The 71,647-nt window shown below is 38.8% G+C and overlaps 2 protein-coding genes, 1 long non-coding RNA gene, 2 other non-coding genes and 1 pseudogene across 5 annotated transcripts; all 6 read right to left on the reverse strand.

The window, feature by feature from the left end:
- Positions 1 to 2,231: 2,231 nt before the first annotated feature.
- LOC115663850 (uncharacterized) lies at positions 2,232 to 4,529 on the reverse strand. Its single transcript, XR_008815977.1, has 4 exons — positions 4,073 to 4,529; positions 3,902 to 3,985; positions 3,444 to 3,738; positions 2,232 to 2,826 (listed from the first exon to the last, which is right to left on the reverse strand). It is a non-coding gene; the product is annotated as an uncharacterized LOC115663850 (long non-coding RNA).
- Positions 4,530 to 9,907: 5,378 nt separating this feature from the next.
- LOC115666683 (disease resistance protein RUN1-like) lies at positions 9,908 to 18,834 on the reverse strand. Its single transcript, XM_056309301.1, has 2 exons — positions 17,779 to 18,834; positions 9,908 to 12,266 (listed from the first exon to the last, which is right to left on the reverse strand). The coding sequence occupies exons 1-2, from the start codon at positions 18,757 to 18,759 to the stop codon at positions 10,242 to 10,244; spliced, it is 3,006 nt and encodes a 1,001-aa protein (XP_056165276.1). The 5' UTR covers positions 18,760 to 18,834; the 3' UTR covers positions 9,908 to 10,241.
- Positions 18,835 to 19,935: 1,101 nt separating this feature from the next.
- On the reverse strand, positions 19,936 to 20,098 carry LOC115669133 (U1 spliceosomal RNA). Its single transcript, XR_008816302.1, has one exon. It is a non-coding gene; the product is annotated as a U1 spliceosomal RNA (small nuclear RNA).
- A 1,771-nt stretch (positions 20,099 to 21,869) lies between these two features.
- Positions 21,870 to 22,032, reverse strand: LOC115669134 (U1 spliceosomal RNA). The gene has a single exon (XR_008816303.1). It is a non-coding gene; the product is annotated as a U1 spliceosomal RNA (small nuclear RNA).
- A 230-nt stretch (positions 22,033 to 22,262) lies between these two features.
- LOC115680936 (disease resistance protein RUN1-like) lies at positions 22,263 to 36,551 on the reverse strand (annotated as a pseudogene).
- Positions 36,552 to 57,891: 21,340 nt separating this feature from the next.
- LOC115681039 (E3 ubiquitin-protein ligase ATL31-like) lies at positions 57,892 to 59,625 on the reverse strand. The gene has a single exon (XM_056310039.1). The coding sequence runs from the start codon at positions 59,412 to 59,414 to the stop codon at positions 58,164 to 58,166; it is 1,251 nt and encodes a 416-aa protein (XP_056166014.1). The 5' UTR covers positions 59,415 to 59,625; the 3' UTR covers positions 57,892 to 58,163.
- Between the last annotated feature and the right edge of the window lie 12,022 nt (positions 59,626 to 71,647).

Consider the following 71,647-nt stretch of genomic DNA (forward strand, 5'->3'; position numbering starts at 1 on the left):
CAACGAGTCCCTTGAGATTTATGAAATTCTATCTTGCAATCTCTCTATATACCCGGCGCCAATGTTATCAACAAGTATTTTACTCATCTATGTTGTATCAATCTTCTATAACACCTGATTCTCGCCATTTACTTCCAAGCAAGTTATACATAAGATATACATTAACTGATTTTACCCTCTTTTTTTCATACGCATTGTATGTGCATCCACACTAAATGTTCATAAACTTGCTTATTCCACTCTAGTTGAAATTTGACCTAATCATAGATGGGGAGCTGCAAGGTATATCTTTACTCTTATCTTTATAGAGTAAAATTTTCAACTGCTTCCTACAAGAATCCAATTCGTTTCATTCAACAAACCTCTACAAATAACGGAGTTGATATAATCTTTAGTACTGTAGATCAGCTTTAAACTTTTGCTAACTCCAAAGAAAATTGGTTTCTGTGGAGGACACCAAATAAAGAAGCTTAGTAGTGTCAATTTTCCTTAAATGGAAATAACTTTCATTGCACCCATGGTAATTAATTTTTATTTGGTAGTCATAGTGAATGTTCTTTAAATTCTGGAAATTAAATGAATTTTTAGGTGCAAATTACGTATATATTGATTTGTGATTTGAATGGCACTTACGTGAAAGAGACATATCATGTAACTTCCAAATCAGGTTAAGCCCAATCAAGCCAAATCCAAACCTCGGTTCTATCTGGCCAATGACCCATGAACTGGGTGTCGCCTGGGCCAGGGCGAGGCCAACCCTTGCCCAGGCGACGCCCTTGCCCCGACGAGGGCCACCCTCACTCAGGCGAGGCCAGCCCTCATCGGCCATGGCCGTGCTGGCCATTGGGGAGAGAAGGAAAAAAAAGAGAGAGGGAAAGACAAAAAAAATGAAAGAAAAGATGGAAAATTATTAAAATATTATTAAAAAAATGTCTACGTCAGCAATATCCAGCCAAAATTAGCTAGAAATACTCTATTGGTTTTAGGTTAAAAGGTTTAAGACTAAATTGGCACAAATGCAATAAGTCGGTAGAGGTCAAGCCCCCTGCTTACCTAGAAAAAAAAAACCTATTGACTCAACTAATAACTATAGCATTCTCATGGCCAAGAACTAGACCGACAAGTACAATGTTTGATAGATTCTATTTACGTCTAGCAGTTAAATCTTCAAAAATCATGTGACCTATCTTTTAAAATTATCTAAACAAATGGGGTCAAAATGAAAGAAAAGTGAGTTAGAAATTTTGTTAGGCTTTGTTGAAAACTCCATTACAAAATATACCCTGAACAAATGTTTTTCTCCATAGTCGTATTAAGTAGAAGTTCCCAGAGCAAGATAAAATATATATAGATAAAAATATATATGTGTGTGTACACGCGCGCGAGATCTGATTTGAACTTCACATGACTGTTAAAGAAAAATTATAAAAAGAGATATTCACCTTTACGTAGGATATATACTCCATCTACGTTTACAATATCGTCAAGCCTCGAGGGACAAGTTTGCCTATTTATTAATTGTTGCATCTTGCATGTAGAGTAATGGGATGTGTTTGAACTTTAGGATGTCTCTCTCTTTTGATATTGAGGACTTCGTTCCTAAGCTATAAAATAATAAAAAGTGTGCGGTTTCCTAACAATACATTGCTTTTTCAACTGTTGCATGTAATCTACGTTTATACATTGCTTTTTGTGGTTTTACAGCATGAGGGCCACTTTTGGCAATTGATTTTGTCAGAGTGATTTTCCAGTTTGCCAAAATCCCGCGCTCGGGACGTGTGGTCAGGAGGTCTCCGTCGCTCTGGGTCCCTTCTTAGCATTTTTCAAGTCCCTAATTACTTTAACGATCGAAATATTCTTTACTAGGCATTGCTCCCAAACAAGAGAGCGTGGCGAGTACTTTCTAGAGAATTCCCTTGCTTAATTCATTTGCTCAGAGATATATAAAAAGATAAAAGGTTGGATTGTCATGTAGCTTGGGCTTTTAGCTTTGCAGAAGCCCATTTTTCCCCAAAGTGGTTTCAAAATAATTTGTCGGACACCCCAATTTTTTTTCTCAAGACGCTTTAGAGGCTCAAAGCCATTTGAAAAAGCTGAACCAAACGCACCCTTAGTGCCGAGTCTACATGAAACAGAAATAACAGGAGTGTAGTACTCTTGCTTTGCCCAATGATTGGAAGTCATTGTTATTGAGCGACATGCATTGGTGTTGGATAGAATACAGATATCAAGAACGATTCAAGTTCTATTTATGGTTACATTTATAACTGTCATTTTCTTTTTCGGAGTCGTCCTGACACTATGAGAAAGGGGAGATGGGGGCCAAACCCGTCCCTAAAAGCTTTAAAACCCATCCCTAATGATCACTGCCGACGGCTCACCGGCTGTCGTCGCCTTTATGCTTGCCATTGAAGAGAAGAAGGGAGACTATTGCGGAATCCGTCGCCCAACTCATAGAGGACGGCTTCGAGACCCGTCCCATAAGGCCACCTCTAGGGACGGCTGGACGTCTTTGGAGATCCTTCAAAATTTTGCTTCCTCTTTTGAAATATGGAACTGGAGAAAGCTATTGCAGTCGTTGTTTCACTGTATGTGAGGCAGCCTGACCATTCCCACAGAGTATCTCCCCCTCAATCGTTCTTTGGAGAATACGGAGCCGCTCCGAGTAATGTTTGTCTGCAGCACCAGCCTTCTTGCTGGCCTTGTGGTTGGTCTTGAAAGAGAATCAAATCTCAAGGTCACGGACTCGAGGCGCGGTGAGGGATAGGAACAATATTAGTCTCCAGCACTCCTAAATAATGAGTTTAATGCAGCAAGTCTACCAACCTACAGAAGCATGATTTAGATTAATGCATGAAATCAATAACCATAATGTTGGTTGTAAAAGGAGTTGGGGACTTCCATAAGAACTGTTCTTTGCATTTGTAAAGGAGTAATCACAGAAGCTACATATAAGAAGATTAGCATGACAAGCGATTGGGAGATAAAAATGTCTTTAAGACGAGCACGTGTGATTTTTGAGTTCCTATTGCTTGCTTCTTATTTTCATGAAACAAATGTAGTAAACCTTATATCACAATAAGAAGCATAACACATTATAGACATTAGCACATGCATTACACAAGCAATCAATAGATGTCATCACCTTCACTATAGCCATGAGATATTTCTTTAACTACATATTCTGGACCTTCATCAAGAGTTATTCGTTATTGCACATTCCTTTATGACAAGCATGCTAAATCAGTTAAATCAAAAACCAGAAGTTACATTGTCCTCCATTTATCCTTGGAAGGAGGAATGATTGCCGCAACAATCAGTGGAGAATACCAACTAATATGCGAAAAAGTGAACAGCCAGAAGCAATTCAACGAATGAAGTATCAGAGAAAAAGAGCCGAGGCGCAGACATAATGTCATGTTTCATTGTCATAGATGTTTTACCTCCTGTGATGATATAAATATGCCATCCACTGCTATAGTAGGTCCTCCAAAAATAAATGAAGTCCTCAGCAATAGCAAAGAAGTGCAGATTAAAGAATGACTTTAGTCGAGAGAATTCTTCTGACTTTGAGCAATTTAAGCTCAGCTAGCAAGATTGATCCCTAGCTGAGCTTCATCCGGAGTTTTCCAATTTTTAAGCTCAGTGAAATATATATCCTGAAGTCACTGGCAAACATTAAAACTTCTGAACAATGGCAAATTCTGCTCCAACTTCCATCTTCTTTCACCACCAACACTGCATTGTCAAAGATTCACGACAAAAATTTCACAAAAATGAGAAAGAGTAAAGTACTTCCATAAATAAATTCAACATTGGAGACAAATGCAATGCGGTTAGACAGAGAAAGTTTTGTTCCAAAATATAGATTGAAAGCGAAGCAAAGCATAACTTCACCTACTCATGAGAATCAATCGTCATCGCCACAACGATGACTGACACAAAGAAAATTGGCTCCACGGAGACTCTAGTGGCCCTGCATGTTCTATACAGAATGGGTAGAGATAAGATTAGAAGGATTGACTGCAAAATTGGAATAATGTGTATCTATCTCAAACAGTCAAGAAGATACCTTATCTACGAGAAAAAGAATTCGTGTTCACCTCCAACAGATGCCTTATCTAGATCCAGACACATCATCCAGGAGGAACCTTAGAAGGATATCGCAAAACAAAGGGTTAGGAGAAAAATGAGCTCAACAACATGGTGACAGAAGAAAGGATCTTTAGGTTATGCATAAAAGTTGGGGAAAATCATTCTACTGCCAGTCCAAGTGCAACAGCAGGTTCTTGACATTAAATGGAAACATCTTGAAGCGATTGGCAGAATGGTCGCTATAAACCTATCATTTGGAGGATTACTCAGTCTGAGAGCAACATGCTCCAAATTCTACTCACAAGGAGTAATTTTAAGGATCTAAATTCCCCTTATTCTATTCATGATATCGTGTTTTACACAAGTGATCACAGAGAGACCCATTGTACAAGTAGAGGACCTATTACCCTCTAACTCGGACTTACAGAATTCTCTCTTTAACCTACAATGTACATGACTTGCAAAATGCAAGAACTAACCTGCATAAGCTCTGAGGGCCTTGACAACAATTTCAACTCCTCCGCAAAACAAACATGTTGAAGCATGTCATTATGATGAGGACAAGCACGAAAGGAAAAGAACATCAAATAGCTCCTTCTTAATTAGCACAATAAATATATTTGCTATTAATAATGGTGCAAGAGGATGCTCCCAAAAAATATGGTCAGAGAATGAACTGTCATTCCCACTTATTTTAATACCAGAGAACAGAGGAGGTTTCACATTTTTAAGACAGGTTTAGTGAAAAAAAAACCAAGAAACTCCACAGACAAGTAACCCACGGGGAAGATTCAGGGTTCCAACTTGTGCAAGTCATAGGCAAACCGTGAGTCTCTTCTGATTTCCGACCATCATTCAGCGGTCACGGTCATCGCAGACATCACAAGATATGCAAGGAAGCAAATTTCAGTTGCACAATCCGGCTTCAAAATACCATACAAAACACGAGAAGCACATAAAAAGTACACGCTGGGCTTACAAATTCTAAAAATGGAGGAACTTGAAAAATCTGGAAACATATCTTGCCACGCATCCCAGGTGTCTCTAATTAGTTCTCAGTTGAACTGCAATCAACAGAGACTTCATTAGCAGGCCGATGAAAAAGAAAACAACCAGACTTGGGAGAAGTAAGCAATTAGTGACACTTTCCTTGTTAGTGTTTAGGAACAGAACTGATGTTAATAAGATTATGCTGAAAAAGTGAACTGCCTAAACTACAGAACGGATAGATGAGCTTGTTACTCGGTTATTTCGCAACATCCAATTAGCAAAATCAGCAATAAGGCATAGTTTGTTAGGAGGCGAATTTGAACTTGACAAATTCAATGCCGCATAAATGAGAGCTGAGCTTATCAAATCTGAAGCCTATATGGCAACATTCAAAGGATATTATCACACTAATAAACTGATAGAAAATGAAGGAGATTGTCATCGTGTTGTATACTGATTTTCAGAAGATATTCCACAGCTCATACAGTATAAGCACACAAGTTAGTCTTTCATGGTAAAGGTACAACTGGCAGCGCATACCTCCCTCTGCAGAGCCTCATTGAGTCCGGGAGTGATATCATTAGAACACAAGCGCATCAAACAACTCTAAACCAGAGTGACAAACAGAAAAATCAGCAGGTATGTATTTGATTAACAGAGGTAAAACCTAGGGAGCATTCAGAAAGCAGATTCAATTAAAAAAAAAACTACCTGCACAATCATTCAGGTATGTGCTGATGAGACCAAATCAATTGTTTGGATCTTCACAAGCACCAAAACTTCCTAAGACACTTCAATTGGCCCATGAGCCTCTTGAAGGTTAGCATGCAAGATGGCCCTCAGCTCTTGCTGATGCTTCCTTTTGCAAAATCCCTCTTCTTCATTTTGATTGGTCTCTGGTATGGAATTTGAAGTTCCGCAGCCACTTAAGCCACACCCAGATCAATCATGTGATAAAACAATTCCAGGACAACAATAGGATCAAACGGGATGCTAAGTAATAAGCAAATTCTTAGCTCCTCGGCCTAGCTTGTCTCACAAAACAGGCAAATAATTGTCCCAGTTATGCAAAACGTCATCAGCCCAAGGATTTTTTAAAGGTAATATTAATTTTGGACAGAGTGAAAAATGGATTCTGGGTGCAGTTTACAATATTGAGTAGCAGAACATCATCAGCCTCTATATAAAAAAAATTCAAATCCTCGATTTCCCAAGAGTAAATCACTAGGTAACCTATGCTGATATTTTCCTTGCCTCACAAGCCGCAAAATCTGTTTGCAGTCTGCAAAAGCAGCCAATGGAGGGATAAATGACAAAACATTGCTACAATGTAATCAACAGCAAGTATACATAGGCAAATCCGGAGTTTCTAAAATCAATCATATAGATACCCAGTGTGGAGCAGATTTTTCTTTTAAAAGAATATTGCTTTGAGAAAAGTAGTACTACATTTGCTAAAACTAGCCGTTAATGAAACTGTCGCTGAAGAGGAAGGAGGTCACAGCAGAGAAATGGAGGACCACTCGCTGAGCTTCCAAAGGAAGACTCCGGGGTAACGTCTCTGCTTTGCCATGAGAGAGAGACAGAGAGAGAGAGGAATTGAAGCTGACTCGTGCTTTACCTCAAGAGGGCCCCAAAGAAATTGCTATGATTGAAACTTGAATGCATGGTGGTGACCACAATTTTGGCGTAGAAGAGTCCGAGTATTAACCACTTCAAAGTTTTGGTTCAAACCAAATGACTAGATTTGGAAGCGCTATTTTCACCCTCCAAAAATTTTCTCTAGCATTTTCTATCAGTCTTTAAATTGTAGCCAACCCCAAAGAAAATTTGGTTTCAGGTATGAAAAAAGTATGGCTGTCTCTTCTGCTTTATAGAATCATGTGGTAAATGAATCAAGTTTGAGATTATATGAACAAAGTGATTGCCAAATCCAATATATGAATTTCCAACATAATCGGATCAGAGAGATGATTATACACAAATGAACACTTCTGTTTTGCGTCCAAAATTCCTATGCATGATAAACTACTGTCTTCTTAGAAATGTTTTCATTGAACCTCTAGGCTGCAATTGACAGATTATTTGTTGATTCCACAACATTCACTTTTTCAACGAAAAAGTTTCTCTCTAGTCACAAACTAATAGCTTGAAGTGGATGTCTAAATGGTAATCTTGTTAACAAATTTGATTTTATGCTTTACTTCACTTACAGAACCACCTGCACATGCGGTCTTCATGCAAGCATTTGGAGTTTTGGCCTTTGCTAAAGAATAGCAAGATGTCAAAGCTTGCAAAGGACTACTACACTACATGAGAAGAGGTCGCTTTATATCAAGAATCCTATGAAGAGTATTAACAACATGGAGCACATGATAAATGCCAATAGCAAAGAACTTTGAAACACCTTTCCATGATGCCGTATATGCTGCATCTCCATCCTGTTGTGTTTGGGGACTTTCTCCATATCTCATTATATTGAGCTTGAATCTACACAAGAAGGATAGGATTGACTAGTTATCAATAAATCCAGATACTTGAAATCCTACCAACACAATTTCCCCATGAAAGATAAGGTACAAATGCCTAAACATCGTTTGCACCAACCCCAAAATCTGGGGATATATTTTGCCACACATTCGAGGTGTCTCTGATTAGTTAGCAGTTGGACCGCAATCAACAGAGAATTCATTAGCTGGCGGATGATAAAGAAAACAACAGACTTGGGAGATGTAAGAGATTAGCAACACTTTCCTTTCTTGTGTTTAGGAACACAACTGACGTCAATTAGATTATGCTGAAAAGGTGAAGTGCCTAAACTACAGAATAGAAACATGTCACTTGTTACTTGGTTATTTCCCAATATCCAGTTAGCAAAATCAGCAATACAGAAAGGTTTGCTAGGAGGCGAATTTCAACTTTACAAATTCAAATCTGGATACGTGAGAACTGAGTTTATCAAATTAGAAACCTATTCGAATAACATGCAAAAGATATTATCACACTAATAAGCTGATAGAAAATGAAGGAGATAGTCATCATGCATCCTTCTATACTGATTTTCTGGTGAAGTTCCACAGCTCATAAGGAATAAGCAAACAAGTTACTTTTTCGTAGTCAAGGTATGACTGGCAATGCATTTCTCCCTCTGCAGAGCCTCATTGAGCTCCGGAGTGATATCATTAGAATGCGACCGCATCAAACAACTCCACATTATGGTAACATACAGAAAAATCAGCAGGTACGTACTTGATCGACAAAGAGGTAGAACCTAATGAGCATACCAAGAGTAGATTCAATGGAAAAAAACTACATTCAGAATCATTCACGCACGTGCTGTTGAGACCATATCAAGTGGTTGGATCTTCACAAGCATCAAAACTTCCTCAGGGCACTCCAGCTGTCCCACAAGCCTCTTCAAGGTTGGCACGCAAGATGGCCCTTAACTGTTTTTTTTTTTTTTTGGGTAAGGAGATGGCCCTTAACTGTTGTTGATGCTTTCCTCTGCAAAAATCCCTCATCTGCATATTGATCAATCTCTGGTATGGAATTTGAACTTCCTCGGCCAAGTTAGCTAGACCCAAATCAATCATGTGATAAAATGATTCCGTGACAACAATAGGATCAAACAGGATGCAAACTCATTATCAAACTCTTGAGCTCCTTGCTTCAGCTTGTTTCGTAGAACGGGCAAAAATTTGTCGTAATTATGCAAAAGGTCATCGATATAGCTCATTGAATCAAGGTCCAAAAGTAATCCTTTGATGATAACCTCGACCAACCAGACCTGTTACAAAAGCAGCCCCAATTTACCTTGCTTGATTATCTTTCAAAACAACAGTTTGACTATTGGTTATAAAAAGGGGAAAGTGTTAGAAAAATCCTAAACCTTTTGCATTGGTGCTAATAGGCCGACCAGCGTCCACGTCAGCAAAATCCTGCCAAAATTAGCTGGAATGACTGAATTGGCATAAAGACAAAAGGCTTAGGACTCAATTGGCACAAATATAAAAGGCCTGGGACTCAATTGGCAACAAAAACAGGTTTATGACTCAATTGGCATCAATGTAAAAGGTTTAGAACTTTTCTGACTCAATTGACTCCTTCCTTTGGTCGGTCCAGCGATAGGCTGGAGGAAGGGGAGGAGAGGAAAAAAAAAAGGAAAAAAAAAATAAAAATTCAAAAAATATTAAAATATTATTAAAAGTTGTCAACGTCAGTGCCTGCAGCTGGTGGCTGGTCGACCGGCGTCCACGTCAACAAAATCCAGCCCAAATTAGTTGGAAGAACTGAATTAGCACAAAAACAAAAGGTTTATGACTCAATTGGCATCAATATAAAATGTTTAAGACTTTTTTGACACTTTTCCCGTTATGAGAAAAGTATAGCTTCGAGAAAAGTACTACTCTATTCGCTCATGTTAGTTGTTCAAGGATGAAGAATCTTACTAGATGACCAATGCCTTCTACTATACGTAGACCCACATTTGGGTCTACATTTTGATCTTGGCCGAAGCATCAATTATGTTCCTACGACCAAGTCCCCCACTCCTTCAAATATGTAAGACTAGGAGTTTAGGAAAGTACGGAACCTGTCAAGGAAAACCTTTTCGTCAAAAGAAGATAGTGATGAAAAGTAGGTCATGAATCTCAGAAGAAAAAAGTTGACCAAAAAAAAATCTCATAAGAAAAATGATAGTTTTCTGCTTATTTACCTTGTTAAGGAAACATGACTCGTCTAACAATTGTGATATGGGTCTTAGATTCATCACATCATTATCACTGCAATATAATATCTCCAAAGTAACCTCCATATTCACCCTTCCACAATTTCTAATGACCTTTGTTCTGGTAAGTCCGGTATCGTTTCCAATGAGTCGTCCCCCCAAATATCCAAAAAAGTTAGAATCCAACTTTTCAAGTCCCGGTAGCTGACTAAGTTTCTTGTAGTCTTGTACCGCTAGATATTTCAACTTCTCACACCCTGATAAATCTAGCAAAGTCTGCACTAATTCGCATCCTGCAATATCTGTGTTTTAGAGATTTTGATTTCTCATTCCCAGGATCTCCGTACCACAAAGAAGATACCTCATCATGAAATATTCTAAATTTTCAAATTTCGACAGGTTTGGTAGTTTTTCAAGGGATTTGTACCCCTTATGTACATGCTTCAGTGGAGTTGTCAACATCACGTAAATTGTAACACCCATCGGTTTTCAATGTTTTCAGGGTTGCGAAAGATGATAGGTGAGGTAATCTTTCAATGGACCCACAATTAGAGATATCCAACACCTCTAAGAACTCCGCCCTATTAAGACCTTGAATTTCGACTAGATTGCCACAAAAGTTAGCCTTTAATAGCTTCAAACATTGTAATTCTTGAAGGATCAGGCTTTGAATTGACCTACAGTAACGTATAACTATCGTCTCCAAGCACTCCAAATTATCATGGCCCTGAATTTCAACTAGATTATCACAACACTCAATGTGTAATCGTTTCAGACGATTTAATTGTGAAATGTCCAATCTTTCAATGGAAGTGCATCTGACTATTGACAACACTTCCAAGTACTTGAATCCGTCAAGCTTAGGCATCAGCTTATGACATGAGTCAACATAAAGTCTTAAGGGTCTTGAGGGAAGCTCTAGGATGTTTTCAAGTAGATCGCATTCCTTAAGACGAAGTTCTTCAAGGTGGATTAGGTGGGAAAGTTGTGGCAACCTGGAACTGTGGCAAGAGACTGTCAAATGTGTTGAGCTAGAAGGAGGCGCTGGCAATGACCGGAGCTTGCTACAGCCCCATAGGTTAAGTTGTTGGAGAGAAGAAAGATTCTGGATGCTTTCTGGTAGGTTATATATCGGAGCGTGAGTGATTTCGAGAATCTCGAGCGAAGACAAGTCACCGATTTCACTTGGAATTTTCCTTCTCAGATTACGACAAAATTTGAGAATTAGCCTCCGCAGATTTTTCAACCTGCCAATACCACTGAGCAAATGTTCAATCGTGGAATAACTAATGTCTAGACATTGCAAATTTTGTAAATTCCCAATCGAGTTAGGAATGTCTCTCAATGAGCGACAACGCCATAGTTCTAAGTGTTGGAGAGAAAAAAGATTCCCCATTGAGCTAGGGATTTCTCTCAATGACCAACAATCCTTTAGGTCAAGGTATTGGAGAGAAGAAAGATTCCCAATCGAGCTAGGGAGTTCTCTCAATGACTCACAGCCCTCTAGGATAAGGTGTTGGAGAGAAGAAAGATTCCCAATCGAACTAGGGATTTTTCCCAAGGATCGACAATTCCTTAGGTTAAGGTATGTGAGAGAAGAAAGATTCCCAATCGAGCTAGGAAGTTCTCCCAATGATAAACCCTCTAGATCAAGGCGTGGGAGAGAAGAAAGATTCCCAATCACGCTAGGGAGTTCTCTCAATGACTTACAACCCCATAGGAAAAGGTGTTGGAGAGAAGAAAGATTCCAAATCGAGCTGGGGAGTTGTCTCAACGACTCACAACCCACTAGGTTAAGGTGTTGGAGAGAAGAAAGAATCCCAATCGAGCTAGGGAGTTCTATCAATGACACACAATCCGTTAGGTTAAGGTGTTGGAGAGAAGAAAGATTCCCAATCAAGCGAGGGAGTTGTCTCAATGAGTCACAATCCTCTAGGTTAAGGTGTTGGAGAGAAGATAGATTCCCAATCGAGCTAGGGAGTTTTATCAATGAATGACAATACGCTAGGTTAAGGTGTTGGAGAGAAGATAGATTCCCAATTGAGCTAGGGAGTTCTATCAATACTGAACAGTTCTCTAGGTTAAGGTGTTGGAGAGAAGAAAGATTCCCAATCGAGCTGGGGATTTCTCTCAATGACCAACAAACAATCAGTTTCTCCAGCTTCTTCAAAGAATCGATTGACGTAGGTATCTTTGTAATACCACTATCGCGTAAATTAAGTTCTTTTAGTTCTTCTAATTCGCCTACTTCTCCAGGTAGCTCCTTGAGGCTGGAACACCCACCCAAGTCCAAGGAAACAAGGTTCTTGAGTTTGCCAATAGAAGGGTGGACTTGCTCCAACATGTGACAGTCACTCAAGATGAGAATCTCCAATTTTGTGAAAGCGGATAGATCAGGAGTACATCTTAAACAACCGCAAGATGTAAGGTCGAGAATTTTTAGCTGCTTTGCCGCCTATACAAAGGAGAATAAGCAGTCAAACAATTAGTTGATCTACAAAACAAAACAAACAAAATATCACAGAGGATGTCTTTTTTCCATCGTACCATGATTGAACTCCATCCTCTCCAATCCTCTGTGATCTTGCTGTTTGGCAACTGTAGCACTACTAATTTTGGTAGATGCAAAATGGTTGTCAATATTTCCGTTTCTTCAATGCCAAACCAGTGAAGCCATCTTAATTCAGAAAAAACTTTGTTAAAGTTTCCAATTAAAGCCACCCGTCCCATTTGAAGGAACCTTATGCTCCGTAAGTTTTTGAACTGTTTACTGGTGTATGTCTGGAGACGGCCAAAGTCTTTCCTGAGACAAATTGCTTGGATCCTTTTTGTTCCCTGTATATCAAATCAATCAATCGAGTGTCCAAATTAGTTTTTAATTTTTTAGTCTTTGCTTTGTAAGATCTTGGACGCTCACAATTTGTCATCTTTCTATCCTCATTATATAAATATTGACACCTAAACTCCAACTTAATTTTTTATAATCATTAATATAAATAGAATACATCTTGCTTTAGAAAATTCTATGACAAACGCACCTCAAGATATTATCTTTTACTTTTTTCGAATTTTGTAGCGCATGTGCTTTGACTTATATAAGCGCAGTACATGAACCTTTAAAAACATGCAAACGCTGACTTATAAAGTTTCATATGAATTTTCATAATTTTTTAAAGAAATTGTTAAAAACTGCCCATGGGTCACTTGTTAAGTCGCTAATGGAGCACCCTACTTTCAATTCATTAACTACTCTTGTGAAGTGTTTAATCATTGCTTTTGAAATTGCAACTTTTCTTGTAAAATATGTGTAAAAAGTGACGTGATGACATTCGTTAGCAATACATCTTTTATAATTTGAATAGTATTTAAGATCTTGGCAAGGATTGGAAAAAAGTTGCTTTCAGACCAACTAAAAATGAAGTACTTAAATTCCTTTCGTGGTATTATGGTTGGATTGAGGTTTCTAACATATGGGACAATAGGTTGTCGATATGAAAGTTTCTGAAGAAATATACTTATTTTTGTTTACCAAACAAGAAAAAAAGTGAAGATACATATGTCCATTTGCATAAGATTGGCACCCTTACTTGTTGCATCTTGTAAGTCAAAACATACTGTTTTACTTTCCTGATAAAATAGATCATTAATTAGTACAAGACGGTGAAAAAATCCCATATGGCTTTGATGACTTTAATTTACAATACTCATATTTTTTTCCCTAGAAGTGTAGTTGATCAGGGACAGTGTTCAATAATGTTCAAGGTTCAGAATTTTAAAAGCTAGAGCATTAATTTCAAACGCACAAAATTTGAAAAAAAAAAGGGAAACTGAAAGTGTCATAATTTTGGTACAATGCTCACTCCAGTGCTAAAACTTTCGAGCAACCACTTAAGTGTCACATTGATGGAAAAATGATCACTTGAGTACCTCCAGCAATAATTTCCAATGAGTTGTCCTACGTGGTTTTTTAAATTAAAATTTGGCCATGATGTGGCTTTTTCAAAAGAAATTGAAGTCCAATGTGAAAAATTACCGTCCAACGTGGCAAAGTGAACTATGCTTAATGTAAAGTTGGGTAAAACTCCCTCCGTCTCTCTCTTTCTCCCAAAAACACTCTTCTCTGTTATTTTCACAGCATTCAACCAAGAACTGATTCAAGAATCCATAAATTGATGTAAACAAAATAAATGAAGCAGAAAATCATGATTTTAGATAGAAAACTGGAAGAAGAGTTTGGTTTTACGTAAAAAGAGGTGTGGATCTGAGTAAGTCAAAGAAATTGGAAGGTGGGTTTGGTCGGGTTTCGGAAGAGAAGAAGAATTACGCGTTGAGGGGTTGTCTTGGAGAGACAGTTTCGTGTTTCCTCGTGTGATAAGTAAAAGGGCAAAAGAAAAAAAAACAATAAAATAAAAAGAAATTTTCTAAATGTTCTTGTGTTTGTGTACGGGTGCGGTGAGATGAAACAAAACTCACTCCCTAGAGCTAAAAGAGAAAAGCTCTGTCTTCTCCACGGAGAAGCGGAGCTCTCTCGTTCGCCTTCATGATGCTCAATTCTCGTCGCCGCAGCTCAGGACCTTGAAATCCAAAGATGGGCGAAGATGGGACCACCTCTTCGGACTTGGGCCCCGTTTGGTTCAGCTTTTCGAGTCCGAAAAGCCGAAAGCTAGCATTTGGAATGTTGAAGCCAATTTTTCCCTTCCCAAATTGTCCTCACTCAAATTTCAATATTCATGTTTTGCCCATGTTACTGTTCATCTTCCTCACCGCGAGAGTGGCCGGCGAGGGCGGATCTAGCCGGCGAAGGGCAGGCGAGGGGCTGGCCAGGGCGGATCTGGCCGGCGAAGGGCCGGCGAGGTCGCCCGACCCAGGCGACGGCCGCCTGGTGTCGGGCGACCGCTCAGGCGCCGTCGCCTGGGTCGCGACCCAGGCCGACGTCGCCTGAGGTCGCGCGACCCAGGCGACGGCTCTTGGGCGGTCGCCCAACACCAGGAGGCCATCGCCTGGGTCGAGCGACCTCGCCGGCCACCTTCGCCGGCCAAGAAGATGAACAGTAATAGGGGCAAAACCGGAATATTAAAAATAAAAGTTGTCAAAGCCCTTTGCAAAATTTTTTTTACCAAACACTACTTAGGTCAAAGTAGCTTCACAAATTTTTTTTTTTACCAAACACCACTTGCATTTTCCCAAGTGACTTTCACCTAAAGGTATTTGCATTCCCCCAAACAGCATTTGAAAAGCCGAACCAAACGGGCCCTTGGAGGAGGAAGAGGAGGCTTTGCAGCGAAGATGAGGCCACAAGCCTTGTGGTGAAATTGCATCGTGAACAAGCTTTGAACGTTTTCCAATTGTAATCTTCTCAGCACACAATTTGATAAGGTGATAAGAAACCTAACGGTGGACAAGGGAAAAATTACAAAAAATGTCCTAAACCTATTACAATTATGCCAATTCAATCATAAATTGTGTTTTTGCCAATTAAATCCTAAACCTTTTGCATTTATGTCAATTCAGTCCATCCGATCAAATTTGAACAGCAATCACTAACATGCATGCCTACCGTCCTACTTAGCATGGTGGCGCTAACAAGGACATTTTTTAATAATATTTTAATATTTTTTTCAAATTTTTTATTTTTTATTTTTTTTTCTTTTCTTTCTCTTTCTATTTTTTTTCCTTCCCTTTTTCCTCTAGCTAGTCACCGGACCTTGACGACTGGCCAGAGGCGAGGGTAGGCAAGGTCGGCCTCATTGGCCTTTGGAAAAGCTCCCCCCCCCTCGGCTGGCCACTAGTGAGGCTCGACCTCACTGTCATTTGGCAAGGTCGAACTTGCTTGCCCTTGGCAAGGGTTGAGCATCGCCAGGTCAGCCTCACCATAGTTGGGAAAGGCTTGCCATCGCCGAGCTTGTGAGGGTTGAGCCTCACCTCACTAGTGGCTGGCGGGGCGGGCTCGCCATGGCTGGGCAAGGCTCGACCTCGCCAAGGGTGGGCGAGGCTTGCCCTCGCTAGTAGCCAGCAAGGGCAAGGCTCACCGTTGCCAATGGCCGGTGGGGTCGAGCTTTGCCACCTCGCCAACTAAAGGAAGAAGGGAAGAAAAAGAAAGAAAGAGAAAGAAAAGAAAAGGAAAAAGAAAAAAAAGAAATAATTGAAAATTTATTTTAAAAATTGTCTACGTTAGTACCGGCCAAGCCACGTAGAACGGCCGGTATCTATGTCAGTAATTTTCGGCCAAAATTGATCAAATGGACTGAATTGACACAAATACAAAAGGTTTAGACTCAATTGGCACAAAAATAAAAGTTTAGGACTGAACTAGTATAATTGTAATAGGTTTAGAACTTTTTGGTAATTTTCCCGTGGACGAGAGGCATTAATATAAGAGAAGCGTTCAAAAGGCAAAATCAGACACGCACAAACACAACACTTCTCCGAGAAATCTATCTTTTATTTTCCTTGTTATTTTTGTTCACACCTTTCGTTTCATGTAATTTTATGTCTTTTCATTTTCTTGCATTTTAATTCCAATCCATTTTACATTTTCTCGCATTTAAATCAGTGTAATTTGCACTCCATCCAAGCCTCATTTAGGCACTTAATTTGGGCTTGAGTGAGGAACGATCTCGGTTGATCTGTCTAATCGCCTTAAGTTCAGAGCAATCGATCAACCTAGCTTTTGTTTGACAGTTCTCAAGGCAAGTTGGTAGGCATTCTCGTCAATGAAAAAATTGAATGAAAATCAAGTGAGGGCTACTATGTAAGACTGGTGTGTGTACTTAATTCAAAATAAGAAAATACTAAGAGACAGTCAGTTCTAATATGTGTTGTCTTTCCGTTTAAAGATGATTACAAAAAGCTAAATGAAGTTTGCACTTATATATAAAATACCATCATTACTTTTGAAATCTACGACTCACATCTTAAGTTTTGTCATTTCATATCGACTTGTATCCAAACATTCCCTCTTTATCTTAAGTTTTGTCATTCAACTAAATAGTGATGCGAGGTGAGTGAGGAGAATGGAGGAAGAGAGGAAGGGGGGGCGGAGGGGGAAGGGATTAGTGTAGGATTTTGGGGTAGCGTTTGGGCGAGGGCAATGGCAATGGCAACGAAAATGTTCATTAAGAAAATTGAGAAGGCAATGGCAACGAAAGAAACAAAGAAAAAGAAATAAAAAATTCACTCTTTATTATACACCTAACCTGGTCTATGAGATGAACAAGGCTAACGTTGTACTACCTTAAAAACAATATCAAGATTTTCTTAATTTAATTCTAAGGGGGATTTTGCTATTGTATCTATTAAGAGGAAAGAAGATTGAAAGAAGATAAATATAATTAATAGAGGGAGGGGCGGATATCTTCAAAATCAAAACGGAGAAACAACATATCAAACATTGGTTTCCTACATCATAGGAGCACCACAATAAATTCGGCCATACCAGAAAACAAGCACACGTGATAAGTGTAAAATTTGACACTTTTTTTCTATGGTGATGTTTTGTCTGATTATTAGTTATTATAATTGGCACCTATTATCTATAATTATCTTGGATGAAGAAATCTTCATTTATTTGATCTCTAATGTTTATACTTCATCTCTAATTTTTATTATAGTCTTTCAGATTATCAAGATTTCAACAAAATATGAAAATTACATACTTTTAATAAATGGGATTTTTACGGTGGAATCGCATTTAAGTGATATTAAATTTATTGTAAATTAAATTTTTGACAGATATAACTTACATCAATGAATTTGAATGACATTCTATTTGGTAACCACACGAGATAATATAGCTTTTTCATCCTTGCATGTTTAATAAAATTAGCAGTCACAATTACTCTATGATGGACATGAATCATGAATGAAATTTTTTCCTAACATGTAGGAGCATTTCTGATTAGAGTAGATCAAATTAAATAAATGAAAATATGAGGGAGAGGAAAAGAAAAAGGAGTGACATATGTTACATTTTCTCCCATTAGTACTTCGAAGGCTTCCTCATAGAGCCATAACCTACTACGTCTCTCAGGCGGTCCTTCTTCTTGAACAATGTTCCTTCCAAGATCTCTCAGTTGATCATGCATCCTTAACTCACCATAATTGTCAATTTTTATTAAGCACCTCAGCTTCAACTCTTCAATTCCTAGACTTGCATAAAACCCACAGTCCTCCCACATGTAAATGGCGAATTTGCTCTCTTTGCCAATAAAGAAACAAGCAATATCGAGAAAAATCTCCTTATGTGCATTTTCTAATGCGTCATAACTTATTTTCAATATCTTTTTAACATCTCTATGCTGCTCTTTTTTTAATTTCCTCCACATATCCTCCCATACTTTTGGATCTGTTTTACCATACAAGTATGAACCTATAACCTCAAGAGCCAAAGGAAGGCCACCCATGGTGGATATGATATTATGAGAGATATCCTCAAACTCCCTTGGAGGATTGTCCATGCGAAATGCATGACTGCTAAATAAAAGCAAAGAATGATTCTCCTCTATTTCATTCAATTCATACTTGTTGTCTACCTCGAATTCAGATTGATCAAAAACAGCTTTATTTCTAGTTGTGACAATGATAATACTTCCCGAAGTAAACCAGTTACGTTCTCTGGCCAAAGCATTTAGTTGATCCTTCTGATCTATATCATCCAAAATAATGAGAACCTTTTTTCCTTTGAATCTAGATTTGATTATGTTAATTCCATCATCAAATTTAGATACTTTATTTTGGCTCTGTAATATATCAGATATTAGTTGGCTCTGTAGATACTCAATACCGTGGCGACGAGTAGTTTCTCGAATATCTGGAAGGAAGCTGGCATGCACAAATTTTTTCAAAAGTTTATTGTAAATGCACTTGGCAAGAGTGGTCTTGCCTATCCCGCCCATGCCATAAATTCCAAGCATTCGAGCATTGACGGAAGGACTGTCTATCCAATTCATAATTTCCTTCAGATGACCATCAAGTCCAACTAGTTGCTTAGGAACATCTAGCTGAAAATGTTTCCGTAACTCGCTTAGAACCGTTTCGACCACAAGCTTTATCAATTCTCCCTCATGCCTGTCGAACAACGAAAAAAAAAATGAGAAATTAAACCTACACATGCCAAGTGTTTGATCCTTATCAACTTATCCAACCCCATGTGGGCAATAGGTCATTTTTATCTTGTGGTTCAAGCTTTGGAAGACTGAGCATTGGAGTCTTTTGGGGGCATATTGTAAAGTGATTGATGCTATTGGGCGGAGGGCTTGTCGTGTCTTTGTTTTGTGCTCTGTACCGGAGACAATTCTAAAATTCTTGCGCACTATGGGATTCTTTGGTTTTAGTTGTTATTGGTTTAGTTTTCAGGGGACACCTTGGAGAGTACTAGTTTTTGTCGTTCATTGGGACACTTTGGGATCCTTTCGGAGCTTGTACTGAAAGTAGTTCATCCATACTTCACCGTATTTGCGTGAATAAGAAAAGTTACTTATAAGAAAAAAATCAGGTTGAAGTAAAGTACCCGTTAGCAATTTTCTCGGATTCCCATCCATTTAAGTAACTCACTTCTTTGAGTGCTCGTTGCCCTTTCTCAATATCCTTCTCATCAAAATCCTTTTGATGCAAATGGAAGGCCTCTCCAAATTTTCTGCACATACGAAGGCCCCCGCCACCACAAATCGTGACGTAGGGTCCACTTCAATGAGCAGACGTTAGCCGATGCGCCACGCAGGAGGCTGTCAATCTAGGACATGGGCCTTGTTGATCACCCATCGGCCACCGTCATTTATTACTTGGGAGTCTAGGCGGAATTGGTGTGTACCACAAGTTGATATTCCGATTTATTGACACTGCTGCTAAGAAACTGAAGCGCTCATTCAGCGATTTCAGATTCTACAGACTTTGTTATGCGATTTCAGATTCTACAGAATTTGTTATGCAGCGAAGCTTAAAAAGCTTTGTCAAATTAACAATTTCACTGCTTGAGCATGCTTTCTGGTGCTTCAAGCAGTTACTCAGACCCAACGCACTTCCGCCTCTTGACAAGGATGGGGCACGGAATAGGCAATGATCATCAAATCACTCACTGGCGGAATCTTCACAGCATATGACAAAAGCTACCTTGGGACTATGAAATGGTAGGGGCCGCGCGAACGCAGGCCCCCGCTGCCACAAATTATGACGTAGGCTCAACCAACTTGGGCTGACCTTAGGCGGGCGCCCCTCCGAGAGTGCAATGGAGGTTGCCAACCTAGGCCATGGGCCTTCTTGATCGCCCATCGACCCCGTCCAGGTAAGTATGTTGCCAATGGTTGGGAGGCTGCTTCTAATTCTCGCTCTTCCTTCTCTCTCTTAACCGTCATGTCAATGTGGGACTTTTATTACGCACTCACATAGGCATGTCTTAACAGAAAAATGCAGATGTACCTATGTTCTTTAATTCTCAAAGCCTTCCTCAAGTTTATTCAGTAAGCAGTTAATTTTGACAAAACCAATTGCGCCGGTTTTCTCATGTTTAGGTTTTTTTTCGTGGTCGGATTCTCATGTTTAGTTAAGAAGTCAAGTAGTCACTATTTTTTGCTTATGGAAATCAAAAGGAATAAAAGCATCATATAAGAGTTAGCATGGTCCGAAGACCCTGAATGCTGTTGGCATCAAAGCATCAACTGAAAACTCAAATATGGATTGTAATCTTGTGATTATGGTCAGGCCAATGTACATAGTTGAAACTCGAAAGCAATAATCAATTGATGTTATTGTAAATGCAGGAAAATAACTCAAAATAATTGTCCTAGAAAGAGTTGTTACTTCAAATGCAAAATAAAACGAAAATCTATCAATTATACAACCTGTATGCCCTAGATTTTCGCATATTCTTATAGGCTGACCAATACAAATGTCTATAGCAGATATCGGTTTCAGTACAATTACTGTCGCTTCTTTTTTCGGTCTGTACACTTCCTCGTGGATTTTACCACTACAACCTCTCCACAAGATCAACTCTTGAGGAGTAGAATTGGTTTCTCTCTGAATTTCTGTTTCTATAGCCTGGAAAATCTACCAATTATAATTACACCCTGGTCCGTATATCTTGTTCCACAACTTCATCAGGCTCTAAGTCCTTAGGCTACTGTCCGCCGCACAAACTGGAGCAACTTCTTGACCAAGACATAATGTTAGCACGAGGTTACAATCTTCCACGACCCAGCTGCATAAAGAATATGTCTTGAGAACCAACTCTGGCTTGATATTGGCACGAGCGGAGGCCATTGCCGTCACTTTAAACAATGTTTGAGTCATTCTTATGGACGTTGCACAATCAAGCCATTAACTCACAAAATTTCACTCTCGCCGTGGCACGACAATTTCTCAAACTAAACTTTTTTGCACAATGGAATAAACAATCCATCTAAATTTTGTGGTAGCAAAATCACCTAATACAAACAGCAAGCGAAATGGGTCTTGCATATGACCATTTTGAAGTTGAGTTAGCCAATGCGCGAACAAAGGCCCCCGCTACCACAAATCATGACTCAAGCTCCACTTCAACAAGCAGACCTTAGCCAATGCGCCACCCCAGAGGCTGTCGATCTAGGACATGGGCCTTAATTAACGGTGTATACCTTTATTTTGTTCAGGGACTTGCCCCGTTTGATCATTGTATTTCTTCCATACATACAGGACTCAAGTTAGACTCAGAAAGCTTGTCCCAAACTTGAATTCCAGAATATGATCTGATCTCTCGCTCCTAGCATTATGTCTATATAGAATCGGAACCAAAGAAGATGTTAGCCGGACTGTTAATGGAAATAAGAAACCGAATAGATGCATTGCATTAGAGGAAGTAATCTGTTCCAATAACCGGCCACGATCATTTACTTAGTCTAGGCAGAATTGGTGTGTATCGCGAGTTGATATTCTGAATTATTGACACTGCTGCTAAGAAACTGATGCAATCATTCAACCATTTCAGATTCTGCTGACTTTGTTGTGTTTAAAAAGCTTTGTCGAATTGAACAAGCAGTTAACTAGGCTATACATTTCAAAAGCTACATTTTTGGACTATGAATTGGTAGGGGCCGCGCGAACGCAGGCCCCCGCTGTCACAAATTATGACGTAGGCTCAACCAACTTGGGCTGACCTTAGGCGGGCGCCCCTCCAAGAGTGCAATGGAGATCACCAACCTAGGCCATGGGCTTTCTTGATCGCCCATCGACCCCGTCCAGGTAAGTATGTTGCAAATGATCATGAGGCTGCATCTAATTCTCTCTCTTCCTTCTCTCTCTTCACTGTCATGTCAATGTGGGACTTGCTAGTTTAATGCTGCTTAGGTACTTACCATATTGCATATTAAAATATAAGTCACCACCTAGCAACACCGAATATACACATTCGGTACAAGATCCAGATAGTCAGTGTAATCTTCCTTGAAGTCACAACTTTCAGGTATCCCAGGATTTTGCTCTAGTCCGCTACAAGTTTGCACTGTCGCTGCTGATCGATCTTTCCGCACAACGGATGTCGACAATATCCTCTCTTGTTTTTGGATTTTTCACTGACAATTGCTTCGGCGGATCCTTCTTCTGATCCATTTTTCTCAGGGGCATCATAGCACATAACTACAATCTGCAGTTCTCTTTTCTCTGAATCAGAAGCATATAGCATCCATTGCTGCTCTGAGCAATCTAAGACCCCACCAAAACAGATAAACAACACGCTTTTACTTCCATATCTTAGACCAAGAACCCATCCGCAATCTCGAGCACCAGGATCAATTTCCACAACATTTGCAGAACAACCTGAGATTGGATCCAAAATTTGCAATTCGACAGTGCTCGCTCAACGCGGACGCAGTCACTTCAGGCCTCAACCAAAATCCAAAAGGCAACCTGATTTCTTTGCTTTCCCAAAACTTTCTCCAGAAACCCTTTTGAAAATCTTTAATTACACTCAGCGCCGTTTCTGCAGAAGGACCAAATGATTGCAACTCAGCTCAAATTTGGAATCAGCTCCTCCTCAACCATATGGCAAACCCAATCTCCTTCCAAATCTATTTCAAGGGATTTGGCCTGTCAGGACCAAGAATCATCACGGTGTCAGCAAACCTTCTTCCGCACTTTCTCACGAGATTCAATCACCCTTCTTTCTCTTCACCGTTATGTCAATGTGGGACTTTTATTACACACTAACATAGGCGTGTCTGAACAGAAAAATACAGATGTACTTACCATGTTCTTTAATTCTCAAAGCCTTCTTCAATTTTATTCAGTAAGTAGTTGGTTTTGACAACCGAATTGCGCCGGTTTCCTCATGTTTAGATTAAGAAATCAAGTAGTCGCTGGATTTTGCTGTGCAAAGGAAGAGGATTACTAGCATCAGATAAGACTTAGCACGGTCTGAACACAGTCGGCGTCAAAGCATTAACTGAAAACTCAAATATAGATTGTACTCTGGTGATTACGGCCAGTCCAACGTATATGGTTGTAACTTGGAAGCAACGAGCAATCTATGTTAATGTAAATGCAGGTAAATACCTTCTAAAAATTCAAAATGATTGCCCTACAAAGAGTAGCTACTTCAAATGCAAAATAAAAAGGAAAACTGCAGATCATACGACCGGTATGCCCCCGATTTTTCACATATTCTTAAAGACCGACCAATACAAAAGTCTATGCAAACATCAATTTTACCATAGTTAGTGTCCCATCTTTTTTCAGTCTGTACGCTTCCTCGTGGATTTTACCATTTCAAGTGCTTAAAATACAATAAAGATCACCTCTTGAGGAGTAGAATCGGTTTTTCTGTGAATTTTTGTTTCTATAGCCTGATAAATCTACCAATTATAATTATAAATCTACTAAATATTAGAAAGAATACGAACAACATTATGTGTATAACTCAGCCAAGAAATGCGAAAAACAATTTATATTCACACTCCATTTGTTTCGCGAAAAATGGATGATTTGAAAGATATTTTCCAAAACAAAATCGCTTTGTCTTGGTTGAAATAATTATTTTACGAGAAATATTTTCATTATCGACAACAATTTATATTTCAAAATTTTCATGGACAATGAAATATTTTTCGTTTGTTCATTTTTGTATGCAATACATGCGATCGTTTTTAAGAAAATACTTTCCAAATCAGTTATCTTCCGCGAAACAAATGGAGTCAATCTATTTCCTCTTTGCATTGCTGTAAAATATCTTATCTTTGTCTGGTGTGAATTGATGTTATTCCTTCCGTATGTTATATAATCATAGAATTCATTTGTTTAATTTTTGTTTTTCGGGTTATGCGGTGTCGTAGCAGCACACTAACTGCGTATGACAACGATTCTGTGCTCGGAAACAGATTCTGCTCAGAAATGATTCTTTTTTATTCTGTGCCCGGAATTGATTCTGAGCATTTTAAGGCGTTTGTTAACGGCCCAAAATTCCATCCCTGGAATAGAAAAAGAACAGAAATGCGTTTGGTAACGCCACAAAATTTCTTTTTATTAATAATATTTTTAAATATTTTAATATTTCTTTCTTTTTTTTCTTTTCTTTTTTTCTTTTCCTCCTTCTTGGCCATAGCTTGCTCGCCGGCTATGACCGGTAAAATATTTTTTATTAATAATATTTTTATTAAAAGTATTTTTTCTTTTTTTTGGCCATGGCCTGGTCGTCGGCCATGACCGGTAAAATATTTTTTTTATTAATAATATTAAAATATTTTTATTAAAAATATATATTTTTATTTTTTTTGGCCATGGCCTGGTTGCCGGCCATGGCCGGTAAAATATTTTTTTTATTAATAATATTTTTTATTAAAATATTTTTATTAAAAATATATATTTTATTTTTTTTGGCCATGGCCTGGTTGCCGGCCATGGCCGGTAAAATATTTTTTTTATTAATAATATTTTTTATTTAAAATATACATTTTTATTTTTTTGGGCCATGGTTTGGTCGCCGGCCATGGCAGGTAAAATAATTTTTTTATTAATAATATTTTTTATTAAAAATATACATTTTTATTTTTTTTTGCCATGGCCGGTAAAATATTTTTTATTAAAAATATATATTTTTATTTTTTTTTGCCATCGCCTGGTCACCGGCCATGGATGGTAAAATATATTTTTTTCTTTTTTTTGGCCATGGCCTGATCGCTGGCCATGGCCTGTAAAATATTTTTTTTATTAAAATATTTTTATTAAAAATATACATTTTTATTTTTTTTGCCATGGCCTGGTCGCTGGCCATGGCCGGTAAAATATTTTTTTTATTAATAATATTTTTTATTAAAATATTTTTATTAATAATATTTTTTATTAAAATATTTTTATTAAAAATATTTTTTTTTCTTTTTTTTTGCCATGGCCTGGTCACCGGCCATGGCAGGTAAAATATTTTTTTTATTAATAATTTTTTTTATTAAAATATTTTTTTTCTTTTTTATGGCCATGGCTGGTAAAATATTTTTTATTAATAATATTTTTTATTAAAATATTTTATTCTCGTTAGATCCGGCGAGGGCGGTCCTCGGGCCGGACATTAAAAGCTAAATTAAAAACCAAGAAAAGGAAGAAGAAAAAAAAAATTGATTCTCAAAATTGTTCCCAGAATCAAGAAGCTACTTTTTTTTTATTCTTGATTCTGCTCCAAAACTGATTCTGGGAACAATTTTTGACAAAATTGTGCCCAGAATCAAAAAATTAAACAAACGCATTTTTGTTCCCAAACTGATTCTGGGAACAAAAGAACAGAATCAAACACTGTTTGGCAAGTTGTCATGCGCAGCCTTAAAGACTTCTCCACACAACGCTCATGACAATTGATTGGAGAGATTCGAAATTATAAATTCACATTTAAGATGCTAGAGATTGTTAAACTAACTAGTAATTTGGATTAATTAATTAACGATTCCGTCCATTTTGTTCCAGTACAGAATTATGAATTTTTCTAATGTAATCACATCTGCATAAAAGTCAGATAAAAATTTGAGATTGAAACATATCATTATATTTATTTTGAACCGCGATTCACACATATCTTTTTCTTATTCAAGTGTAAAGATTCCGGGTGTTTCACAATAAAGAAAAGTCAAATTCGGAAATTTTAATAAAATAAAAAGTGTTAAAAGTGAGGGTAGACTCGTATTACACATATCGTTAATGTTGATCGACACGACTATTGCTAAGGAACATATGTGAAAGTATTCATTTTCATGATATACATTGTACCGTGTGTATTATCAGTCAGATGACCATCGGTCAACAACCGGTTAATGCATTTTCTCAAAAATTTGTTTGTTCCACCACCACGTCATTCTTATAAGTTATCAGATTATGGGCATGTGCCTCGCACGCGCCTCAAAAGTAGGCTCTAGATAATTCTCGTATACTGTTTTGGGTGTAGTGTTTTTCTTCCCTGATCTTTTTGCATTCGTGTTTTGTAGGGATGAATGGTTCCCGATCCGGTCCGGTCCAATGGAACCGGTCACTTTTTTTTTTTTTCCACTACTTCATTCATTACATTACAAGAATTTTTAGGATAAAGTAACCTCAAAGTTTCAAAGTGGGGGACTAATCTTCACAAGTGAACATAACCTCATACTAATCCCCTCAAATGAATTCTGCTTTTGCTGCCTATCCTATTCAGATTTTCAACATCATTGTCTATACAACTCAATAATTTTTTTTTTAAAAAGTATATGTAGTCAGTCTGGCTCGGTTTCCTTTGAAACCGGGAACAGAGAACTGGACCGCCTGGATACCGGTTCCACTTTTAGGAATCGGAACCGGACCAAACCGGTCCGGGCGGTTCCCGGTTCGAGCGGTCTATTTTGCAGACCCCTAGTATTTTGCATCTGCTAATTACATTATATAGCCATTAATTTCAGAAATTTCTACAAATTTCCCCTATTATCTTAAATTATTTGTATCATATGCACATTCTTGGCCTTTAACTTAACATTAGCATGTAGATTTCTTGACTATCTCTAAAATGTAGAAGAACTTTTAAATATTTGTAGAAATACTTGATTGCAAAAGTTCTAAGCTATTATGGGTCTAGCTAAAATTTTGAAACTCGAGGATGACATGAGTAGAACTTGAACCTACACTCTATCAGGGAACTGGTTGAACTGCTTAGCTTCATCCTCTCATAATGTGGCGCATTTTGTAAAACAGCTGCTTAACATTATAATTTATGACTAGCCCGGGAAGTCGCCCAAATGTTCACTTATAATTTCTTGATTCATGGCTTGGCTTATCTTGCATAGTCAAACTCAAATGGTAACATTATGATGATCGCACCGACTTTTTCTCCTTCGTTCGTGAACTATCTAACGTTGATTCATGGGAATTTTCGGTTAGAAGAGTTGATCAGGCATCGAGTTTCCTTAGGGAAATGTTAGCGAAAAGATTAGTCCCCGATGTTGCCATCTCTAGCTGTTTGATGGGTGGTTTTTCTCTCATTGGAAAGCCTGGGGTGGCACACCAGCGTTTCACAAATTGCTAGCTTGCGGCCAACATGTAAATGGGCCACAATAATGTCAGATGGGTTTTTGCAAATGTCGGCAGGTTGACAAGGCAATGGCTTCGTATAGACAAATGGAAGATGGCAATGTCCATATCATCCACGACAACATCCGTATTAGCGGCTTGAGTGACGAGGGGGAACTTGAAAATGCTATAGAACTCTTCAATTCTTTGCCTGAGAAAGATTTGCAACATGATGCTGTGACGCTGCTATGATTGGAGGGCTATGTAAAGCCAACTGAATAAGTGAAGCGTACGAGCCGCTTCAAGAAATGAATGAGAAGGGGCACTCTCCACCCGAGCACTAGTTAAAGATGGTCAGAAAATGAGGCCGATGCATGTATCACGAGATGGTTGAGAGGGACTGTGTTGCACTCCGCAATCATCTCAACGAGAGATGATTGGACTGCATTAATCCTTAATTAGTTCTATCTGTTTTTTAGTTAAATTTCCTATGAAAATTCTAAAATTAGCTGAAAGCTGTAAGCATGGACTTTAGAGTCCATCAATGCAAATAACATTATATTTTCCTGGTCCAGATTGTGTGGATCTATGAGTCTCCTCTCCAATGAAACTTCCGGGGACATTATTTTGCCACAAATTCCAGTTGTCTCTGATTAGTTTGCAGTTGGATCGCTATCAACAGAGACTTCATTAGCTAGCTAAAGAAAAGAAAACAACAGACTATGGACTAGTAAGCAATTAGCACCACCTTCCTTGTTTGTGTTTAGGAACAGAACCGATGTGCTGCAATGGTGAAGTGCCTAAACTACAGAACAGAGATGTACATGTTACTTTGTTTTTCACAATATCCAGTTAGCAAAATCAGCAATATAGGCTGGTATGGAAGGAGGCAAATTATAACTTTACAAATCCAACGCCACATACATGAGAACTAAGCTCATCAAATCAGAAACCTATATGACAACATTAGATAATAGCCTGATAGAAAATGGAGGAGATTGTCATCGTGCATCCTTGTATATGGATGTTTAGGTGAAAATCCACAGCTCATATAGCATATGCACACTAGTCTTTCATAGTCATGGTATGACTGGGCAGTGCATACCTCCCTTTGCATAGCCTCATCCAGTTTGAGGGAGATGTCATTGGAAGGCAACTGCATCAAACAACTCTGCAGTAGGGTAACATACAGAAAAATCAGCAGGTACGTATTTGATCAACAGAGAGGTAGAACCATATAAGCATACAAAAAGCAGACAATTGAAAAACTATATTTACAATTATTCAAGTATGTGATGTTGAGACCAGATCCAGCGTTTGGATATTCATAAGCATCAAAACTTCTTTAGGACACTCCAGTTGGCCCACGAGCCTCTTCAAGGTTGGCATGCAAGATGGCCCTCAGCTGTTGTTCATGCTCCCTCTGTGAAATTCCTCTTCTTATTTTTGATCGGTCTCTGGTATGGAATTTAAAGTTCCTCCGCCTATTTAGCTCAACCCAAATATGTGATAACACAATTCCATGATGACAATGGGATCAAACGGGATGCCAACTAATTAGAAAATTTTCGAGCTCCTCACACTAGCTTGTTTCACAGAACGGACGAAAAATCCTCCCAATTATGCAAAAGGTCATCGATACAACTCGTTGAATTGAAGTCCAAAAGTAAGCCTTGATCATTTCTAGACCACCAAGATCTGTCACAAAAGTAGCAAGCAGAACCAGTTTACCTTGCTTGATACTAATTCAAACCAACAGTTTGACTGCTCGTTATAAAAAGCAGTCTGCAATCATATACGACAGACTAGCCAAAACTACTTTTCATTCTATTTATCGCGAACCAGAAAAATTGAGCCTTTATTTTTATTTTAGCTCAGGTTTTCATACTTACTGGGAAGTCATGCTCATCTTCGAAGGTTCAAGAGGAACAATAAAGGAACAATAAGAAACTTGACAGGGCTCTCGATCATCATGGAAAAATCATGGAAAATCAAAAGGTCTTTGTTCTAAACTGGATTTCTGCCATTAGTCAAATTTGACGCACAAAAGAACTCAAAGGAATTCAAAATGGCCAAGGACTTTTTTCAAAGAAAATACTGAATTTGGACAAAGCGAACAATGGACTCTGGGTGCAGTTTACAATATTAAGTAGCAGAAGATCATTAGCCTCAAGACGAAAATTTCAAATCCTGGGTTTCCCGGGAGGGAAGCTGTAAATCACAATGTAATTCTTGTTTACCAATGTTGATGTTTTCTTCGTAGCCTCACAAGCTGCTTATCTGTTTGCAGTATGCAAAAGCAGCCATTGGAAGGACAAACGCAAAAACATTGCTCCAACGCAATCAAAAGCAAGAATAAGTGGGCAAATCCAGAGTTTCCAAAATCAATCAAATGAATACCCAGTGTAGAGCAAATCATTCTGAAAATATATAACTTCAAGAAAAGTATTACTTTATTCGCTTACGCTGGCCATGAAGTGATGAAGAATCTTACTAGATGACCAATGCCTTTTATTATACGTAGACCCACAATTGGGCCTACATTTTGATCTTGGCTGAAGCGTCATTTCAGTTTCTTCGACCAACACCCCCATTCCTTCAGTTATGTAAGACTAGCAATTTAGGAAAGCAGCAGATCCTGTTAAAGAAAACCTTCTTGTCAAAAGAAGAAAGTGATGAAAAGTAAGTCATGAATCTAAGAAGAACAAAGATAGTTGGTGTTTATTTACCTTTTTTGTGGAAACATGACCCGTCTCCCCCTTGTAACATTGTATAGGATTTATCACATCAATAAAAATCATATTTTCTTAGTGTTTCATGATACCTGACCATTAGTGTTTTAGATTGATTCGGGGTCATTTCTGGTTCAAATGGGCACCCAGAAACATCTAAATAAAATAACTCCAACTTTTCCAATCCCCGAATCTGAGTTAGACTGTGGCAGTCTCGTAACACTAGATATTGTAACTTCTCACATCCCGACAAATCTAGCGGCGATCGGAGTTTGTGGCAGTTCCATAGGTTGAGGCGTTGGAGAGAAGAAAGATTCTGGATGCTTTCTGGCAGGTCATATATCGAAGCATGAGTGATTTCAAGAATCTCGAGTGAAGACAAGTCACCAATTTCACTTGGAATTTTCATTTTCAGACTACGGCAATATTTGAGACTTAGCCTCCGCAGGTTTTTCAACCTACAAATAGCACTGGGCAATCTTGTAATAAGTAAATAACTAATGTCCAGATATTGCAGGTTCTGTAAATCCCCAATTGAGCTAGGGATTTCTCTCAATGACCAACACCTCCATAGATCAAGGTGTTGGAGAGAAGAAAGAGTCCCAATTGAGCTAGGGAGTTCTCTCAATGCCCGACAATCCCTGAGGTCAATGTGTTGGAGAAAAGAGAGATTTCCAATTGAGCTAGGGATTTCTCCCAATGACCGACAATCCCTTAGGTCAAGGTGTTGGAGAGAAGAGAGATTCCCAATTGAGCTAGGGAGTTCTCCCAATGACCGACAATCACTTAGGTCAAGGTGTTAGAGAGAAGAGAGATTCCCAATTGAGCTAGGGAGTTCTTTCAATGATCGACAATTCCTTAGGTCAAGGTGTTTGAGAGAAGAAAGATTCCCAATTGAGCTGGGGAGTTCTCCTAATGAGTTACAACCCTCTAAGTCAAGGTGTTGGAGAGAAGAAAGATTCCCAATTGAGCTGGGGACTTCTCTCAACCACTCACAGTTATAGGCACTCAGTTTCACTAGCTTTTTTAGAGATCCGATTGACTTAGGAATTTGTTCAATATTAGCACGATCTAAAATTAGTTCTTTTAGTTCTTCTAGTTCGCTCACTTCTCCTGGTAGCTCCTCGAGACTTATACAACTGGTCAAGTCCAAGGAAACGAGGCTCTTGAGTTTGCCAATAGAAGGGTGGAGTTGCTTGAGTCCATAACATTCTTTCAAAATGAGAATCTCCAACTCTATAAAAGCTGAGAGATTAGGAGTACATCTTAAATCGCACTTTGAAAGGTCGAGAACTTTCACCCGCTTTGCTGCCTATAAAAAGGAGAATAAGCTATAAAAAATTGATTTGATTGTCAAGATAAAATAAACAAAAAATCACAAAGGGTTGTCTTTTTTTCATCTTACCATTATTGAACTCCATCCTCTCCAATTCTCTGTGATCTTGTTGTTTGACAACTGTAGCACCACTAATTTCGGTAGATGCAAATTGGTTGGCCAAAAAGACCCTTTGTTAAATGTTGCGAATATCTCTTCAATGCCAAGCCAGTGAAGCCATCTTAATTCAGAAAGCAATTTATTAAAGTCTCCAATTAAAGCCACCCGCTCCAAATGAAGGTATCTTAAGCTCTGTAAGTTTTTAAACCGTTTACTTGTGAGAACGCCATCGCCGGTTGCGAGACAAATTGCCTGGGTCCTTTCAGTTCCCTGTATATCAAATCAATTAATCAAGTGTCTAAATTGGCTTTTAATTTTTTAGTCTTTGCTTTTTTAAATCTTGGACCTGCTCGAATTGTCATCTTTCTATCCTTGTCCTATATAAATGTTGACACGTAAGCTCGCATTTAACTTTTTTATAATCTTTTGAAATTTGGGCAATATTTCAAGTTTTGACGTGAAAGTAAAAAAGAAAAATACTTCTTTCTTTAGAAAACCTATGGCAAACATACCTCAATATTTTATCTTTTGCTTTTATATGCGCTTTGACTTTTAGCCATGACGAATTACATGAAAACTTTAAAACATATAAATGTTGACTTGTAAATTTCATTCAAATTTTTCATAATTTTTCAAAGAATTTGTTAAAAAGTGCCCATGGGTCACTTGTTAAGTAATTAAAAAAGCAAACGATTTTCAGTTCATCAACTATTCTTGTAAAGTGTTTAATCATTACTTTCGAAGAACTAATACTATTCTTGTAAATTATGTGTAAAAAGTGACGTGATGACATTCCTTAGCAATACACCTTTTAGAATTCGAATAGTATTTTGAATTTTGGCAAGACCAACTAATAGTGAACTCCTTAAGTTCCTTTCATGGTATTATGGTTATATTAAGGTTTCTAACATATGGAACAATAGGTTGCTGGGAAATATCTTTTGGCAAATCTGTCATATGAAAGTTTCTGAAGTAATATACTTCCTTTTTTCTACCGTTTCTTTTTGCATCTTATAAGTCAAAACATACTGTTTCACTTGCCTACTATAATAGATCATTTAATTATTAGAAGAAGATGGTGAAAAAATCCTGTGTGGCTTCGATTGACTTTAACAACAATACTCTCATTTTTCCCCCATAAGTTTGGTTGATCAGCGACAGTGTTCACTGACGTTCAAGTATCAAAATTTTAAAAGCTAGAGCATTGATTTCACAAACACAAAATTCCATTCGAACTTTTTATTGAACTAGTGTCTCGAGCTTGACCATAAATAAATCAAGCCCCGCCTTGATGTGGATAACGTTTAGATGAACAGACTGATATATTCATGACGAAGGTCACAAGTAGCCAAAGCTACTGCTTAGTGGCTGGGCCTCTAGCAAGACTTAGCCAGTCCGCTTGAACGGCGTAGTGGTGCGCTTCTGCATCAAAGCGGGCGACCCAGACATGTTTGGTCAGGCGACCAAGAGACATGTTAGTTGTTTTTTTTTTCTTTGCAATTTATTAGTTGGTCAAGTTCCAATAAAATTCAGAATTCGAAGTAAGTTACTGGAAGCAATATAGGGTACGGTAATGTCTGAGAGGCAACCCTATGCAGCTGGTTTAGTGATTAAGGAAAGTGTTTGTGTACGTGGATTAGGCCCATGACATTGAGTTTGATTCCTTGTATTAGTAAGTATAAACAATTCTCTGTTTCAGCCATGAGGGGCATCGGCACAGGCATCGGGTGCCGGTGAGGGCGGCGACAAGGGGGAGAGAGAGAAGCTGTTGTGATGTGACGGTGAGTGGGTGGAGGAAGAGAGAGGGGGAAGGCTGAATATATGGGTGCAAGATCTGGAGGTAGGGTTTGAGCAAGGGTGGCTAGTAGCGTTTAAGAAGAAAGAAATGTTTAGTAAGAAAAGTGAATAGGAAAAGGCAGTGGCGATGAAAGAAACAAAGAAAAGAGAAATAAGAAAATTCAGTCTTTACATACACCTAACCTAGTCCACGAGATGAACAAGTTCAACCTGATACTACCTTAAAACAATAAAAAGATTTTCTTAATTTAATTCTTTAAGAGGATTTTACTATCGTGTCTATTAAGGGGAACGAAAAATGAAAAAAAGATCGATATAGCTAACAGAGGGAGGAACGGGTATCTTCATAATCAAAATGGAGTAATAACCTATGAAGCACTGGTTTCTTAAATCATAGGAGCAGCACTAGAAAGCAAACACAAGTGGTCAGTGTGAATTTGACACTTTTTTTCAATGTTGATGTCTTGTCTAATTATTACTTATTATGATCGGCACTTATTGAAAAATTCATTTATTTTGATCTTTGATGTTTATACTTCATCTCTATGTATTATTGTAGTCTTTCATATTATCAATATTTCAACAAAATATGAAAATTACATACTTTTAATAAATGAGATTTTTAGTGTAGAATCGCAATTAAGTGATAAATTTAAAATTAAATTTTCGACAGATGTAATTTACATCAATGAATTTGAATGACATTCTATTCAGTAACCATGCGTGATTTATAGCTTTTTCATCCTTGCATGTATAATAAAATTTGCTGTTACAATTACTCTATGATGGACATGAATCACGAATGGAATTTTTTCCTTACATGTAGGAGCATTTCTTCATACTAGATAAAAGATTAGAATAGATCAGATTAAACATATGAAAATATGAGGGAGGGAAAGAAAAAGTAGTGCCATATGTTACCTTTTCTCCCATTAGCACTTCGTTGGCTTCCTCAGAGAGCCATAATCTACTACGTCTCTCAAGCGGTCCTTCTTGTTGAACAATGTTTCTTCCAAGATCTCTTAGTTGATCGTGCATCCTTAACTTACCATCATCGTCAATTTTAATTAAGCACCTCAGCTTCAACTCTTCAATTCCTAGACTTGCATAAAACCCACAGTCTTCCCACATGTAAATGGCGAATTTGCTCTCTTTGCCAATAAGAAAACAAGCAATATCGAGAAAAATCTCCTTATGTTGGTTTTCTAATGCCTCATAACTTATCTTCAATATTTCTTCAACATCTCTATGTGGCTCTTTCTTTAATTTGCTCAACATATCTTCCCATACTTTTCGATCTGTTTTACCATACAAGTATGAACCTATCACCTCAAGAGCCAAGGGAAGGCCACTCATGGTGGATATGATGTTATGAGAGATATCCTTAAACCCCCTTGGAGGATGGTCCATACGAAATGCATGCCTGCTAAATAAAAGCAAAGAATGCTCCTTATCTATTCCATTCAATTCATACTTATTGTCTACCTCGAATTCAGATTGATCAAGAACAGCTTTATTTCTAGTTGTGACAATGATAATACTTCCCGAAATAAACCAGTTACGCTCTTTGGCCAAAGCATTTAGTTGATCCTTGTGATCTATATCATCCAAAAGAATGAGAACCTTTTTTCCTTGAATCTAGATTTGATCATGTTAATTCCATCATCAAATTTAGATACTTCATTTTTGCTCTGTAGTATATCAGATATTAGTTGGCTCTGTAGATACTGAATACCGTGGCGACGGGTAGTTTCTCGAATATCTGGAAGAAAGCTTACATGCACAAATTTATCCGAAAGTTGATTGTAGATGCACTTGGCAAGAGTTGTCTTGCCTATCCCGCCCATGCCGTAAATTCCAATCATTCGGGCATTGATTGAAGGATTGTCTATCCAATTCATAATTTCCTTCATATGACCATCAAGTCCAACTAGTTGCTTAGGAACATCTAGCTGAAAATGTTTCCATAACTCGCTTAGAACAGTTTCGACCACAAGCTTTATCAATTCTCCCTCATGCCTGTCAAACAACGAAAAAAAAAATGACAAATTAAACCTAGATATGGTCAATGCCAAGTGACGGATCCTTATCAACTGATCCAACCCCACGTTGGCAAACGGAGGTCAATTTTGCGCTGTGGTGATCAAGCTTTGGAAGACTGAGCATTGGAGTCTTTTTGGGGTATTGTAAAGTGATTGATACTATTGGCTGGAGTGGTTATCGTGTCTTTGTTTTGTGGTCTGTACCGGAGACAACTGTAAAATTCTTGTGCACTATGAGATACTTTGGTTTGAGTTGTTGTTGGTTTAGTTTTCAGGGGACATCTTGGGGAGTACTACCGTTTGTTGTTCATTGGGACACTTTGGGGATCTTTTCTGAGCTTGTAGTGAAAGTAATTCATCCATATTTCATCGCATTTGCGTGAATAAGAAAAGTTACTTATAAAGAAAAAAAAAAGTTCAGGTGGAAGTGAAGTACCCGTTAGCGATTTTCTCAGATTCCCATCCATTTAGATCACTTACTTCTTCAAGTGCTCGTTGCCCTTCCTCAATATCCTTCTTATCAAAACGCTCTAGACGCGAATGGAAGGCCTTTCCAAAATTTCCGTTTAGATACCGCACATCCGACGGGACTACTTTGTAAAAAATGGGGAAAACCATCTGTGACATGCTCTTCTTACAGTACATGATACGAATGAGCTCACGGAGGCACCATTTGCTTGAAGCATAATTTTCGGAGATGATGGGGATCGAAATCTTAGATCGTGAGATGGCATCGAGAATCTGTGAACCAAATTCCTCACCAATGGGGATGCTGTTCTCATCCCTGAACACGCATATCGGTACAATTCCCGCATTGACTAGGCCATGGTAGAGGTGATCGGTGAAACCCTTGCGGGTATCCGAGCCTCTAAAGCTCAAGAACACGTCGTATTGATCGCTACCTTCTCCTGTAGGTATCGGAGAGATGAACGAAGGATTGGACGCTGAGACGCCAAAGTTCAAACCAGTTTCCTTCTTCACTGTGACACCGAAGTTGAGCCAGAACCGATGGGAGCCGCGTCGAATCGACCGGGACAGATGCTGCCAGGGGAGTCCAAATGGAGGGCCAGGATTGGAAGATACGCGAACTCGGAAGGGGTGTCCATGGCGGGAGCGCTTGGGACGGAGGTTGAAAGGAAGTGGAGGGGAAGGAGAAGGAGAAAGGAGTGGATTTGGAGAGGGAAGGAAAGCAAGGTCCATTTCTCTTTGGGTGGAGTGGGAGATGAAGAAGACAGGCTGCGTTTCGCAATCTGAGGAGGGAAGTGGAAACAATGATGGTTTTCTGCTGAATAAGGGGATTGATAAATAACGGAAGATGCTTTTCTGGAGATGCTTTTGATAAATAAAGGGCGTGAGTCTCACCCTCTAGTCAAGTCAAACTTGTTGGCTTTGATCCCCTCACGGATGACGTGTACGTTAATTTCTCAATTGGGTTATAAAGAACTAGAATTTGTGTACAAGCATATCGCATTCATTTAAAAATATAGGCACGGGTGCAGTTCTTATTAAATTAATGAAAATCAGAATTCGATAATTTATTTAAAATCTGATAATGGAGTCGAGCGGAACTAGAAATGTGTGGAATACATGAAGAAAGGACCTAGCAATGATTATGAATGTGATTTTATATTTGAATTTGATTTAATATAAGCATATTCTAAATGAATCTGGAAATGGGAGGTAGACATAAGCAAACGTTCATTGTTATTTCTCTTTTATTTATTCCACGCTGGCCTCACCTGCCAACAATTTCATGTAAACGAATCTACTTTGAACTAATATAATGTCATCAAGTTATTCTTTTCAAACTTTCAAATGTAAAAAATTGATTGATATCTTGTGTGTATATCTTTCTTGAGTTTTTCTTTTTTTGAATTTTTTCCAGGTCGCTTTTTATCACATCATTATTTATACTAATATTCCTTCCCATGCTTTGCACGGATTTCGTAAAATAATGGGTATGTATGTTTATGTCTGTATGATATAAGAAATAGATGGTGAATAGTTTGCGGAATTAGGAAGGTTCTGCATAAATGAGATACCATTTTTCTATCAGAAATTCCAAAAAAAAAATATTGTGACTTCTTGAATTGCATATAAATGGATAGTATGAAGAAGAGAAGATGTCTAGATGACCCTAAGCATTACCTAATAATATTCTCAACTACCTGTACAGGCAATATTTGATTACAAAATCCTTGTGTAAAAATGATCAGTCAAAAAAAAATCATGGAATGATCCCAGAATTATTTATTTCCCTCTAATATGATAGGTCGCAACATCGCAGTAGAATAAGAGCATAATTTTGCATATTGACCTCTTTTAAAATACCTTGTAGATTCAATCACCTATTGGAAGTAACGGCTTTTCAGACAAGAAATCAAACTTTACTAAAGCACAAAACTCAGAAACATGAATTTGAATGGGCATTGTGTTTTACATAGTTCGGTGTAAAATTATTTGATAAACATATTGAAGAAGAGAAGGAAGAAACATGAAATGGGTATTAAAACTGTAACGAAATAAATCAATGAAAGGAAAAGGCCCTAGTGTGACTCAGATCAATTGAAAATTACCATCTTATTTATAGTTGAATTGCATTGCTTCACGTAGAGTAGTTTCAACTCAAACTTTTGCTCGAAATCCATTTATCAAAGAACCGATTGCCAAGAAAGTTGCAAAAAAAATTATGATTTAACGAAACACATAAAAATCTGACTTCCCCACAACAATAGTCGTCTCTCCCGCTTCCCTTTCTCTCTTCTCTCTTCATCGTCTTCTTCAACCTTCGGCCATGGGAGATAGATTGAGCTAGTCTCACCCTTCCCTCCCACTCTTGTTGATTTTCTTTGTGTATTTTTGTTCTTTTTTTATTTATTCTTTTCTCTCAATCTAAATCTAGGAGCTCTCTTCTCCCAATTTAGTTTTAGATATGAGAGTTTGTACTCTCCCAATCTAGTTCGAGATCTAAAAGTCATCTTCTTCCGATCTAAATCTAGGAGCATAATTAATATGTTTTTGGGGATTTAATGCCCCAGTGCTTTGTCCGTTTACAAGTCCTCTGCCTCTAGCTTCAATGATGATCACAGGACCTCTGGCGTCTCGCTAAACATTGAAATTTGCTCTCCCAAATGTTAGATCTATGTTCGTTTAACCTGTTTTGGTTGACTCCGTACGGCGGAGGCATAGAGGAAGCCGAACCTAGACGTGCATCACCAACTAGCATTATTGTAGTAACTGAAGAAGGAATTTCCAGCATGTGCTCATCACTGATGAAGAAACAAGATCCAGTGATCGGCCGCAGAATATTTTAGTTGGAACGAGCGTGTGCTTAACCTTGTTGGTGCTCTATACCTTGTTTTCTGGATTTTGCTTTGTTTTGCAGTATTTTGGGCTTTGCTGTGCTTTAATTTGCTTTCCTATAAAATTTATGTACTTATCATGTATCCTTTTGAGTAATGAATACATTTTCTTTTGAAAAAAAACGAAGCACTTATGATGAAATTAATTAAAAGTTATGTCAACCATATATATATATATATATATATATATATATATATATATATATATCTATTAATAGTCATGATAATACTAAGAGCTATTATTTGGCACATGGCAATTCATGGTGCTTTCAAGGCATGGAGATGACGAACTGAAGGCTCTTACAAACTTCCCAGTAATGCCATAATTGATTAAATTAAGAATAGAACCCATTCAATATTAGAAAATTTGGTTTTTTTTTTCTGTCCTACTCTAACCTTCAACTCACTTTCAGACTTTTGTCTTGTCTCTTACAGAGCATGGGAGTCGAAACTTACATTTGAAACTGCACGTCCCCACCCGTAGCCCCCCCTAGAAGGTGGAAATTCAAACTCCTCATATCCCCCTTCTCAAGAAAGAAGGGTGGCCACTGAGACAAACCCTAGTGGTTAGGAAATTTGGTTTTAATAGGTGTAGTACCTATTAGATCCAAAATGAAATAGTAATTAAGGCACATTTCCCAATTGATGTTAAACATGCTCTTATAAATAGGCAGAATTTTACTCTTCGTTTATTTCAGGAAAATGAATTATTAAAAAATATTTTTTTTTATAAAAATGGTCGCTCGTATCACTTGAAATAATTACTCAATGAAAAATATTTTCATCATCTACAATAATTGTCAAAATATTTTGGTGAACGAGGAAAATATTTTTTTCGTTTATTCATTTTTATAAGCGATCTAAGTGATAGTTTTTTGCAAATATTTTTCAAATTAGCTATTTTTAGCAAAACAAATGCGTATATGAAAGTATTTTCTCAGCCACAAAACGAATCTTGATTTTCTCCGGTGTACTTTTGGAATACGTGAACCCCTATCATGACGTGCTAGCAATCCTGTTGACCTGGACATATATAACGAGGACATGGAGAGCTAAATTGACCAGAAGGGGCTCGGAAAGAACTCTGATATCGCGTTGATAGGCAAAAATGAAGAGAGGATGCCTTCCTGCTGCCCAAAAAGATGTAGATAAAACAAATGGAAAGGTTGAATGGAGAGCACAGGCTTCATGGGTGGAGAGCACATGCTTTCTGAACGCTTCTGAATACAAAATGTTTAATGAACGAGTCTTCCTAGGCGGCTGTCTATTGAATCCACTGTTGAAAGTTTTTGACTTGGAGCAGTGCAATGCACCTCTCCTCTTTCCCATAGGCCTCGCCCTATAGTCAAGACAATATCATTGGGTTGTGTACACTCGCGGACAAGAAGAAAATGGTTAATATTTATCTCTAGATGCATGCCCTCTAGTCAAGGCTAATCTTTCGGTGGAGAGCACATGCATTGCGAACGATCAGGAATAGCAAAAGGTTTAATGAAGAGAAGGTGCCTTCCCGCTGCACAAAAAGATGCAGATAAATAAAGTGAAAAGGGAGGACAGAGAGCACATGCTTTCTGACCGATTCCCAATACAAAATGTTTAATGAACGGGTCTTTCTAGGCGGGTGTCTATTGATTATTCCACTATTAAAAGTTATTGACTTTGAACAGTGTAATGCACATCTTCTCTTTTTAATGGGCCTCGCCTTCTAGATGTGTGCACTTTCCTAATTAGATGAAATTATCATCAATCTTGTCATTGGTTGGTTACAAGTTATTTATGTTGCTCCCATGTAAAATTAACTAACATTAAAATGGTGATGCATTATATTTTGTGAGACATTATTAAGTGCACATGTACCTAGTGCTTCTCAACTCTTAAATTATATGGGTTTCATAATATTAAGGATTCAGATGCATTGGGCTTATATGAACTCAGATCACCTAAGAGTTTTCATATTTTCTCCAAACGTGCTTTTAATCGGTGGTTCAATGTAAGCATCTATATGAAAAGCACATAAATATACTTCATCTGCCTTCATCAAGCGCTAATTATTGATGTTCATAAAATCTGATACCAAATATGTGTAATCAATCAACGGAAAAAAGAAAAAAGAAAAACAGAAACGACAGTGAAACTTGTAAGTTGTTAAATAAGAAATTTCATTTACAAATTAGAAACATGAAGATACGACGAGGTAAACCTCTTTCTCTCTCTCTCTCTCTCTCTCACTCTAAGAGCAATTGCAAGAGGTTCGCTCTTCAAGTCCAAAAATTGCAAAAGTAAGAGTCATCGGCCACCAACGATGAAGAAAGAAAAAACCAGAAAAAGAAAAAAAGAAAGAAAAAAGGAAAAAATAAATGAGAAAAAAGAAAAGGAAAAAATAAATAATAAAAATAATTTTAAATTAAAATTGTCTTTTGGACGAAAATGCCCTTGACCGGCTGGAATATTTAGCCAACCGACGACTAGCGAGGTCAAGCCCTTATTTGAAATAGCCATGCTCACTTTAGGCCCCTTATTTGAGACTGACATGGCCACTTCATGTCCTTGTTTGACACAAGATCCATTTAAGGCTTTTATTTGAGAAAATAAGGGCACTTCAGTCCCTTATTTGGAATTTTCTCTAAATCTTGGCCCCACCAAAATGTTTCAATTTCTTTACATCCAAAGGTTAAGGAATTATTAGAAACTTTTAGCAAAAAGTCTTTCAAATTTATTAGCCGTGTTTTGCAACGACCATGCTTCCAATTGTGATATACGATAGATAATGAGTAATTATTTCCAAACTCGAGAAGTAATGCTTTAGTATAGATGGTTGAGAAATAACTCTTTGGTACAAATGGAATCATTGAACTTTTCTGTTAGGTCTAACTATACTTTGGTAATAGTAACTATCCACCGAAAACTTGTACATTGTTAATATGTTATGAGAGATTCATTAGGAAAGAATTCAAATGTGTTAAATAATCTAAAAGGTCAAGAACCAGTGATGTAGGGAAAAAAAAAATTCAAGAGCTATTATCCTATTAAAAAGATTATTAAGTCAGTCATAAATGTATTTTGCTATTTATTTTGTGAAATACCTCATCTTTCTACAATTAAAAAAAACAAAATTTTCTAACATGATATATGTTATTAATGTAAAAAGAATGAACTTCAATTTTCTTAACAACATTCTGTATCACACATTTGCTAATAAATATTATTCATTAGTTGACCATTGTGCTCTAGATCCATATTTGGCTGACATACCCGTTTGGATCATCGATTGACTAGCCTTTGCAAGAAAATGGGTAATCTTTGGGCCCATTGCACTGTTCCAAGATTCAAGAGGGCAAATTTGCGCTTATTGGCAAAGTTTCAATAACCCAAACTTCAAGTTTTATGCTTTTCCAAAGCCTCAATGAAAAAAGCATGGAAAACAGAGGAGATGGACGTCCTACAACTAGATGCAAACATCTTAGCTTTTCGATTCAAAATTGAGAACGCAAAACGCTCCTCATAGGTATGTTTCTCCCACCTTGTATTTTGGTGTCATCTTCATGGCATCCCTTGTGAGTGGTTTTCCAAAAGTGCAATAGAACTCATATAAAGAATGTGGAAGAAGTTTTTGATATTGATTCGGAACCCAAAAATAATTGGTGTCCAAGTTTGCCCTCATACAGGTTGATATGAGGTCGAACCAACCTCTTGTCCCCACATAATGATGATTGTTAAGTATGGATTGACGTGAACTATGACCGACTACCGTATTTTGTTATTGGAAAATTGGTCACTACCTTTAGTATTGTGAGAATAGTCCTTAAAATTTTGACCCGGGGAATGAGAAGGGATAGATGGTGCCTCCGTAGTGCATGGTACAGTCCGTTTGCATCAGTCTTAGGGGACACTTTTTGACGTAGATAAGAGGTCAGAACAACTCAGCATCATCCATTGGCAGAAAGATAATCCTAGATTCAGACAAATTCCTGTCAACTTGGGCTGTGGGAGAAAAGGCCAAGGGCTTTACCTTCCCTTAATTCTTATAAAGGGAAATCTATTTTGAAACCCCAAGTTGGGTCCAATTTGTGGTTAAATCGCTCTTCAACCCCAATTTAGAATAGGCCCCTCAAATAGCTTGGGGAAAAAAACTGTGGAGGCCCGGCTTCAAAATGGGAAAAAGAAGCGTCGTGAACCGTATATAGTTCCCTTGGCTTCAAAGCTTTTGTCTTACATGAATCTGCTCTCTTGGATGCTTCCGTTCCGTTGGAAGCTGAATTCCCTAATCAAGCTCGATGGATAGCCTTAATCAGCCACCACGGATGCCTCTAAATCAAGTGCTGGGCACTCCCTTGACAGTTCAAGAGTTTAGGAACCTTTTGTTTGAAGAAAAGCTCAATATGATATTTCTCATGGAGACTAAACGAACTAGTACCAGAGTGGAAGGCATTACAGGAGTTCGAACGTAAGAAACTGGGTGATGATTTGGATGTGTTTGTATAGCTATCTTCGAATAATTTAATTGATAATGTTGCATGTAGCCGTGGGAATAGGCTGGTAGAATGTTTTGCTGAAAGATACCGAATTTACACCTTCAGGGAACTTCCTGACGATTGTGAACTAATGGATACTGAATTGGAGGGTTGCAAATTCACTTGGTCAAATAACAGGGATGGAGAAGCAAATCCTCAAGACGGAATCGACCGAGACATAGCTAATTCTGACCGGAGGATTAAGTTCCCCAATGGGCGGGTCTTTCCTGCCTTTAGGTCCCATCACAACCCAATTCTTCTCTCCTTCAATACTTCGAGCTTTGGGCCAAAGACCCAGAATGTACTGCGGTGGTGAGGAGGGTTGGGAGAACGAGCATGCACGTGCTGGTATTGGTTGCTCTTACTCATGCTGGTCATAATCAGTATCAAAGTCAAAGAGGTAAAGATGTTAAAGAAGCAAATTCAGGCTCCATGGAGGCAAGAGGACTTGGATTGGGAGAATGCGATCTAGGATTACGTGGTTGAAGAATGGGGACAACAAACACACGGCTCTTTCATGCGACTACTATTCAAAGGCGACAATGTAATCATATCTCCTCACTCCAAATGGTTGATAACACCTGGTGTCGTGACGAGCAGTCGTCAAGATTGTAGGTAGATCTCCATACCTTGGTAGGGGTTAGATGTTGTTCGGCTAAGTTCGTATATCAGAAATTAAAATCAAACGTTAGGAAAACTAACCTGAAAGCAGTACAACCAAATAAGCAGAATGTTGATCCGAGCCCAACGAATTAACGTCGTGTCCTTAAGACGAATTTGGCCCCTCAATCAGTACCCGAGGATATTGGACAATCGTCTCCCAGGATAGAACGGATCTCGTTCCTCCGAAGCGGTACGTATTCGGAGGACTCCAACGAACGCAATTTTGCAGAAAAATCGCACCAAATGACAATGATGAAGTGAATATGCGTAGAGTGCGTCGGGAAAAAATGAATGCCACGAAGTGATGTCTTTTCCGAACTAAACTGTTTGGTCTTATTCAAGTGGCGAAAAATGAAGAGTTGCGAATTTTCGTGAACAGTAGCGAAGGTTCACTTGAACCGGTTCGGTTCGTGAACAGTCACGAAGGGCTTCGGTTTTCCGTTCGGGCGAACCGAACCTCACGAACAGACATGTTTATTTGTGCAAAAAATAAAAAAAAATAAATAAATTCTAAACAATGTGTCTGTTCGGAAAAAATAAAAAACCGATAGAGAGTGGACCCGGAACCGAGCCGGACGGCGGCGCGCGCGCGCGGGGGGTGGACCGACCTAGCTTGACGTAGGTCCTCTCTCTTCCACAAAAGTGGGGTACCCCTTGGGGCCCAAACCCATTTGTGATGCTCAACTATTTGAACCCATCTCCCATCTCTCTTCTACCCTATGTGGGACACTTTCACCCACACACTTCTCATTCAATTCTATGGGATTTTGGTTCCAAAATCCCAATAATCCCCCACATGAATGAGAAGTTCAGATAGCATGACTCTTCGTGTATGCATGAGATGCAATGTGCGATTATTCCATGAGAAAACGTTGCATCAGGATAAGTAGTCTGAGACCTTGAACTTTCCTTAGTGAAACCTATCGGACTTACTCAGTCAATCAGTAGACTTGATGTCTTTGAACTGTCGACCTTTGGTGTAAGCCTAGACAATAGAAATCACACAACTGTTTCTCGAACAAAATTGGTTCTCACTGTTGTGTTCGTTTTGGCCATGAAAACCGCCTGGTCTCATGAGTGTTTTAGAGAATTCGGCCTTTTCAATTCTCACAGAAGCGGCCCTCACTTCACACTCACATAGGTGATTTCTGAACATATAGTATAGCACATACTCAATTCAGAATCATTAAAAGCTTTTGCTTAACCTTCACATATTAGTACTGTCTTCATCCGGGAATGAGTAAAAATTTGACAGTACTCTACACTGTCTTCATAACTTAGTTGTCCCTTTGAACCTAGATCTTGGGATCTCCAGTCAACTAGGTAGGGTTTCCGCTATGATGACTTGTTTATAGGCCTTAAACCCATTCCCCTTGATGTTTTTGCAACCATCTCTCTAGTTAGGCCTTTTGTTAATGGATCCGCAATATTATCTTTTGACTTCACATAGTCAACGGTGATAATTCCACTAGAAAGAAGTTGTCTTACTGTGTCATGTCTTCGACGTATGTGTCGAGACTTACCGTTATACATGACATTCTTTGCCCTTCCTATTGCCGCTTGACTGTCACAATGTATACAAATAGCGGGCACTGGTTTAGGCCAATTAGGAATATCTTCCAAGAAATTTCGAAGCCACTCTGCTTCTTCACCGGCTTTATCCAAAGCAATAAATTCTGATTCCATAGTGGATCTAAAAATACAAGTTTGTTTGGATGATTTCCAAGACACTGCCGCTCCCTCAAGTGTAAATACATATCCACTTGTCGATTTTGTGTCTTTAGTGCCGGTTATCCAATTTGCATCACAGTATCCTTCAAGTACCGCCGGATATTCTGTGTAATGCAAAGCATAATCTTGAGTATGCTTTAAGTAGCCCAATAAACGTTTCATTGCTTTCCAATGATTTTCATTTGGACTAACTGCAAACCGACTTAGCTTGCTAACCGCACAAGCTATGTCCGGCCTAGTACAGTTCATGACATACATTAAACTGCCTAGTATACTAGCACACTCATTTTGAGCCTTACTTTCACAAGTATTCTTCGAAAGATGTAAATTAACATCTATCGGAGTCTTTACTGGTACAATATCTAGATTCTTGCACTTTCCAAGAATCGTCTCAATATAATGGGATTGTGATAGAGCTAATCCTCCATATGTTTTATGGATTTTAACTCCTAAAATAACATCTGCAACCCCCATATCTTTCATATCAAATTTACTTATGAGCATGCGTTTGGTCGCCTTAACAACCTCACTATCGCTGCCCATTATAAGCATGTCGTCTACATATAAGCACAAAATGGCAAAACCATTATGAGTGTTCTTAACATATACACATTTATCATACTCATTGATCTTGAAACCATTCGACAACATGACTTGGTCGAATTTAGCATGCCATTGTTTCGGTGCTTGTTTCAATCCATAGAGTGACTTGATAAGCCGACATACTTTCTTCTCTTGACTTGGAACAATGAACCCTTCGGGTTGTTCCAAATATATTTCTTCTTCCAAATCCCCGTTTAAGAAGGCCGTCTTAACATCCATTTGATGGATTTCAAGCTTATACACCGCTGCTATGGCAATTAGCATCCTTATAGATGTAATTCTAGTAACAGGTGAGTAAGTATCAAAATAATCAAGACCTTCTCGTTGCTTGTATCATTTTACTACAAGCCTAGCCTTATATTTATCAATAGCATCATCCGCTTTCATTTTCCTCTTGAAAATCCACTTACATTGTAGTGGTTTATTACCAGGAGGAAGGTCAACCAATTCCCATGTATGGTTTGACAATATGGATTCAACTTCACTATTGATAGCTTCTTTCCAGAACGGGGCTTCTGGTGAAGTCACAACTTCTTTGAATGTCCGAGGCTCATTCTCTAACAGATACGTTAAGAAATCAGGTCCAAAAGACGTGGAAGTCCTTTGTCTTTTACTACGTCTAGGTTCATCCTCCATTGGATCACTTCTAGATATAGTATCTCGAGGCCTCTTGTTATTATCAATTGGCTCATATACTATGTTATACGGAAATATATTTTCAAAGAACGAAGCGTCCCTTGATTCAATGATCGTATTAACATGTATATCTGGGATCTCTGACTTGTGAACAAGAAAACGATATGCATTGCTATTCTGAGCATATCCAATAAAGACACAGTCAACAGTCTTTGGTCCTATCTTAACCTTTTTAGGCTTAGGAACCGCAACTTTAGCCAAACACCCCCACACTTTGAGATAATTCAAGTTAGGCATTCTGCCTTTCCATTTCTCATAGGGAGTTTGTTGTGTCTTTCTGTGGGGTACTCTATTTAAAATAAAATTCGCCGTCAAAACAGCTTCCCCCCACAAATTCTGTGGTAAACCGGAACTATTCAACAATGCATTCATTGTTTCCTTTAAAGACCGGTTTTTCCTTTCCTCCACTCCATTAGATTGTGGCGTATAAGGAAGAGTCATTTGGTGAACGATACCAAACTCAGTACAAATTTCCTCAAAAGGAAATTCATATTCACCTCCTCTGTCACTTCTTATCATTTTAACTTTCTTATTCAACTGAGTTTCAATTTCGGACTTATAAATTCTAAAAGCATTCACAGCCTCATCTTTGCTACTAAGCAAATAAACATAACAATACCTCGAGCAGTCATCTATAAATGTGATAAAATACTTATTACCACCTCTTAACGGTATTGATTTCATATCGCATATATCTGTGTGTATCAAATCTAAAGGTTCTAAGACTCTATTATCTACGGAATGAAAAGGAGGCTTAGAAAATTTAGATTCAACACACACTTAGCATTTCTCACTTGAACAATCAAATTTCGGCAATAGTCCCATATTCATTAATTTCTTTATCGACTTATAGTTAACGTGTCCTAATCTAACATGCCATAAATTAGGAGACTCAAGCACATAAGCAGAAACAACTTTATTCATAACATCATTGGGTACAACAGTCATTACATTCAACTTGAAAAGACCATCACTAAGGTAACCCTTTCCTACATACATCTCATTCTTGGAGAGTACAAACTTATCGTATACAAAAATCAGCTTGAAGCCATTCTTGCTAAGAAGAGATCCGGACACTAAATTCTTGCGTATGTCTGGCACATGTAGCACATTATTTAGTGTCACAACTTTCTCAGATGTCATCTTTAGAGCAACCTTTCCAACACCTTCAACCTTAGAGGTTGATGAATTACCCATATAAAGTTTTTCATCACCCCCCACACTTGTGTAGGACGAGAACATCGATCTGTTTGCACAGATATGACGAGTTGCTCCAGTATCAATCCACCACTTCTTGGGGTTTCCCACCATATTACACTCGGATATCATGGCAGTTAAATTGATATCATCAACACCATTGGAAATTTCTTCCACCACATTAGCCTGAGTTTTCTGTCTTTTCTTGGTTCTGCAGTCTTTGGCTCGATGTCCAGACTTGCCATAGTTGAAGCACTTGCCAACGAACTTCTTCAGGCCTTGGATGAATCCCTCTCCAGACTTGCTAGACATTTTCCTCTTCTTGTTGGGTTTTGATCCTTCTTCAACAACATTGGCTCTTGAGACCACCAAATTGCTGCCAACTTTCTTCTCGGAATTTCTATTGTCTTCCTCTATCCTCAACCGAACAATCAAGTCTTCAAGTGACAACTCCTTTCTCTTGTGTTTGAGATAATTCTTGAAATCTCTCCAGGATGGTGGCAGTTTTTCAATGAAGGCAGCCACTTGAAATGTCTCACTTAGAGTCATTCCTTCAGCATGAATATCATGCATAATCACTTGAAGCTCTTGAACCTGACTTAAGACGGTCTTTGAATCAACCATCTTGAAGTCCAGAAATTTACCGACAATGAATTTCTTCAATCCGGCATCTTCGGTTTTGTATTTCTTGTCCAGACTATCCCATAACTCCTTAGCCATTTTTAGCGGACTATAGACGTTATAGAGAGTATTGTCCAGACCGTTGAGGATATAGTTACGACACAGGAAGTCAGAATGATTCCATGCATCCACAGCAGCAAGCTTTTCTTTATTTGTCTCTCCAACGTCCAATTTAGGACCATCCTCATTGAGGAATCTAGCCAAGTTCAAGGTCATGAGATAGAACAACATCTTTTGTTGCCACCTCTTGAAATCCGTACCATTGAACTTTTCTGGCTTTTCTCCGTGATTCGGAATAGGATTAACCGGAGTCGAAGCCGAAGCCATTTCTGAAATATAAACACAGAACATATTCACGAACAGAATCGGAAATATATAACTATGAACAGAATCGATTGGTCATGAACATAATTGAGAATTTCAATACGAACAGAAATGAAAAAATTTGTTCACGAATAGAATCGAAAAATTGTAACGAAAAATTGTAATAGAATTTCGATACAAGCAGAATTGAACGATGTGATAGAAATTCGGCAAAAACTAAGCGAACATACAAAAAACAAAGGTTCGAGTTAATGAAACGGCAAACCGATATTGGACAGAAAAACTCAACGAACAACACATAAGAATATACGAACAGAACTGAAGAAAATTCGTCTTAAGATTGTTGTTCGGCTAAGTTCGTATATCAGAGATTAAAATCAACGTTAGGAAAACTAACCTGAAAGCAGTACAACTAAATAAGCAGAATGTTGATCCGAGCCCAACGAATTAACGTCGTGTCCTTAAGACGAATTTGGCCCCTCAATCAGTACCCGAGGATATTGGACAATCGTCTCCCAGGATAGAACGGATCTCGTTCCTCCGAAGCGGTACGTATTCGGAGGACTCCAACGAATGCAATTTTGCAGAACAATCGCACCAAATGACAATGATGAAGTGAATATGCGTAGAGTGTGTCGGGAAAAAATGAATGCCACGAAGTGATGTCTTTTCCGAACTAAACTGTTCGGTCTTATTCAAGTGGCGAAAAATGAAGAGTTGCGAATTTTCGTGAACAGTAGCGAAGGTTCACTTGAACCGGTTCGGTTCGTGAACAGTCACGAAGGGCTTCGGTTTTCCGTTCGGGCGAACCGAACCTCACGAACAGACATGTTTATTTGTGCAAAAAATAAAAATAAATAAATAAATTCTAAACAACGTGTCTGTTCGGAAAAAATAAAAAACCGATAGAGAGTGGACCCGGAACCGAGCCGAGCCGGTGGCGGCGGCGGCGCGCGGGGGGTGGACCGACCTAGCTTGACGTAGGTCCTCTCTTTTCCACAAAAGTGGGGTACCCCTTGGGGCCCAAACCCATTTGTGAGGCTTAACTATTTGAACCCATCTCCCATCTCTCTTCTACCCTATGTGGGACACTTTCACCCACGCACTTCTCATTCAATTCTATGGGATTTTGGTTCCAAAATCCCAACATTAGATATTTGGAACCTACTACTCGCAAGTGCCCTGTCTTGGTAAGTAATGAGATGAGTAGACAGTTGGACAAGTTCCCTTAGGACGGAAGAGGTCACATCTCTAGTTTTTTGTCCAATTTTTTATATAAAATCTACTGTAAAATTCTGGCTAATCGATTGAAACCCCTGGACAGCATCATTTCCCCAATTTAGAGTGCTTTTCTTAAGGGCAGTAAAATTCGAGATAAAGTAATTGTTGTGCAAGACGTGTTCCATCACTTGGGGACGTGAAAACAAAAGAAAAATAGTTTAAGGAAAGCTTGACGAGCAAAAGGCAAACGATCGAATGGAGTGGGATTTTTTTGGAGATGTGTTTGAAACATATGAGCTTTCATGACAAATGGGAACTATTTGATAATGCAATCCGCCATGATAGTCACATAAGCATTAAATTTAACGAGGAACCCCTTAAGATCTTCCAACCTGCTCAAGGCTTGCACTACAAGGTGATCCCTTCTTTTCATTATTGTTGTGAACATGTTATCCAATTTGATTTCTGAGGCTGTTAATGCTGAGGATCTAAAAGGCACCAAACTATCCCATGAAAGCCCTACACTCTGTCACCTCCTCACCCACGGGCAATGATTCGATCTTTTCTCTTAGGGAACAACTGTGGAATGTCGTGATCTGCCATGTAATATGAAATAATATTGCCAAGCATCGAGTCAAGCTATCAACTTATATAAATCTAGGATCTTTTTTCCACAGACAGGCCCTGACCAGTTAAAACTGTCTCCGGCTGACGTTTTGAGAGTACCAACCCAGCAATACATAAGAAAGTACTTGGGGATTCTGTATGGTTGGGGTCAATCAAAGAGAGCAATGTATTCTTGGCTACTTGCAAGAGACGACTCAAAAGTGGAGGGCTGGAAGGAGAAAATGTTGAGCAGCGCAAGGAAAGTGGTTCTCATGAACTGTTGAGTAGGCAAATCATATCCTTCAACGACGCAATGCTGGCTAAACAGCCCTGGAGGGTATATACTGATGCTAATTCTCTATGGAGTCAAGTTGTTAAAGCAGTTTCTTACCCCAATTATGATTTATAGGGAGCAGCACTGGGCAAACAGACCTTCTTGGGTGTGGAGGAGTCTCCTGGTGGGAACAAACTTGTTAGCTCCTCATATTCTGCGCAGAATTGGAATTCAATCTATTGTTAACATTTGAGTTGACAGATGGCTATGGACTGGTGCTATTCATTGTGTTGAACAAGTCAAAGATATGATCTTAATCTTTTCCTCATCTTCAGCATAAGATACGATATTTTCCTGCACAAGATGAATATTTCTTGAAGTGTATATGTAAAAACAATATATGATCTTGATCTTTTCCTCATCTTCAGCATAAGATACGATATTTTCCTGCACAAGATGAATATTTTTTGAAGTGTATATGTAAAAACAATATATGATCTTGATCTTTTCCTCATCTTCAGTACAAAATACGATATTTTCCTCATATATAGCACAATATGAATATTTCTTAAAATGCATATATAAAGAGACTCGCTATATAAAATAGCGTAAGGGAGAAACGATCAATATTAAAGTCCACTCTTTCACTATTCTCTTCTCTACATCCATTTAATTTACTTGTTATCTCTCTCACCCGTTCCTCCGCGAAACTCATTGGGCTTGAGATAACAGCGAGCCCCCACTGGTGTTTGACCTTATTGTTTCATCCAGTAGGAGGTGGAATGAAGACATCCTCCACAGCAAATTTCGACTCACAAATTATCGAAGAAATCAACACCATCCCTCTCGGCACAACCAACCAACGAGAGCGGTCATTCTATTACACGACAGATCACAGCAGAGCAAGCCCAGGATACTGCTACATCCTCATACATCATCCCTCACAAGTTATGGAGCAGCCTATGGACAACGATATCCTCCTCTCCCACAATAGGCAATCTTTCTGTGGATATTAATTCATGATGCGTTGGCTACTTGTTATGAATTCATATAAAAGGAAAGTTGTACCTTCACCAAAGTGATTAATGAGGAGGCATTGTTGATGTGGTGGAACATTGCACCAATACTAATGCGGCACCAAATGAGCATAGAGTTAGCAACAACAAAAAAAACTGGGAATTATAAAAAAGAAAACCTAATTTGACGGTATTAATTAGGGAAATGACACAAATGGTAACTGAACTTTAACCTAATGTGCAACATGGTCTCTAAAATTTTAATTTGTTCAATACGGTTCCTGAACTATACCCTAATGTGCAATGTGGTCCCTAAACTTTTAAATTGTTCAATATGATCTCTGATATTTTGATATGTGTTCAATTTAGTCACTGAACTATATGAAAATGTTCAATATTGTTCCTGAAATGACAACATTGAATATTTTCGTATAGTTCAGGGATTAAATTGAACATGTACCAAAAGTTCAGAGATCATATTGAATAAATTAAAAGTTCATGGATCACATTGCACATTGAGCTATAATTCAAGGACCACATTGAACAAAAAAGTTCAATGATCACATTGCACATTAGGCCAAAATTCGAGGACTATTTGTGTCATTATCCCTATTAATTAAGATGTGTAAGCGAAACACTTGATTGTACGAATAAAAAAAGTTACATGACTTGATTGCGCACATAAAACTTGGATGGCCAAATCATAGAAGCCAAGAAAAATAGATAACTTGATTGCACAAAATAAAAGCTGGAGGACCGACTCGTACAAATAGTAAAACCTAAAAGACTAAAATTGTACTTAACTAGGGCTAGGAAATCAAAAACGTTCGTACTCCCCTAAACTACTACATTCTCTCTCATCCAAAATATTGAAAAATTTGTCCAAAAAGTTCTAAAACTATTGTACAGCAGCCAATGTAATCCTAAATCTTTCAATTGTGCGAATTCATTCCTAAACTATTGTAAGACGGCTATATGTCAATTTAGTCCTGAACATTTTGATGATTTGCCAATTTAGTCATAAACCTTTTAACGAATTGCCAATATAGTCCTCCCGGTTAATTTTAATTAGAAATCGCTAACATGGCGGTCAAATCAGTGTCGGCTATTCGACGATGTGCAGCCGTTGCTAACATAGACTATTTTTAATTTTTGTTGATTTTTTATCTTGCCTAGTGGCCGGCGGAGGTCACCGGCCCTCAGCTATTGGCAGGTGGCCCCACTGACCCAATGGAGATAAAAAGAAAGAAAAGAATAAAGAAAAATAAAGCAGCCAATAAAAATTCGAAAGAATTTAAAAAAAAAATTGTCCACTTCAGTACTGGCTGCACCACATAGGACTGCTGGCGTTGGCTGGACTGCAATATCAGCGATTTCCGCCAAAATTAGCTGGAAGGACTGAATTGGTGGTTCGTTAAAAGGTTTAGGACTAAATTGGAAATTCTCAAAAGGTTAAGAATTAAATTCGCACAATTGAAAGGTTTGAGGCTGAATTGGCCACGGTACAATAGGTTTAGGACTTTTTGTACAAATTTTCCCCAAAATATTACATGCACGTTAATAAGATGACTCTTATTTTGGGTTCCAAATCATTAAAATTAATACTTTGTCCCATGTTTGTTGATCTGGATTTGGAGGGCAATTCGTTTGTGTGTCAAACCTCTTTTATTTCAGTTACTTTTTTTTTTTTATGACCTAGGGAACCCCCGCACAGCCGACAGCCGGGAGGTAAACCCTAGGGGCGACATGTGCTAGCCACCACACACGTGCACCGGTTAAGTCACCCTGCGGCACCCGGGATTCGAACACTCAACCTTTTACGAGAGGAAGAGTGCGCGCTCCAGCAGCGCCACCCAGGCGGGTGGTTTATTTCAGTTACTTAATACACGTGCCATACAAAAACTTTCTATTTGTCCAGTATAAAAGAAAAAGAAAGGGTTAATGCCACGAAAAACTCCAAATTGGTACATCTGTGACAAATTTACCCTTTGTTAGTTTCCCTTAAATTTTTCTGTCAAATTGCTTTGTTAAATGACACGCTGCAGTTGACGAATGAACTAGTTTTGGGTTTTACTCTTCGTTTGACAAGTGTATCAATTTGTGATTTTTTATGGTATTAATCCAATTTAACAGAAATTAATGAAGGGAAAATTTGTCATAAAAGTATCAGTCTGGGATTTTTGGTGGTCAAAAAATTAGTTTTGGGTGAATTTATTATAGGTGTACTAGTTTAGGATTTTTTGTGGTCAAAAAATTAGTTTTGATTAATTTGTCACAAATATACTGATTTAGGATTTTTCGTGATATTAATCCTAAAAAAAAGTACAAGTTGCGTTTTGTGAGCCGTTAAATCACATTGAAAGCCCACTCTATGACGGGTTTCTCTCGTCCAATCAATAAAGAAGGTCTACCTAAAAATTGCCCGCACATGAAACAAACTTTAGTGGATTTGGACTAAACTCGAAAGATGTCACCTACTTCACAAGAACTCCGTGATTTGTTCTAGAAAAGCAATAATGGATAGGGGACCATCTCATGGCAGAACAATCAACAATAGAGCAATTTAAGTTAATCTCCAAAATCGATTTGAGCAAGGTGAATTTTAACCAAACTATGTTAGTGGGAGAGCTGAGGGGCGTTGCTGTTCCACAACTAATGACAAATTTCAACTTCAATTGTCAAATTTATAATAACCCAAAAAAAAGGGCAATGGGTAAATCCAAAAATTCGCGCCCCCCTCAAGTCAAGAATGGTGGGTGCCTTATCTTTTTTAAAAGGTCTCATGCAATCATACGAACCCCGCGAAGATTACGGCCACAGTTGTTTTAACGTTTATCTTTGTGATGGGATTTGTTCGCTTGTCTCAAGTAGCAAGAATAGCACTGGAATCACATTCCCAACACTTCGATGTCAAGCACAAAAGGGTAAAGAGAAAAAGCCCCTGAAAATAAATAAGTAAATAAATGAAAAAGGACACTTTTTAAATCTATAATTGATTTTAAAAAGGAGCATGGTTGTGGATTTGTTCTCATAAAATATCTCACATGTCGGATACAATACATGTTACCGATTATAATAAGGGCTAATATCATGAAAAATCTTAAACTAATACTTTTGGGATAAATTTACTGAAGTGTACCAATTTGAAATTTTTTGTGGTAAAAAAATTAGTTTTTGGTGAATTTGTCATAAGTGTACCGATTTGGGATTTTTCGTAGTATTAATCTTTATAATAATTGTGAAATTTTAAAATTTACAAAATAATTGTGAAAAACACTTCGTAAATATGATTAACTAGTGCCATTTATATATCATATTGGCAACAAAAATAACACGGATGCATAAAATACTTTTTCATCTGGGATATACTATTCACATGCATTTTCCGTTAACAAATTATACCGGAACTTTCTTAGCTCAAAAGGGAAAACTCGGTTGTCTAGATCTACTTAGATGACACGTCGCTCTAGATTCGGCAATTATGTAAAGAGTTTGTTTGTACTTTGAGTATTATATCTCGTAACGTCATGCCGCGAAGAAACTTTCAAAATGACATCTTGTTTCGCTTGGAAGGATTAGTCGATGGAAATGGAGAGGTAACTTTACCTTTCCATTAAATTAATAGTGAAGGTATTAAAGAACATAGAAAATAAAAGCAGCTAAGCGAAATTTCTTGAAAGTCGATGGAGGCTTCTCAAAGCGCAGTGTGAGCGATGATGATGACAGCAGTGAAAACTCCATTGCAAGGAAGATGGAAGCAGCCACCGTAAATTGAGGACCGATTCTCTTCATGCCATCACATTTATCTTCTTCTCACAAAAGAATCACAATGATTTTCTATGTGGAAATCTATTTGAAACCTAAAATTTCAATAGGCTTAGTTATGTGAATAGACCTTTACATATTTCAAGACACGTGAAGGCTCTAAACTTTGATATGGTCACACGTCAAAGACGAAACCCAACCCTAGTTCCTCACGAGAAAACGGCCTTAGACTGATAGCAGGTCCTGAATATTACCTAACAATTTGTACGAAGAAAGGGACAACGCGAAACGTTACGACCTCCTCACAGAAAACCAAAGCCCCCTTATAACTTTACAAACCCTAGAAAGTGTCTTTGTAATCTTACCAAAACGTTGGATGCAATTTTCCTTAGGATAAAAGAGCACAAGCAGGCCTTGCCGCGGGCATGTGGGCTCCTTTCCACTTTTCATCCCAGAGAATGGCACAGCAATAGTCTTTATAGCTGTCCCTCGAGAAGCCGCCGGTGCTGCTACGAAACTTCAACGTCATTTGAATAGTAAGAACGAAAGAGTCAAGAATTGAAAGCTACCTACATTTGATCACATTATCATATAGAAGCTATGGTGTGAGATGGTCGAATTCGATCGAGAGCACCGTGTTCTCGCCGCCTCATTCATCTTGCAATAAGTTACACCCGTCCCAAATGAACGATCTCGTATGAATATAGACTCCCGCCAAGAAGACATTATAACATGATCGATATTGTAAAAGAGATGTAACAAGAACAATGTACCAGGAGAAGTTTGACTTTACTCAACGAATGTTTGCTTAGTGTTAGAAATTCAAGAAACAGAAGACAGAAAAGAATCCGGAGAATACTCCAAAGTTGAAGACAAAATCAAGATCTCCATTATCTTATGTCGTCCGAACGAATGATGCCTCTTGACCCGTTCAACAACGCGGCCAGGACTCGGTCCATCTTCTCCGTTTCTTTTGAACTATTTATGTACTTCCCCTGCTTCCTTTAGCAGCGGAAATGTAGACATCTGGGAAAACCTTCGAAGAGACTACACGGCCGCTGATAAAATTGCATAATTTATGTACGAGTATTATTGCGAAATACGTGATTTGGTACGGTAGAGGAAAAGTGGGATAATTGTGCAAAAAGTTCTAAACTTATTGTATGGCGGTCAATTTAATCCTAAACTTTTTAATTTGGCTGATTTAGTTTTAAAATTTTTTAACGATTTGCCATTGTAATAATTCCAGCTAATGTTGGCCGAAAATCATTAATGTAGATGCCAGCCATCCCACTACATGACACAACTGACATTAACATTGACATTTTTCACAAATTTTTAAAATTTATTATTTTTTTCTTTTTTTTCCTATTTCCCTCCGTCATTGCTGACCATAGGCGAGGATTGCCCTCGCCAGCCCTCACCGGCCGTTGGCGAGGGGCTTTGTAATCCTCACTAGCCACCGCCGAGGCCCGGCGACTAACAAAAGGAAATAAGGAAACAAATGGAAAGAAAAGAAAAAAAGAAAAAAATTGTAAAAATCGTTCACGTAGAACAGCCAACGCTGATTGGACCATCACGTCAACGATTTTCGGCTAATATTGGTAAGAAGGGCCACATTCCTAAATTGTTAAAAGATTCATGACTAAATTGGCCAAATTGAAAAGTTTTAAACTGAATTAGCCGCCGCATAGTATGTTTAGGATATTTTGGACAACTTTCACTAGAAAAAGAAGGTTCACGAATGACCTTAATCACGTGTCGATGTTCTTTCAAAAGTAAAGCCACATTAGTTTCTTTCATCGGTCCACTAGAATCATTCGATTATAATTAAGCAATTAAAACCATAACCTAATTAGTGATTTTAAAATTATTTTGATGTACCAAACATAATCTCTTCATAAACCAACCACAAAAAAAGGTTGTTACTCTGAAAACTAGGCTAGTTCAAGCTCAAGCACAACTGTATCAACGTCACATGCTTGCGAGGAAACCCTAGTCTTTCTTTTCATTAACTCGGCAGTTGGCCATACACCCGATTTCACGGGCGCTAAGTAAAGAACATAAAATGAAACAAAAAAAAAGGAAAATAAAGTACAAGAAAAAATAAAAAGGCAAAAAAAAGAAAAAATAAATAAAGAATCTGCATTTTACAAGTTGACAAAGCCATCAACGTTGCAGCTCCGGCGGAGGAAAAAAGAATGGAGCTCAGTGGCAATTAAACCGGCGGGCGAGGTGGTTCACCGTTTGATGTAGCCGCCTCCGTCCCGCCCCACTGGGAACCCAAGCTTCCTCCGTCGTCACGGGCTGCCGCCACCCTCGGCGACCTCAACGATGGTGCTCTCGAGAACAGCGGCGTGACTCTCCCGAAGAACCACCGGTCCGACTTAGCTCCGCGCTCGGATCGGTCGGACCGGTCCAACCGCCGGAAGCTGAAGTACCTGCCGAACCTGCTGCTCCCTTCCCCGGCACCGGCCCGATAGCCTCGCCGCGAGCTGCTTTCCCTGGGCAACACCACCATGCTCATCGCCCGGGTAAGCTGCCGGTTCACGATCTGCTTCCTCACCTCGACCGGCAACCTCAGCGTGAACCGCTCCGTGTCCTCGCCCGGTTGGACAAGCGAGTGGCCCGTCGAGTGAGACCGTGGGAAGAAGAGCCTCCGCGCCATCCTGCTCGATCGCGACCCCGTGCGCGTACGGTTCCGGTTTAGCGTCTTGTTCAGATCCACCACGTCGGGTGGCGGCTCAGCCGCTTGACGGTCCGCCGCGACTTCGGCTTCGTCGTCTTCGCGCTCCAACGTCGCGATCGCTCGCTCCAGATCCCCGTCCCGGTTCCGGTTCTCTTCGTCCTCTCCGGCGAGCTCCGGCTCGCTGGTCAGCTCAGGCAGCTCGAACGGAGCCTCGCCGGGCTGAGGCACCAGGTTCGCGCGGCACACTGGGCAGGTCACGTGAGAGGCCAGCCACGCGTCGACGCACTCGGGGTGGAACACGTGGTCGCACTTCGGGATCAGCCGGAGCGTCTCGTCGTCCTCGAACTCGTTCAGGCACACCGCGCACTCCAGCGCGCCCTTCCCGATCTTGAGTCCCTTCACGTCCGAGTACACGATCGTCGGGAACGTCGCGACGACGGCCGGGTCGAGGCCCCGGGGGCCGCCGCCGCGCCTCGACCGGCCGGTCCCGGCTGCCCCGCCGCCGCCGCCGGGGCGGCGGATGCTGGAGGAGTTGGCGTCGTTGCAGTGGCGGACGTAGATGGAGAAGAAGGCCATGAAGAAGAGGGCGGCGATGAGGACCACGACGATGACGGCCATGGAGGGGCTGAAGCGCTTGTAGGCTAACGGGTCCTGGGCGTCGGCCGGAGTGTTGCCGCCCGTCTGCGCGGCAGCGCGCGGCGCGGAAGCGCATGACAGCAGGAGCAGGAGCAGGAGCGCGAGCGACAACCGCGAGGGAGGTAGATTCTGGGAGGAGCTCATCGTGAAGAGACCGAACGTCGTCGTCGCCGTCGGTTCGTACGGACCGCAGGGGTGATCAGCTGTCAGTGTGTGCTAGCTTGGGTCGGAGGGAGCATGGCAGTTCACGGCGGCGTCCGGCGGCGGAGGGGAGAGAGAGAGAGGGAGCTGTGGGGATGGTCTGTGCTGTGGGGAGCGTCTCCTGCGAGCATATAAACGAGAGATGTAGAGAGAGAAAGAGGCGCGTTGAACGAGAGGAGAGGAGAGGAGAGAGAGAGAGAGAGGATGTGGAATTTTAGGGGGCGAAGGTGTTGTGGGGCCCGGGGGGGGACAGCAGGTTCGTGTGAATTTTCGTATGGGGTGATGCAAAGAGATTGTCGGTACAGTAATGATGTGCCACGTGGGCTCGGGGGAAGCCGCAGAAGGTTCCAAAGGAAAAGACATTCGAGGTTTCTTTTTTTTTTTTTTTTTAATTTATCTTCTTCGTTTTTTCAAAAGTGAGGATCGTGTGCTTATTCAGACTTGTAATCACGCTACCTCTTTAATTTTTTTTTTTTTTGAAATTTTTCCGTCGATTAAATTAGTCCACTTTGTGTAACGGTCAGAATTGGGTGACATTGGAAAGAAGTCTTTGGCTCGAAGCCTTGAGCATCCCCCAAATTTGTTGGGTCTCTTCGTTTAGTCCTTTTTATCGTAACCCTGCCATACACGCACTTAAGTGAGGGATTTCTTGTTAAAGAAATTTTATAATTAGCTGTTCGCATGTGATTTTTCTAAACAAGTCGATGCTCTATAGCACGAGAAATAGTGTAGTTGTTGTACCAGTAATCCTTGTTTCCTAACGTATTTTGAATAACATTGTTGGGCTTATAACTATACCCAATCGATAAAGAAATGAACGATATATCGCACTCAACTCTTGATTTTGTTAAGGTCGATCTTGGAATGGATTCATCTGTCACCTCTAGAGCTTTACGAATGTTGTCTTGCCCGGCAATTCTCTACCTTCTCCAGAAATCCTAAACCTTATGTACGGACAAATTAAATTCTGCACCAATTGTTAAAAGCACAATCAAGACCCTTCGATCAACAGTACCTAAAATTGCCTTCAAGTCGCTTAAAAATTGCCTCGTCAATGAATTGCATTTTTTTTTATAGGGTTTAGGATTCAATTGCTTGTTTCGGTAAAGGTTTAAGACTTTTTTGAACAGTTGAAAAGTTTATGACTTAATTGCACTCTTTTTTTTTTCTAAGAGTTTAGGATTAACCGATTGAAAATTTTAGGGTTCGATTGTATCTCATAGATAAAATTTAAGACTTTTATGGTATAATCCTCTCATTAGATGTTGGTAGTTCATATTGAGAGTTGAAAGTTCTGTAGATTTGAAATGCAAAAGTCGTGCCAACAAGGCACGCTTCCTTGCGGTCAAATTGGGCAATTTCATTATCATATAATAATACTTCTATACTGACTCTGGTTCTTCTGCAAATGTATTCCCACGGAGCTCTTAACAAGAGTCAGCTCCCTCGTGTATCGACTACTGGAATAAAAATCAAGATCTGAGTAATTGATAAGTTGATGAATTATATTAATTAATCACATGATACAGCATGTCCTATTTTATAATCCTTTTAAATATTAGATTTTACATATTTTTCTAATGGACAAAAGCCACCGAAAACCTCAAACCATGCCTACCGCGACACATTTACCCAAAACTTATATCTACATGACAAATTTACCCTCCGTTAAGGTCCCGTCAATGAAATAGAAACGACGTTGTTCTGGCTGGAAAATCATCTAATAGAACCTTAATAGAGGATAATGTGTCACATAGGTATAAGTTTATGATTTTTTATATTACGAAAAAAGTTTAGGGTAAATATGTCACAATGGGTATAATTTGGACTTTTGTTTTTTTGTCACACAAAATAAAAATCATGATAAATATGTCGCAGTAGATATAATCTGAGATGTTTGGTTACTTTTTTTTCTTTTCTCATCACCTATCATTTTTTTTTCTATTAGCAACAAAAGCCACCTTGGATTCCTTTTCCATGATAAGAAGGAATCTTGGGAACTCTATAGGCCATCCATATATCCCAAGAGAAAATCAAATTATATATACTTTCCTTTCAACAACGTTTGAAAAAGTCAACAATTTTGGCTGACTTTATGGATAAGGAAGCATCAGAAAGTCTTCAAAATGAAACCATCTAGAAGAAAGGTGGATCCCTCCTCTAATCCCACCACGATTCGACAAGTGGCTGATCGCTAGGAACGTTGTAGGGCGTTGGACTTTACCGCATTCAAAACATCGAGTCGCAGCCGCTGCGGTGGACCACATCGGTCGCCGTCATCGTCGTCGCCATCACCGCCGTCGCCGTCGCCGTCGCTAGATGAGCCCCACCCCCCTCGCCTCATCTTAGCCGTCGCTAATTGATGGACAATTCACGTCAAGAACCATCATATTCTCTCTCTCTCTCTGTCTCGTTCTTGATGGTCCAACCTTTCTCCCTCCTCGAAAGTGTTTTTTCTTGAGCTGCCCTTTGGCCTGTGGTGGGTGATCTTGATTTGGCTTTGCTTAGGTGCTGTTTTGGAAGTTTCAGCTGATGAATCGTATTAGTTGAATGTCTGCTGCCTAGTGCTGCAATTGGTGTTCGATCGATAGTGGAGCATAGGTTAATTGAGCCCGACACCATCCTTTTAGTCACGCATGGATATATAAAAGAGGAATCTGCTCGGAAAAATATAGCCAATAGAAACGACTCGAGCGAAACCATTCGGGAGGGGCGAATGATTTCGCATAACAAAGAAGTTCGTATAGGCCACGACCGCAAGATCCGATGTGACTATCGAGTGTTATAGGAACATGTATTATACTTAATTTAACCGATGCTGGAATTCAATTTTCCTCTCTTGCTAATGAAAAAAGACGTGATGTAGAGTTTAGAAGTACGTGTCCTACATGTGTTTCTTTACCAATGTTGGGCACTATGCTAATTTAAGTGATGGTTTCTAATAGATGGAATCATCCATAGCAATACCTAATTTTTTCATTGGTCCTCTCCCAAACTTTTTGCTTTTGGGAAGTTCGAGTGTTTGAAAAGTAGGAAGACCTCACACGCAAATCTTGGTCAACCTTTTGGGTAGTTGAAAATATTGATACCAAAGAATATATATATATATATATATATATATATATATATATATATATATATAATAAGAGGGTGGATAACCACACCAGAAGATGCTGTGTCTGAATGCAAATAAAGTACGAGATGCCTTTCACGACCATGGTACTAGTCTTAGCAAGAGACCAAAAAGAAAAGTACAAATCACGGGTTAACTCCTATAGATGATTCCTTCAAAAAGAAAATACTTGATGATGATTTGTTAGCGATATGCGGACGACTCACTACTGGGAATCGTGGGTGCCCTCAAATTTGAAGGAAAAAGAAACATAAAAATCGAAATGACAATTTTTTTTGTACTTTAAATCTATCGATCGGACTACAAGAAAAATTTTATTGCCAAACTTTTGGATTTAGGCGATTAATCGATAGTGAGATCTTAACTCTCATAAGAAAGATTCAATAAGATCAATGACTTCTATTTGGTAAACTAATGGTGTAAAAAATGTTATACTTGAAGCCGGGTTAAGATACTCCATGTATATGATTTTCATTTTGATGGCTACATTCAAATTCCGAACCATTAATAGAGAAGAAAGTTTTCATTTCAATCTGGCCATGTATTTTACAAATTACAAAAAATACTTTCAATGATCAAATATATATATATATATGTGCATGTGTACGTATGTATAATGTCTTATAATAAGGGATACGAGCGTAGAGACCTGACTATATGGGAACATGTAAAACATTAAAGTACATAGATTTGAAGGGATACGATAAAAGAATCCTTTAATAGTTGCCCAGTGAGACTTTTCATTGCCATAGCATCTCTTCACCTAACATTACTGTAGCACCTAACTTGCACATTTGCCCTATGTCATTCGCGTTTGCATATCTGACTTCTTTATTTTAAGAATAATGTATGCTTTGCCCCTTATCAAAGGGGCTGCTTATCACTTATTTTATTTCTCTCTGAAACATGAATAGAGTCGGCTTATGGTTAGCACTATAAGCCATTTTAGCATATAGTTTCAACATTGGATGCACAAATGATATTATTAGGTGGACAAAAGGATTTGTTAAATTGAAGGGGGACTCTCACGTGAATGCTTCACATACGGTAGGCTCAACGACTCCATGCCTTGCTGAGTGCTGAACAGCAAGTCCAAGATTGCACGGAGTAGCACAGTTGCGCGGGGAAGAAGGTACTGCAAAGCAGAAGAAGACCACAGAGGAATGAAGAAAACAAGAAAACGTATGTGGCATCGAAACGGAGAACGGTCCACTATATAGTTCATAGTTGCAGACAAAGAATAAAGGAAAATGATACAAATGGTCCTTAAACATTGACCCAATATTCAATATAGTCTCTAAATTTTAAATTTGTTCAATGGTCTCTAAACTGTAGCACAATGTACAATGTGATTCCTGAATTTTCAATTTGTTTAATGTGATCCCTGGACTTTTAATACGTGTTCAACTTAATCCCCCGACTATATGAATATATTTAATATTGTCCCTGAATTTGAATTAATGGAAGGACAACATTGAACATTTTCATATGGTCCGGAAATTAAGTTGAACATGCACCAAAAGTCTAGAGACTACATTGAACAAATTAAAAGTTTAGGGACCATATTGCCTATTAGGCTAAAGTTTAAGGATCACATTGAACAAATTAAAAATTTGGACCATATTGCATATAGGGCCAAAGTTTTAGGGACAATTTGTGTCATTAAGCGATGCTATTAGTAATGTCAATGGATAGAAAAGTGAGTCAATCATGCCTCTTGCAGCTCAAAGTTTACAGATATTTCAACCTCATCCTACTTGTTTTAGTAATTTGGATTAAGTACATGAAAGCTGCCATGTCGATGGTAGTAAAGGTGGGGGAAATTACCGAAAAAATCTTAAACCTATTACACTCGTGCCAATTCAATCATAAACCTTTTAATTTGGCCAATTTTATCCCAATTTGTCAATTTAATCTTTCCAACCAATTTTGGCCAGAAATGATTGTGTAGGCGTCAGCCGCGCTGGCCGTCCTACGTGGCACGATTGGCCACAATAATTTTCGTTCATTCATTTTTGTAAGTGATACAAGTAATCATTTTTAAGAAAATATTTTCTAAAATAATTTATTTTTTGTAAAACAAACGAAGTAATTATATATTTTTTTTTCAATCTTTTCAATCTCTATGTCCTCATAATTCATACCGTTGTCCTTATTCTATGAGATGAGATATAATGCGTGTCATCCTCTAACAGTTTAAAGTAGTAAAATAAATGGTGGCACGTTGAATCCAACATCATATCAAAGCTTTTAGCAGAAACTCATGAGCATCTACTATAGTATCGTAGCAAAAGGTCTCAACTTCAATCTTCGACGTTAATTCATTTCGATTATGGATTTTCTTTCTTCATATTATAGTTCGAACCAATTATACAATTCATAATTTTGTAATCTATTCACCATTTTCTAACAGATTTAGACTTTTAAGCCAAACAATCATGTACTGCATGTAAACACAATCCTTCAACTATCATCATAGTCAATATGATCTTTCATATCGTTTTCTATTCATATGCTCAAAAGGGCAAAGCCAGTTTCCACGAAGAGTACCCACAAGCCACTCCAAATAACACAGATGCCCCTCGTTTCTTCTGGTCATGCGGTCACCCATTACCACACACGCTTTGACCGCGGGAACTTGATGGATACGTCGAGGAAAACAAAGAAAAAGAATATGACGATGTCCATATTGCCTTCTTCGATTTGGTCACCCACCAAAAGGCTTGAAGTCCAAGGAAGCTCAAAAATATTGATGTTGGAGACATTCAATTTGAAAGTCAAAACAGGTTCTGCCCTCAACCACATCTTGAACTAGTTCATGGACCTTGACTATGCATGTGTATAGAATTACATATATTATATAAAGAGAGGACTTGAAATTACTTTTTCATTTGTACATCAATCGGGTGATGTCCAACTCTACCTCTCTAGGTGATCTTTAGAGCGCACGCCCCCGCATCGACCTGATGCATTTGAAATTTTTTACACTAGAAAGTTTTGAGCTCACGACCACAAGAAGAGAGGTGAGCTCTCTTGCCATCTAAGACATCTTATTGGTAAAAAGAAAAGAAAATAAATAACTAGAGAGAGAGTATAAGTTATCCAAGGGAGGGCATACTTTATTTCTTTTCGATAATCCAGGGCCACAATCGTCGAGGTTCTACTATCTGAAGGCTCATGAAGTACTCTACAAGACCCATGAACTGATTAAATTCAGGCTTTTAGACTTTGCAGGTGGCCATGCCGCGGAGTAGCTTGCACGCAGATGGTGAGACTTGAACAGGTAACCTTTAATTTTTTAGCTAGAAGTCCCCTGACATCTCAACCAACTGTGTCAATCCTGTGTTAATCTAGTTCAATCTAATGGGAGTATTGACCTTCAACTTGCATGAATCATGAACTAATTCACAGCTTATGCTTTTGTATGGAGGTTTATACCGGTCATCAACGGCTTATTAAATAGACAATGTCATTGTTCCCTCCAAAATGGACAAAAATAATGTCCGATTCGGCCATGGTATCCAAATTAGTGTCGATTTAGCCTCCGGATCACCCGTATTACTTCAAATTCACCCCCAATATGCACAAAATTGTCTCGTGATTATATACTCCCGATCGCATTTATATTCCCAAAGGAATAGCAAGAGAAAAATACGAGACATTTCGAAGAACGCATCGTCAAATCGGGAGCGATTTCAGTTGACTCAGAGGGCACAGAAAGGCTTGGATCAGGTGTCAAATTGAGAACACATCATCCCCCGCAATGGTGAAACCTTGCATGTTTTCAGGCCTTTTGACAAGTGACCCATGATTTCGGGCCCTCTCTTCAAGAACCTGCGGCCCTTGCAAATTTCAGTTGCTATGAAGATTGAGGAATCGCTGCTATGAAGAATCTCCGTGAACATGTCGCAGCTGCAACTGTTCAGTATGATCCATGAGTAAACGAATACCTCTCCACAAGCTAATCTGACGTTGAGGTACGAGTTCATGCAATCGTCATCATAGTATCACTAGCGATCGAAAAGATTTCATCTTGATAATGGTCGTGCGGAACGGACACCTACCCAGCCAACGAAACTAGGAGATGGTGACCACGGCAAGGACAATCTAACGAATTTGTTGGAGACTCCTAGCTCTCTGAACAAGGTATGAGAATCCCACACACAGGACTGTTCATGTAGTGTACTGAGACATTTCTAACCCGACGGATGCGATAGAGAGCAGCATAAGCAAATTGTCACGAATCGCTACGTGCGGAAGAGATAAAGCGATGTCTAGGTATACAACCAGCGTTTCAGACTAGCTTATGCCAATCCATTCTAGACCCTCTACGCTTGGTGCTATCCCCAGGAAAACATCAAAGTTTCACTATCCGCACAAGGTTGAATGATAAGGTATCTCTCTCGCTCTTTCTAGGGTTTAATTTTGGAACTTAGTTTAGATTCAGAGCAACCATCATCAATGTCATTATCATGCTTTGAAATCGGTAAATCGATGAACGTTATCAATGTCTATTGCCTACCAACTTCAACTTTTTAGCGGAAGGAGCGTCCCATCATCACCAGTTCCTGTGGATCGAAACGTGAGGTTTTTCCAAAACCAGCTGAGATGGGCCCAAGGCCCATAATTGCTCCTCAAATCTTAATCAATTAGATTAGGAACGACAGCTAAAAACTTCACGTGTGATGCGACTTTCACATCTGAATTCTGATTGTTCATCATCATTATTATCAACATTTGATGGGACTTGAGAGTTTTTTTTATTATAGTTTTATTTTTTGGCCAATGATCTTCTTTTGGTTGGCAGCTTTTTCTTGTGGCTATAATGAACCATATGTTGTAGTTAGTAAAATAATCGAGCATTAAGTTCAATGCCTATTTCAAATTTGATTTCTACTTTGCACAAAATTTTGAGGTTGGAGGAGGAATGACTTATTTATTTCATTTTGTTTTTCTTACTTTCAATATGGATGATGGTTTCAGGTGAAAGAAGTCCAAGTCGTGGATGTGGCGTAAAGTGAAGTAATTAATATATTTATATTAACCCGTAACTTGTCAATTTAAGTTTTTGAATAAATGTCGGTTCAATAAAGTACGTTCACAGACTCACACTCGATTCTCTCTTGGTGATTTTCACAGTTAAAAGTAGTGGCTTATTAGTGGCTTATCATTACATCGAACAAATGGTGTCAGAGCCAATAGTTAATTAGCAACCCGCTCCCAAATGTGTATCGGTTATCATCAAAGGAAAATATGGATGTAATTGTCACATACCAAATCCTACGAAAATGGGGGAGTGACACGACCGTCCTTCTATCCGAAGGACGTAGCCTCAAACCACCCAAATCCCAACTCCCAAAAATCTCTGTTGATATCGCTCTCACTTTTGGCCGCTAACTGAGGAACTTGAAAAAATTGAGGAGGGAAGGAGTGAGCAATTACAGTACAGTGAGTAGCGTCTGTTCTAAGCATATTAAGAAGCCACTATGTATGTTTTAGACACAAAATCATAACTCATTACACCAAATTTCTAGATATAACAAACTTATAAGAAGAGAATGAGTTATTTAAGCTTTAACATAGCTATATTTATAGCATAATTTATCCATTTCATTCTAATATCAAAACAAATATCAATGGTCCAACCCATTAATCAATCTTATCAAAATCACATACCAATGGTCTATTCAATTGATCAATCTTGTGCTCAAATATCTAACCAAGATAACGCCCTATGACAAGGCAATCAAGATTCTCTCCTTAACTAGTTCTCCACTTATATTACTAGTGGCTCGGCCCACAAGGATATCCTAAACTAGTATGCATACCCACAAGCCTTTCAACGGGCTCACAGTGATACTAATTATCAACACTAATCCACAATAACATCCTTAACAATCCTCAAAACCATATCCATAATTGATTACACAAATCGATTTACAAAACAAAGCATACAATCTTTTGCAACTCAACTCATCCACTAGAATACCTTTTGCAATTCATTTTATAAACACTTCTTAAACATTTCAAATAACAAATAGGATAGTAAATGCTCGATTCAAAGTTATGCATAAAAAATGCCATAAACATCACTTTTCCTCTTTATAAAATAACACGTCTTGCCATGTCTTTCATACTCATAATATATATATATATATATATATATATATATATATATATATATAATCTTTATCGCTTTTATATACATACACACACGCGCACACACACACTTATATATATATATATATGAGTTTACACATTTAAAGAAGAAATAGGACTACTCACCTACAACACACAAAAACCAAACAACGTGTAGCTAAATGAGTCGATGATCTCATAATTTAAACAATTAAACAAGAATCGATGGTTAAATCGAGTAAAACACTGCTTCAATTATGAAACGACTATATTAAACTTAAACGCTAACAAAACGACTCATATGCGACAATAAATTGCTCACTCAAAGCAATTATTCAAACCTAAATGTAACACGAAACCCTAAAATTCTCATTCCAACCAAACCGTTGCTCCAAACTGATTCCCGTCAAAGCTCTCAACTCCACAATGCCATAATCCATTTTTGCCATGAAATTCCATAGCTCAACAACTCAAAAATCGAATTTGGGTGTTCAATTTTTACAAAACTTCAAAGTTAAGCCTTCATTCCGAAAACTATTCCGATTGAACGAACGAAGGGCTCAAGCATTTACCAAGCGTTATGCTACATAGGGCCCGTTTGGTTCGGCTTTTAAAATGCTACTTGGGGGAATGCAAATACCTTTAGGTTAAAGCCCCTTGGAGAAATGCAAGTGGCGTTTGGTAAAAAATCACTTGTAAAGTTACTTTGGACTAAGTTGTGTTTGGTAAATTTTTTTTTTGCAAAAGGGCTTTGGGAATTATCTTTTTTTATTTTAAAAAAAAACCTACTTTACCCTTCGTCGGAGCCGGCCTTCCGGCAAAGACCAACGCCGCCGGCGAGCTAGATCTGCCGCCGGCGGTCATTGCCCGAGGTCAGACGACCGCCGGCGAGCCAGATCTGCTGGCGGCGGCCGTCGCCCGAGGCCAGGCGGCCAGCGCCTGGGGTCGCACGACTCAGGCTGGCGAGCCAGATCTGCCGCCGGCGGCCGTCGCCCGAGGCCAGGCACCGCTGACTTGGGCGGTCGCGCGACCTCAGGCGACCGTCACTTGGGTCGTGCGACCTCACCGGCCCGATCCGGTGCTGGCCGCCCTCGCCGGCGGCCTCACGAAGAAGATGAACAGTAACAAGAGGGGCAAAACCGGAATAAGCCAAAATAAGTAAGAGTAGTTTGGGAACAAAAAGTTTGGCTTCAACATTTGTAAAATGCCCAAAGCCCAGTTGGACTTTCGACATTCCAAATATTAGCATTTGGCCAATGCTAGGCCAAATGCTAAATCAAACGGGGCCATAATTGATCTAACTTGGCAAGGTCGCCTTAGCATATACGCGTAACCCCCTTATTCCCTTCCTCCTCCTTCTCCTTCTTCTTTCTTTTCTCTCTCTCTTTTCTTTTGTTTCTTTTTTTCTTGTTCGTGCATCCCTCTCGGTCACTGTTTTCCCCTTTTTAAGAGCCGAAAGTCCTTTTTTTTTTTTCCTTGTGGGCCCCACCGTTTTACAAGTCAAAATATTATAGTAACCCCCTAATCGAGGTGGTAGATGGCGTCTCTCGGCTTTCTCCAAGCTTGGCTGGGCAAAGACAACTGAGGTGTAGTCTAAATGGTTGATTTGTCCTTACCAACATCTGCCAGGCTTGGTTGGATTAAGGTGGAGATTCTCGAGGGGCAAAAAATACCTGAATTAAGAGGAAGCAAATATAGCCGTAGATGGCTCACATGGGGGGAGGGGGGATTTGTTAAGGTACATGTATATGGGTGTTAACGGATATGATAAAAATGTTGGACATCTATTACATTGACCCAACAAGCAAATGTATAGTTTACTTGGACAAATCGATCCTCTCCTATTTTGGAATTTACTGCAAAATTAGAAAAAGAAATGTCAAATTTCTTGGAAAAAGTAACTTGGAACCTTTGGGACGTCATAAAGAAAATCCCTCGAATGTGTCTAAGCCTTTTCTAGGCTACTTTGGATGAAATTCATAATTAACCATTCCAATTGGAAATTTTTGATCATCATTCTGATGATAAATTTAATTTGTCAAACACAATTTCCTCTGACATTCATTTTTCACTATTGCCAGCAAAATTAGATTGATAATCAACTCAATTAAAGTGTAATTATTTCAAATTAATTTTATTAGTTACCAATGTACTTTCGAGCCATTTAACATCGTGATTATTATACTATAATTTCGTTCAACAGAACCAAATGCGCAGAAAGGTTTCTTTTCTTCCGATTCACGCGTTTTAGCCACTGTCCTTCGGTCACTCTTCTCACGGAATCCTATTTGGCTACCTAAGCATCCTAGGGATTAGACATGCAAAGCGAATTAACTATAAGTAAAAAATAATTCAGTGTGTTTTGCCGAGCAAAACTAAATCTCGAGAATCACGTGCATGTAGGGGTGAGCATTGTTGATCCCGTTGTAACTTGGGAATTAGCCCGGACCAATACTAAGTAGGTTCTCAGTTAGACCAGGTAAGTTCACGAGTAATAATGCATGGGTTCGGTCTAGACCGGTTCGGTTCTCAACTCAAATACTTTTGAACAATAACCGGCTTTTATCCGGTTTTCATCTTGTTCAAAAAGGAAGAAGAAATTTTTAAGAGGGAGATGCGGTCCTAGGTGGCCCAATAAGATTCGAAGTACCGCAATCAATCCAACAAGGGAAAAATTTGGCAATCCGGGTCTACTTCGGTCTCAAGCTAGTTTCTATTGGTTCGATCGGATTACCGCCGAATCGATCTACATTGAATAGGTTTCTAGTTCTTGATCGAGAATCGACCCGGAACTGATGACCACAGTTCAAACCGAAACAACCCTTCCTCCCTACAGTCTCACCTAAAAATCCTCAGTCTACTCGTCCCACCAAATCGAAAAAAGATCTTTTTGTATAATAGTTTG

The sequence above is a fragment of the Syzygium oleosum genome, unplaced genomic scaffold (genome assembly GCF_021117445.2).
Source record: "Syzygium oleosum isolate NSW1041296 unplaced genomic scaffold, Sole_v2.1 Sole_v2.03, whole genome shotgun sequence".
NCBI lineage: Eukaryota > Viridiplantae > Streptophyta > Magnoliopsida > Myrtales > Myrtaceae > Syzygium > Syzygium oleosum.

Bases quoted from the DNA above. Each gene is read 5' to 3' on its own strand.
- LOC115681039 (XM_056310039.1), bottom strand. From the start codon at position 59,414: ATGAGCTCCTCCCAGAATCTACCTCCCTCGCGGTTGTCGCTCGCGCTC.
- LOC115666683 (XM_056309301.1), bottom strand. From the start codon at position 18,759: ATGAATTGGATAGACAGTCCTTCCGTCAATGCTCGAATGCTTGGAATT. The intron at 12,267-17,778 runs GTAACATATGTC...TCCTTTGTATAG, and splicing joins AAGTACTAATGGGAGAAAAT to GCGGCAAAGCAGCTAAAAAT.